Source organism: Lipophrys pholis (genome assembly GCF_963383615.2).
Source record: "Lipophrys pholis genome assembly, chromosome: 23".
In the NCBI taxonomy this organism is placed as follows: Eukaryota; Metazoa; Chordata; class Actinopteri; order Blenniiformes; family Blenniidae; genus Lipophrys; species Lipophrys pholis.
The window spans coordinates 4867765-4929477 of record NC_137645.1 but is presented as its reverse complement, the minus strand read 5'-3'; the positions used below and the strand labels follow the sequence as shown (position 1 = coordinate 4929477).

General features: G+C 44.2%; 4 protein-coding genes across 9 annotated transcripts; all 4 read left to right on the top strand.

The window, feature by feature from the left end:
* The first annotated feature begins 1245 nt into the window (after positions 1–1245).
* adamts1 (ADAM metallopeptidase with thrombospondin type 1 motif, 1) lies at positions 1246–7082 on the top strand. The gene is made up of 8 exons (XM_080492874.1): positions 1246–2244; positions 3199–3539; positions 3638–3770; positions 3873–4330; positions 4423–4609; positions 4728–4906; positions 5071–5246; positions 5337–7082. The coding sequence occupies exons 1-8, from the start codon at positions 1632–1634 to the stop codon at positions 6076–6078; spliced, it is 2829 nt and encodes a 942-aa protein (XP_080349000.1). The 5' UTR covers positions 1246–1631; the 3' UTR covers positions 6079–7082.
* Positions 7083–10475: 3393 nt separating this feature from the next.
* On the top strand, positions 10476–17991 carry cyyr1 (cysteine/tyrosine-rich 1). The gene is made up of 4 exons (XM_080493283.1): positions 10476–10791; positions 14240–14339; positions 15117–15277; positions 17368–17991. Exons 1-4 carry the CDS (start codon positions 10725–10727, stop codon positions 17493–17495), a joined length of 456 nt encoding a protein of 151 aa, XP_080349409.1. The 5' UTR covers positions 10476–10724; the 3' UTR covers positions 17496–17991.
* A 603-nt stretch (positions 17992–18594) lies between these two features.
* Positions 18595–42884, top strand: appa (amyloid beta (A4) precursor protein a). Of its 6 annotated transcripts, none has more exons than XM_080492770.1 (18): positions 18670–18882; positions 31606–31773; positions 33192–33321; positions 33410–33522; positions 33976–34166; positions 34360–34444; positions 34487–34673; positions 35131–35298; positions 37225–37358; positions 38071–38145; positions 38415–38573; positions 39579–39707; positions 39952–40051; positions 40495–40707; positions 40857–40910; positions 41315–41406; positions 41992–42138; positions 42436–42884. In XM_080492770.1, exons 1-18 carry the CDS (start codon positions 18823–18825, stop codon positions 42535–42537), a joined length of 2307 nt encoding a protein of 768 aa, XP_080348896.1. In that variant the 5' UTR covers positions 18670–18822; the 3' UTR covers positions 42538–42884. The 6 variants fall into 6 exon arrangements, with proteins under 6 accessions (XP_080348898.1, XP_080348897.1, XP_080348894.1 ...); XM_080492769.1 differs by having other exon boundaries at positions 34484–34673; XM_080492772.1 differs by lacking the exon at positions 35131–35298 and having other exon boundaries at positions 18595–18882; positions 34484–34673.
* Positions 42885–45471: 2587 nt separating this feature from the next.
* On the top strand, positions 45472–47490 carry atp5pf (ATP synthase peripheral stalk subunit F6). Its single transcript, XM_080493333.1, has 4 exons — positions 45472–45511; positions 46930–47099; positions 47185–47309; positions 47388–47490. The coding sequence occupies exons 2-4, from the start codon at positions 46930–46932 to the stop codon at positions 47414–47416; spliced, it is 324 nt and encodes a 107-aa protein (XP_080349459.1). The 5' UTR covers positions 45472–45511; the 3' UTR covers positions 47417–47490.
* The last annotated feature ends 14223 nt before the right edge of the window (positions 47491–61713 follow it).

Below are 61713 nucleotides of genomic sequence, written 5' to 3'. Positions count from 1 at the left end.
TTAGCAGGAGGTGTGATATGCACGTGCTGCCTCGGTGTGGTCACGCGCTGCCTTGCTGCAATTTGACCACGGATCCAAACTTGGTGTGCGTGCGCCCCCTGGCGGCCGGAGACGCACATTGCCTCCACCAATCATGGAAAATCACCGCTGCGGGATGGACACGGTCCAAAACCAGCGCCTGCCATCTGCTGGGAAATGATGATCTTACAATTATGGGGTTTTTTTCTGAGCTTTTGTGTTTAAGGTGGACATCCGAGTGACGTGAGAGGCAACTTGTGTGCGTCAAAGCGAGAAATCATGGTAATAAACACCGACACTTCTCATAATGAATCATCAAATTGAGATTACCACAATCAAATCTTAATCCCTGTTGTGTAGTTTGATTCTATCTAATAAAAAATGATTTAATTTAATATCATAGCCTGAGATCCATGGGTTTGAAATGGATTGTTTGGAGCTTGTGTATATTAAATGTGTTTATTTGTAGCTGTGAGTGGAGTTTCCTCCATGTGTGATAACAGGGTCTTTTCTTTCACAGTTATTTCTAACGGGTAAACTCTCACAGCTTGCTCCGTGGGTGTGGGAGGGGGGAGCAGCCGGAGGACAGGGGCTCTGCCTGCCCGGGCTGCGGGGCGCAGCAGCCCTGCAAGCCGACGGATCCACCTTAAGACCCCGGCGGCCCCTCTCTGCTCCCTCTCCCCGGAGCGCGGAGCCTGGCGGAACCCGGCCACGGCGCACCACAGCCCGGTTTGGCACACACAGGGTGAGTACGGGGCTGCCGGAGCCCCGGCCAACACGATATGGTTACCATTCCCCGAGCCTCTGTTCTCAAGTTGCATTGACACTACAGCACCTCTCTATATCAGCCCCGGGCTCTTTGTATGCGGGAACAGGCTCCATATGTCGCAAAGTGGAGCACAGGATCAGTAACACATGCAGAGGTTTGGACACTTAATGTCATACATGTGCGCTGTGTGTGAAATCATCAGATAATAGGTACAGTGATGACACTGTGAGTGTGCAACTGTTGTGACAGACAGGCTCTGACTAAAAGGAGAAAGGGAAAAAAAAGTTCCTCCATCCTCCACAGTGATTGATCATTATGGCAACGCTCCAGGTCGTTTGTGCGTTTTCTTTGCGCACGGGATTTGGCCCCTCTCCCTCTCAGATGAAAGGGCCCTCAAAAAAGGGGGTGGTCCCGAGGCAGAGGGATATATAGGAGGGGACCGGCTCAGTTCTGACTGCAAGGCAAGAGCAGAGAGCAGACTAACAGAGCGCGAAAAGCTCCCTCCGAACTCGAAGACAGCGAGCTGAGACATCAGAGTGTTAAAGAGAGAGCGACCTGTTGGAATTTACTGCTGAGCTCCAGCATTAATTTTCATTTAATCCAAGGACTTCTTTGCAATAAGTCAGACCTGCACAGAACTTTAAATGAGTTTTACACTGGATTTGATCCTTTTTTAAACTCATTACGCGCGTGCGTAATTTTGAGGACAGTTTTGTGGAAGTCTTTGTAGCTCATAGTGGAAACTTTTTTCTTCTTTTTTTTTTTTTGTTAAAGAAGGATTTACGTGCTTTATAATAAAGACTTTATTCTCAGTGCAAACATCCCCTGGTCGGATATCAGTTGTATGATGTGGGTTTTACGCGTTTCCGTTGGCTTGATTTGCGCTCTGTGCGTGAGCGCGTGGGAGGAGAGCACCGTGGTGCCGGTCAGATTGGACCCGTCGGCCCGCTCGGACAGCGAGGCCGAACCTTGGAGGACTCCGTCCGCAGAGGAGAAGGAAAAGGAGGGGGAGCTGAAGGTGTACCGGTTGGACGTATTTGGCCAGCAGCTGGTTCTGCAGCTTGAGCCCGATCAGACCTTCCTGGCGCCCGGTTTTGTCTTCCATATTGTGGGGAGTCCCGAGTCCGAACCGACGCAGGAACCAAAGAGCGGTGCCGAGCCGGGTTGCTTCTTCTCGGGCACGGTGAATGGAGAGGAGCACTCCGCGGCTGCGCTCAACCTGTGCCATGGACTTCGGGGGGGATTCTACTTTCAGGGCGAAGAGTACTTCATCCAGCCCCTCAATGTCAGCGACTTCCTGGGCTCGGAGGAGGACGTTCACTCGGTCCGCCGGAGAGGACGCAACGCTCCGTCTGAGGAGGAAGCCAGCAAGTGCGGGGTCAACGAGGACGAAGAGAGGGTGCCAAAGAATATGGAGAAAGACGCCAGTCACGGAGCCCCTAACGCAGACCAGACAGGTAACGCTGAGCACATTTTACACTCTATTACTCATTTTTTATTACGCACTGAGCTCCAATTTCCAGTCTGGCAACCAAGAAAATCTGCATAATTAGTTATTTAGGATGAAATTGCAATAGTTTTTTAAACATTCATCATCGCTAGAGCTTGAAACGAAACAAGCTGAGACGAAACAAGTAAGCAAAAACTTTGAAAATTGCGTGTGATTATTGTAACTGTGAAGCTGCTGTCAGCTGAAGTTGTCCGTGCGCCAAAGTTGCGCAGCGTGCGCAATGACAGCGCTGTCAGCGCTCACTACTAAGGAGGAAGGAGGGAGGGGAGGAAAGGAGGAGGAGGAGTGGGGGCTTTTTATTTTTTTACTCTGAGAGGAAAGGGGGAGGAGGAGTAGTGACGATGAAGGGGAGGGGAGTCGAGGGGAGCCAAGAGGTTGGGGCCAGCCAGAGCCCGGCAGGGCTGAGACGCGTAAACTCGCCTCCTGGTACACCTCGCACCGGCATTCATTTCTTCCCCCGACACACACACACACACACACACACACACACACACACACACACACACACACACACACACACACACACACACACACACACACACACACACACACACACACACACACACACACACACACAAACACAAACACACAGGATTTTCTCACTGGCATAATTTTCCAGCAGAGAAGGTCGTTTTAGGAATGTGGACCCATGAGGAGGAGGAGCCGCTGGTGGTGTGATGCTGAGTCAGGGCAGCCTGGCTCCTCCAGGCACATCCGCAGCTCTCTGAGCCTCCATCCACATAAGAAAAAACCAGATTGTGTAAATGTTGTTGAGAGCAGGCCCTTAAAGTTTGGCGATTCCAAATGAGGTTAATCAATAATCAGAACCAACCTGAGAAGGTTCAAATAAGCTCACCTGACCTGCTTTGATCTGACCTCTCTCTCCCTGCTCTCCCCTCAGCCCACAGCAGGACCAGGCGATTCGTCTCCACCCCTCGGTACCTCGAGATCATGCTGGTGGCCGACCAGTCCATGGCTGAGTTTCACGGCGCCGGGCTCAAGCCTTACCTTCTGACCATCATGGCGGTGGCGTCACGCCTCTACCGCCACCCCAGCATACACAACTCCATCAGCCTGGCCGTGGTGAAGCTTTTGGTGGTGTACGAGGAGGAGCGAGGCCCTCAGGTGTCGTCGAACGCCGCCATGACCCTGCGCAACTTCTGCCAGTGGCAGCGGCAGCACAACCCTGCGAGTGACCGTCACCCCGAGCACTACGACACGGCTGTGCTCTTCACCAGGACGGTAGGTTGGAGTAGAAGCGGTGCAACATGACTAAAACGAATCACAGAAAGAAACATTGGAGTATTCATGTTTGTTCTTCTCCTGGTTCACCTGATTAGGACCTCTGTGGTGCCCACTCTTGTGACACTTTGGGTATGGCAGATGTCGGCACTGTGTGCGATCCTGACAGAAGCTGCTCGATCATTGAAGATGACGGACTTCAGGCAGCATTTACTGTGGCTCATGAACTTGGTAAGTAGAAAAATTCTACTATTAGTTGTCGAATTTTGCAAATAACATGCTTATCCAACTTTTGAGATGCTAAAAACATGCTATGATCCTGCTGTTCTCCAGGCCACGTTTTCAACATGCCTCACGATGATGCCCAGCTGTGTTCCGGAGTCAACGGTGCCCACTGGGGCTCCCACATGATGGCCTCCACCCTCTCCAACCTGGACCAGCAGCAGCCGTGGTCTCCTTGCTCTGCTCTCATGGTCACCACCTTCCTGGACAACGGCCATGGCCACTGCCTCCTGGACAAGCCGGTCAAGCCTCAGCCGCTCCCCCAGCCGCTCCCAGGGACGGTCTACGACGCCGACCACCAGTGCCGTCTCACATTTGGCGAGGACTCCCAGCACTGTCCAGACCTGAGCACGACCTGCGCAGCATTGTGGTGCACGGTGACCACGTCCAATGGCTTGCTGGTCTGCCAGACTAAGAACTTCCCCTGGGCTGACGGGACATCTTGCGGACACGACAGCTTCTGCCTGGCCGGGCAGTGCCTCACTAAGAGTCAGGCAGCCAAACACCAGGTGAGAATCCTCATGGTCAGACCCAGCAAGCACCATATTATCCAGAAACAGCTCACTTTGAATGGTCATACTTACACTGCTGTTCCTTCCAGACTCCTGTCAATGGTGGTTGGGGTTTGTGGGGTCCCTGGGGGGACTGCTCTCGAACATGTGGCGGAGGGGTTCAGTACTCATTCCGCGCCTGTGACAACCCAATGCCCAAGAACGGAGGAAAATACTGCGAGGGCAAGAGGATCCAGTATCGCTCCTGCAACACTGAAGCCTGCCCAGATACCAATGGTAAACATTTGAAAAGTGTCCTCGAAGCCCTTTTTACCTCGTACTCTGGTGTGAAGGCTCTCACGCCTGCCAGGCTGTGCAGGCAGTAAATCTCACCCCTCTCCGGGTTACTTTTCAGGCCTCTCATTTCGTGAGGAGCAGTGTCTGGCCCACAACGACATGTCGGCTCAAGTGTCACTGGGTTCAGGCGAGGGCGTCGAGTGGGTGCCCAAATATGCCGGAGTCTCACCCAAAGACCGCTGTAAGCTGGTGTGCCGAGCCAAGGGGACTGGATACTTCTTTGTCCTCAAATCCAAGGTGAGAGCGATTATTTATTATTATTATTCTCTGCCTCTGCAGATCTCAAAGTTGGAGTTTATTGTAGTTTTTGTAGCCTTAAGGCTGGAAAAGACTTTTGACTCTTACATAATTGTCTTAGACAGAATTCTGACTAATCTTGTGTGTTTCTCTGCTGACCCCAGGTGGCTGACGGCACTCCCTGCAGCCCGGACTCAACCTCCGTTTGTGTCCAAGGCCAGTGTGTGAAGGCGGGATGCGACCGCATCATCGGCTCCAACCGACGCTTTGACAAGTGCGGTGTTTGCGGCGGGGATGGCTCCACCTGCAAGAAAGTGTCCGGCTCTCTGGAGCGAGCCAGGTAAGCAGCGTTCAACTTAAAGTTGTCTCTTTGCACGTATCAGAAACGTTCATCACAGAAAAATCTGACCTCCGTCTGCTTCTGTTCCAGGCCTGGTTATCAGGACGTCGTCACCATCCCAGCTGGTGCCACACACCTGGATGTCAAGCAACGTGCTCCAGGCAGCAGTCGCCACGACAACAGTTACTTGGCGGTGCGTCGCCAGGACGGAACGTACATCTTGAATGGCGAATACAAGCTGATGACCATGGAGACAGACATTGCGCTGCAAGGGGCGCTGTTGCGATACAGCGGCTCCTCTGCCACCTTGGAGCGCCTCCGCAGCTTCGCCCCGCTCCCCGAGCCCCTCACCATCCAGGTGCTGTCGGTCGGCGAAGCCCCCAGGCCAAGAGTCAAGTACAGCTACTTTGCACCTCGACCCAACAACGCCGCCTCGACTCCGAACAGCAACGCAGGCCGCCGCCAGTCCATCAACGCCATCAGAGAGGTGGGCGGAGCTGAGTGGACCCTGAGGGAGTGGGGTCCATGTTCCCAGACGTGTGGGGGAGGCACACAGCAGAGAGAGGTGGTGTGCCTGGACCCTCAGGGGCGTCCCTCTAAGGACTGCCCCGAGGAGCTGAGACCCCTGGCTTCGCGGTCTTGTGCCTCGCAGCCCTGCCCCTCCTGGCTGCTCGGAGAGTGGTCGCTCTGCTCCAAGACCTGCGGGCGGGGCTTCCGCAAGCGCCAGCTGCGCTGCATCGGCCACGACGGCCGCACGCTGACCCATGACAGCTGCGACCCCAAAGACAGACCACGACCCCTGCTGGAGCTCTGCAATCAGAGCAGCTGCTAAGGACTCCAATGGACTCTCATCTTCACTGCCTCCAGGAGGAAGGTGAATGTTTACATCCAGAACAAGAGTGCAACCGGCAGCGACTGTTAACTGTAACTACCAACGCGTGTCCATTCCCTCCATCCATTTCGGGGCCAGACATCACAGTTGCACCATCATGGACTGATCAAGCATGCTGCTCACCAAGACGGCGTCATGCTTGTGTGTATGTGTGTGTGTGTGTGTCTGTATGAGAGAGACAAGGTGTGTGTACGTGTGCGTGTCTAAGTTTTATTGCATGTATATAGTGTTTGTCCAAGCTGGGCTGGACAGACCGATAATGGTTGGGCTGGTGGGGTTGGGGGGGGGGGGGGGGGGGGGGGTTCAGAGTATATAAGTGAAAGAGAATAGCTCGTAGTCTACTTGTCCACCCCATCAGGTATGGAAAATAGGAATAGCTCGTAGTTTTTATGTTCAAACTTCAGTCCACATTTATTTATCGCAGACCTGAAGCACTTCATCTTTGCCAGCGGCACATTGTAACACTCCGTTTCTCTAAACGCCTCAGTACACCGTACTTTGACCTTTTTAGCCATATCTTGCCCTCATCTACTCTGCCTTCAGTGAGGGACCTCTTCCGAGACCAAAGAGGACAGTGTGTGTGTGTGTGTGTGTGTGTGTGTGTGTGTGTGTGTGTGTGTGTGTGTGTGTGTGTGTGTGTGTGTGTGTGTGTGTGTGGAGACCTAAAGAGGGACTTGTCTCCTGCTACTACTTCATAAGTAAGTCTCTCCTGCCTTCTGCGAAGGCACTTCCAAGATTTTTTTTTCTTCTTCTTTTGTACAGAATATCCGATCTTTATTTATTTTTGTACAGCCTGTTAAATATAATCATGTGGCTTTTTTTTAATATTATTTTTTATTTGTTATTGAGATCACAGAAGGAAGTAGAATATAAAGAGTATTTATACATTGTTAAATATATATATGGTCCTAGGTTCATGAATAAAGTATCACATTGACTTGTGCAACAAATGCCTCCAGAGTTTTTTTGTCAATGATCACCAATCAATTTCTTTTCAAGGGGCAGAAAACAAACAAAAAAAACATCTCAAAAACATTAATGTGTTGTGCTGCCATCTGCTAGCTTTTTCTTCAGTACCACAATGTGCCACAAGATGGCGCTGCACATGAAGCAGCTGGTAATAACTCAATATCATTTCAAAACAGATGTTACCACCATTAATCACTGCCACCTAGTGGATGGACATGCAGAATTCCCACATACTGTACCTTTAATAGTCACCAAATGAAATAATTTATTAATTGGATATGAAAGGATTTTTATGTAATTTGGAATTGTTTCACTTGATGGGAGTAAACAGCAGTCTGGTGCATTTATATAGAGAAAAAAAATTCTATTTTCTTAAATAAATGCGATCCATTCTCACAAGTATGAAATGCGCCCACTGGATTGTGGAATGTGTATTCAATTACATCAATCATCCTTCATATACCTGGTTGCAGTTTGTTACTTTGTCCACTAGATGGGGGTGTGTTTCCTTATTTTAATCCAATTTAAAAGCACAGTCACTGCAAGGTCTTTCACAGACGACACATGACACCCAGGTGTCACATTATATAGTTCATAGCACCACAAATCTGAGCTGCACGACTCAATTCCAATGATGTTGGGTCATTGTGTGAATAAACACAGATTGCAGTGGTTTTCAGCCCCGACCGAACCGAAAACAACAACAGAAAAGACAATGAATGAATAAACTAGGCTCACAAAGTGCTTCCACGTCGTTAACTGCTTCATTAGAAACAGCTGAGTCATTGTTGGATGGAGGCATGGCAACAGCAGGATGAGGTGCACAACTTTTCCGACATTTCACAATCAGTGGTTTTAATATTCTGTTTGTAAGAACGGCTCATTTTCCAGTTACAAGATCCTTGATTTGACGTTACATCTTGCATCCATATGTCAAAGTGTTGTTGGGCAAGACAGACACCCAACCACAAGTCGTCCCCAGAGAAGGTGAGGAATCATGCATGATTTCCATTGTTTGCCTCAAAACCTTTAGAGAAGCTACAGAAATCATCACATGTTTGTGGAAAGATCAGGACAAATATCGAATTCCACGTTTGACCTTGAGAGGAAGTGTGGAGCAGCTGTGAAGAGTCGTGTGTGTTTGTCATGTCATTTTACATCCACATTTGTAGGTTTTCTTTACCCTGCCTTCAGCCGTGGTCATCTGTGATCTCGGTCCTTTGACACAAACGTCTTGAAAAGGTCAAGAAGATCTGAGAGTTGGTTCCGTGTTGCAAGTTGTCTTGTGTAAATAGAGAATAAAATGGAAGATAATTTCCTCCTGTAGAAACCAACTGATCCACTGAACCAATGCTTTGTCGATTTTTAATAAGTTCACTGGATCAGAAGAGAGATGAAACATCCATGTTGCTGGTAAATGTCCAGAAGTGTCACAAAGGCGTCTTCAACTCCTGAAGTCTGTCCAGCCTGTTTGTAGCCGATCAGATCAGTCGCTCGCTCACCACCCATTCAGTTGCCTTCGAATAAATCAGTGACGTAGTTTGCTTCAGTTTTGTTCAAATCCGGTTTTACTGTGATACTTTTCGAGGTTTTGTTTGATATTCTCCTCGGTCGTGACTCTCTCAGCCTAACTGGACCCATGCGACACGTCCGGCTGATGATTTCCTCCCTAAGCAGCACAAAGGAAATCATTATCCACTAATTATAGCTGGTTAGGAGCAAGATTGACCATCTCTGTAATCTCTGTAATGGTATAATGTGTCAGTGAGCCTGAACAACTGGTCCAGACCAAGAAACTCTACCTTTTTATTTCAGAGAATTTAGGGGTGAACAAGGTCTAAAAACCCCATCTCCCACCATTTCTTTTTTTTTGTTTGTTTTGCTACCTGCTTGTTTTTACATGTCCCACCGTCACACGAGCTCTAAAGAAACATCTGGAAGACATTATGAATCATCGCTGCTCCTCCATGTGGGTGGCATTTCCCAGAACTAAATTATCTTCATCCCGTTGCCACCCTCGCTCTTCACCCATAAAAGTTTGTTTAAATTGTGCCAAATGTGACCCAGAAACTTCAGGAAGAAGTCATTAAAAAAAAAAAGAAGAATAAAAAAGGATAATTTTCATCTACTGATGATTGCTTCCTGGATGTTGAACGTTGTAAGTTACTTGTTTAAACCATTTAACTTTGTTCAGCATGATTAGCTTCCGAGCTGGTTCTGCTGTTTAAGCCATTTTAGCCATTTCACTTGTATTTTCCATTTTTAGCTTTTGTAGTCGTTTTAACTATTTTACTTGTTTCATCCATTAAAGTTTTGTATTTGCCATTTTAGCCAGGACCTCAGTCCAGTTCAACGACTTTCGCACAGTTTGCTTTGCTATTTTATTGCTTTAGAGCCATTTTTCTTTCAGTCATTTCATCTCTACAGTATTAAAAATACACTCTCAGACAACCGATAGAGGTCATGAGGTCGCTCTAGATTCTGTGCAGTATCAATCGCTCAATCTATTAAGTTGTAACATGTATAGAGAAAAAAGTAAGGGCCCAAGGACAGAACCCTGAGGAACGCCACAGAAGATTTGTTGTTTAATTGAGCTGTTCTTTGTGAGGTTGATAAAATAAGTTCTAGTCTCTCGAATTGATTTTAAAACACACTGTCCCAGACAAGCCAGTCTCCTTCACGTGTTCCAAGATGTTGGATTAGTTAAAAGAGGTTAGATTTTAACTTATTATTATTATTATTAAATGATCATGAGTTTGATAGTTGCCAAGTCTTCACATGGAACCAAAAGTCTGATTGAAATGTTAAGTGGGACTAATATGGGATTATATGATGTAATACAAAAACACTGTTATGATGTATAATCATACAAGACCCAACTGCTCTGAATACTACAGTATTCAATACAATATGAAGGTACAATACAAGGTATGAAATACTGTAAGAGTCAATTGATGACATGACAGAATATCCTATGGTATGATTTGACATATGATATGACATGATATGATAACGTATCGCACGATATATGCATGATATATGTGGTATGACATGATATATCACGTGATTTGATATATCAAATCACGTGGCATGACATAATATCACATAGTATGATATGACATGACTTAAGATATCAAATGACAAGATATATTACTGTGGGAAATGATAATTTTCCCACACAAAGGAAGACCGGGGATCTGGATGATATGAAGCTTCTAAAGAAATCGTAAAAAATAAATAAATAAATACTTTGCAAAGCTTTGACCAGGAGGCATTTGTCATAATGAGGATGACTTCATCTCTCTCTCTCTCTCTCTCTCTCTCTCTCGGGAAACCTAAGCAGGGTAATTTGAGCGGCGCACGGGGGAGGGGAGCGCAGTAAAGCCCCCCCGCAGCAGCAGCAGTCAGTCGGAGGTGCGGGAGCAGGACGCGCACACGTGTTGGAACAAACGGAGCTCCACTCCTCTGAATCTGGGCGAAAAACAAGAAAACCCCTCAATGTTCCCAGAGGAGAGGTGAAGGTGAGGACAGAAGTGCTGGGGTGGGAGGATCTCCTGATCTGGAGGACTAAATCCAGGAGCGTTGGAGAGCTTTTACGCACGGAGAGAGGGGAGGTCATGGAAAGTCCCTGGAGGAGGTGGACGCAGGCGGTGAGGTGGACATGGCTGCTGGGCTGCTTCCTGGGTGAGTTTGAGGAGATTTGATACAATCAGGTGGAATTTAGTCATGTAAACTTTGTAATCTGAGTGAAATCTGCAGGACGGTGCTGCTGTGGTTTGGGGGGTGGTGGAGTGGTGGGGGTGGGGGTGTTTAAGGACATAGTGCTATTGTGTTTAAAGTGTGTGTGTGGAGAGACAGGAGCCAGGACCTCAGAGGACCACCCAGACAGAGCACAGCAGCAGCCTGCTGCATGTGGGACCAAATGCTGGGGAGGGGACACCCATCAAAAGACTGGCTGATTCCACACAACACTGCTTTTCTTCAATTTGGCTTCATAGTTTGTAGAAGAAAAGCCCTTATTAGTGGTGAGCTGGCAGCACTTGTTTGAACCCAAGCAGGCAAACCTGCAGAGGTGCCTTCAGGCGCACACACACGCACACGCACACGCACACGCACACACTCGGGAGTGAGTGTTTGCACTTTAATCCGCCACAAAAGAAAAAGAAATGTGCATCATGAAATCTATAAAAGCGTCAAACAAACCAAAACCACACAAATTCAATCCTTTTATACCCTCATAGTGTTGAAAAATGTCATTATACTGTTGCATATTGTTTATTTATTTAGCTTTTTTTGGAAGGATACATGAGGCTTTTTACTGGGGGGGTTAAGGAAGGGGTCAAGCAGGAAGAAAATCAATCAATGGGGGGTGCCTGACTTTATTTTTCTTTCATTTTTGAATGAAAGTTGTGATAAAAATAAGGCAATGGAGGGCAAAAATTAATTATGTCATCAAAACAGACCATTTGTGATGCAAATCATGTTTTATATTAACTTTCATTAAAGGAGACTCTGTATAAAGACGTGTTTGTTTAAATTCGTTGTCTTTGCACACCATTCAACCAATAATTACACACTGCATGCAGATGCAATGAATGTGTGGCTTTTGACCTACTTATTTATAGTTGTTAAAGGGTTAAACGTCCTTTATTTGAAGTGTTTGCCCTGCAAAGGTGCAAACTTGTGGGTGAGGAGAGAGGACAAAAAAAAACTGGGATGAAAAGGGCTCGTGTCGTGGCAGCAGGTTGAGACGAGCACACACACACACACACACACACACACACACACACACACACACACACACACACACACACACACACACACACACACACACACACACACACACACACACACACACACACACACACACACACACGCAGCTGTGTGTGCAATGCTTTTGAATAAAAGGGTTTTCACCCGAGTGCAAAGGCAAAGCGGGGTAATAAACTGCATTACTGACACACGAGACGTGCCGGTGTGGCGAGGCTGTTGAATCATCTCAACTCAAACACCTCGCCAGTCATGGACCTGATGAAACCCCCTTTTCCGATTAAATGAGCTCCTGAATGGACAACGCTCCTACGACCTGGAGCTCTGCAGCTCCTGAAGGCCTCTCCACGGGCCTCACGGCAGCCCAGAGTCGCAAGTTTCCAAACCTTCCACTTTGAATCCCGAGCGTTCATCCTCTCTTTTCTAATTCTGCATAAATGTCAACATTTTTCATATTTCAAGCAGCTTTTTGTTTTTGTTTTTGCCAAATGCATCCTGCATGCACGCCAAAGAAAGATGAGTCATTGAGAGATTTTGAATAAACTGACCCTTGTCAATGTGAAAGTGGTGGAAATGGGCTCGAACAGAGGAGACTTATTCATTAAACCCTGAAAGGAGCTTTTTTTAGGATTCAAAACCCTATTTAATGTCTGCCAGTTGTGATTATTCTCCTCTTGGATCAATACAACTTCCTGAAGAACACAGATTTTTGGAAATGGCCATTCAGAAAAATAGCAGAGGGGGGGAAAAAAAAGAAAATTAGATAATCCAAAAATTTAATTAGTGTGATACAAATCTAGTGAATACATGACTCCAATCATATGAGTGATTTTATCTGAAAGATTTGAGCTTTTCTCCAAAACGTTGAAAGTGACACAGCTACAAGCCGAGCCTCCCTTCGGGCTTTAACCTTCTTAAAATTAGAGGCATGCAAGGAATAGAGCTGAATTGTTCCCTCATGGTTGATACAATCGTATTATATGTCTTCAATTTCCAATAGTTAATGTGTTTATCTTAACTCGAAGCATATGGTGCGCTCCTCCTGCCTCGCTGTAGGGGGCAGTGCTGAGCACACAGAGTCATCCCCGTTTACACATGAGAGTGAGACAAACAAAGATTGAAATGTTCTCATGAAATTAGAGAGAAAATAAGTTCTGGTCTGTAAAAATTGGATGAATTCATCACATCTTTGTAAATGTGTTGCGTTTGAATCCGATCCAGCCTCCAGTGGAAAACAAGTCAAGCGTATCCGCGCAGCCAGACGTCTGCTCGCGGCCTCGTCGTCTTCATATCAAACCGTGATCAGGAAGCCCTCTTTGACTCCGTTTTGTAATTACAAACTTGAGTTAGAGACCCGCAGATGAAAGCAGGTGCAGGATCTGAACTTTAATTGAGGGAAAACGACGGGTTCCTCTGTGAATTCACCCCGCGGGAATTTATTTTTAATCATGTCACCACTGGATTCTCGGCAGGTATTGATCGCCTCGTATTTTAAAAAAGGTTTCCTCAGCTCACAGGGCTCATTATAAATCACATGCTGTGATTTTTCAAATGAGTCTTTTCGGCTCTAGATGGTGAGATTGTGGGCTTTTAGGTCAAATCATGAAAGGTTTCATCACAGCGAAGAAAGTTACAAGACAAGAACTTTTTAGTAAATTACAGGTGGACACACAACTAAGAACTAGTTTTGGATTGAAGAAAAGCAAAACCAGGCTAAGATGGAACCTAAAAGTAAAAAGGTCTAAACCTGGAATTGAACCTGCGACCTCTTGGGCCATCTAAAAAAATGCAGAAAAGTGAATAAATCTGAGAGTGTTAGATTTTCTTGATAAGGTTTCATACGGAAAAGTTTTTCTTTGTCTGTATTTCTATCCGTCTCCTCGGGGGTTTCTGTATATGGATCCACGAAGCAGTACCACCAGTAGCCATAGGGGGCGGTGTAGATTAACCATGAATAACAAATGGCCAAAATATTTGGAAAGCAGCTGTTTGACACCTTCCAATTTGATAACAATCGTACACACGTCTAACCCTGAATTAAACACTAACAGTAACAGGCCACTGGGTGGTGCTGTGTTTTGGAGTCCAGATTGTCGATATTTTCAGGGTGACGAAGTGACGAACGCTCACCGTTCCCTTGTGATAAAGTCATGTAAACGGGGTCCCAGGCTCAGGGAGGAAATGTAAACTCTAAACAAAAGGATCAGGAACCAAACGGAGATCTTCTCGCTGTGGGGCGGTCGTGAAAAGTGCTGAATCGGATCGCCGACAAACGACCATGTCGGATGTTTCAGCCTCAATTATCCTGCTCACACCAGCAGTCTGTGGTGTCCCGGCAAAACTGTGTGTGTGTGTGTTGCAGGTGGTTGCGAGGCCCAGTGTGAAAGCTGCGTGGAGTTCTGCTGCGACGGATCGCCGTCTTTCTGCTGCTCCTACTACGCCTACGTGGGGGACGTCCTCTCGTGAGTCGAACTCGCAGCAAAAACAAACGGACTCAAACGGAACCTCGGACGTATAAAGGGTTAATATTTCCACGACCCAGGCGGCAGGATCTGAACCGATGCACATACCAGCTGCTCCTTAGCCTCACAGGCTTTGACCCTTGACCTCTGGCTACCACGACTCGGCACATTTGCTTCAACACGTTTCGCCGCGTCATCGCTGTTGTGTTTCCGTTAAAGTCTGAGCGTGCTCTGCTCTTATCTCGGGATGTGCATGCATGTTGTGCTTGCCTAAATATTGTTTTCCAAATAACTATTGAAAATCTGACACGTGAAACGGCGATCTTTGCCAACGGAACTTTAGAATAAACCCGTTAATGAGCTACAATCTGCTGTTTGAATCTCACAAATCTGCACGTTTTGGGGTAAATCTAAAAAGTAGTAGATTATCATACACGTTGCTAATGCTAAATCGTGGATATGAGAAAGGAGCTGCTAAAGCTAGTTAGCATCCAGCTAAACGGCTATGGTTATTTTAGGGACGTAATCTGTGAAAGAGTTTGATGATACGTCAATCTGACAACCAGGGGCCTGTTATCTGCAGCACAAAGTTACATTAGGGTGTGTGTGTGTGTGTGTGTGTGTGTGTGTGTGTGTGTGTGTGTGTGTGTGTGTGTGTGTGTGTGTGTGTGTGTGTGTGTGTGTGTGTGTGTGTGTGTGTGTGTGTGTGTGTGTGTGTGTGTGTGTGTGTGTGTGTGTGTGTGTGTGTGTGTGTGTGTGTGTGTGTGTTTTTTCCAGGGGCACTGCCATCTCCGGCATCGTGTTCGGCGTGGTGTTTCTGATGGGCGCCGTGGTGGCCTTGTTCCTCTGCATGAACATGTGCATCAAGAACGGGCACGGGGCGCGGGTCGGCGTCTTCACCACCTCCTACATCAACACTGTGACCCAGGGATACCCAGGTGGGTCAAACTACACAATCTCTTTAATGCAAGGAATCTAAAATAACACCACGATGTTTCATTAAAATGCATAATACTTGTAGAAGTACTGAAAGATTTCTCAGTCCGGAGGCGATGGAACCCAAACATGGAGCAGAAACTTGACTTTACTCTTGTGATGATGGTTAATGTGGTGTTTGTTGTTGTTCTACAATACATTAAAGCTCACAAATAGACAGTAGACCTTTGTTTTTTTATCAGAAGTATGCGCCATAACAATCCCTGGAAACTGTATTTTCTTTAGTTTGCTCATCATCCACACCTCATGTCTTAAATTTCATTGTTAAATATTTAACTACGATTTATAGCTTTAGCAATTTAAGTGTCAAAAATGTGAGATTGAGTATTATTCTCTGATCAGGGTGTTTTTTTCCCCCTCTAGAAAATAGTTTCTTTATCACTGTCCAAGTCGTGCTGAACAATTTCCTGACTGTTGTTTGTAGGTCAGGTTTGTTTTCCCAGTGAAACTTCATCTCCCGTCCTCCGGCTCCCAGATATGAATAGAAAACTGTAGTTGCAGCAATATAATGGAGCGTAATTTGTTCCAGGAGCCACCCTGGCCCGGAGCACCGGCCCTGAACAAAAAGAAAAAGGGTTGTTTTCATTGTTAAGCGGCGCAAACTTCACCGCGGGTGATCTTTTCCAAGAGTTTCTCAGCCTCAGGAATGTCTTCAGGAATGTTTTTTTTTTTTGCGGAGCTCATTATTTATTCATGGTGTTTTATTCTCCTTGCTGTATCGCCTTCATGCTACATTGGACGAGCTGTTCCTCCAGATCGGATTTCATGACTTCAATGATCTGCACAATGCTCGTGTGAGCTGCTGAATGGGACAAATTCTAGATTAATACATTAAATCCTGCAGGTTTTCAGATAAAACTCATTCCAAAATACAGTCACAACATATTAAAGACGATGGTTGAAAGTTTTATGAATGAACTTCCTGGTGATTTTTTATTTTTTATTTTTTTTTATGCCTTCAATGATTTTTGTTTTAGAAAGTGCTATTTCACCATTCGTCCACAAGAGGACGCAATTGTCATGCCAGACTGTTAATGTCTGTCAAGTTATCAGATTAAACGTGGAAAAAATATTAAAGTTACATTTTTATCTCAAATAAGCAGTTTTAATGTATCTAATATGACTATAGCAGGACATCAGAGCCTACATAATGCACATTATTTGCACTTTTAAGCTTTTATTTGAATGTTCTTGGCTAAAAAATATAAGAAATTGTACCTTCGAAGGTGATATGAAAATAATATAGTGGAGGCCACAGTCTTTTTAAAACAAATCAGAAACAGTGCAAGTAATAACCTGGTATATATTCTAATGGCTCATCTCAAAATAATAATGATGAATTGTTCAATATTTGGCGTTTTTTATGATTATAGGGAGTATTTAATAGTTAATGTGCCTGGTTTGTCTATCATGAGCAAAAGGTGTGCAAAATGCAAAAATACATCATTTATTGGTCAAATATTGTCAAATAATTATTATTATATGTAGGAGAGGATTGGATGGAGTTTCTCCATCAGGAGGACCAAAAAACAAAGCGAAAAGTGAATAAACGATGCATCACATTCACAGCTTCTTAATTATTAATTCAACAATATTGCACATGCTTTCCAACAAAACCAAAATATTGAATAAAGTTAAGTAAGTTTAGGAGTCAACCCGAACTGTGAACAGTTAAAGTGAAATATTCCTCCATCAGGAGCTGGTGGGACATAATATGGAGCAGAAAAAAAGAGTGATTACCACTTGCATGCATGTGCATTTATAGTTAGGTTTCTAATTTTTACAACCAGTTTGCAGAATTTATTACTTTTATATTGGTGTTTAAGCAACCATAACAAGACAGATTGTAATACCTTGTAATGTTTTAATAAATCTGAATGCAAAATTTACAAACGCCTCCATTCAGATGCATTTAATTAGAAAATAAGCAACTATAATTCCTATTTTTATGAGTAAATTTTTATGAGCTGGTCGAAAGGAAAAAAATCACAGATTCATTAATATGACATTTGTTGTTTGTTTTTGACCTCAGGTCCTCCGCCTCCGTATCCCTACGACTGTGAGATGTACCCTCCAGCCCTTCACCCGCCCCCCTACACGCCGACGCTGCCGGCCACCAACTCCCCCCCTCCTCCGTACCCCGGCTGCACCAGCAAGTGAAGCCCCGAGACTCTTTAGGGACTGGGAACGTACAGGGTAGCCGGTCTCGTGGCCGCCGTTCTGCTGTGGAAACGATCAGAGGATGAAGGTCACGTCGGAGATTTCTTTACCCACTAACATCCAATATCCTTATCTGTCCCCACCGGGGGACATCAAAGGCTCACGTCGTGTCTTTTCCAGGACACAATCTGCATTATTTTCTTTTTATTTGAATATCTACAACTGAGCTGATGATAAAAGATGTTTTAAAAACAAGTCAGGTCTGGACCTACCGTGCATTGTTAAAAAGCTGCCTTACTTGAACTCTCCTTTGAATCCAAATTGTGAATTTCCAGCCGTGGGTGAACTGAGGATTTGAATTAAAAGTGAACTTGCTGTGCTGGTTTTACTGACGGGTGACTGTGAATGAATGACAGAAGGGAGTCAGACTGTAAATAAGTGTTTTATTGCTTCTTTCAGTGGCTGTGCTGTTGATTAAAGATGTTTGTATGAATGAATACCGACTGTCCTGTCTTACTTATTCAGATCTATGGTGGTGTGTGCTTGTTTTGCTGAGTTCCAACAATAGAAGGTATGCTCTGCTGACGGTGCATTCTTGCAGCTACAGGACCTTGTAATGAAGAAATCCCATGATGGAAGATCAGAAAAAACAAACGCTTATGAAAACAAATCAGCAGATAAATGAAATTTTGCTTTAATAGAAACTTAAACTCTTGGAATTGAGTGAATACAGCCAATCACGTCATTGTAGTCCAAGACATACAATTGGAAAATGTTAATTAGCACAAATACAGTTGTGTTTAGTCAAGCTTTTAAGAAACTTCTATCAAAGTGGGAATTTTCCAGTCGGATTACGCTCAGTTTAATTTTTCCTACTGAGGAAAATGGGACTTTTTCCACTTGAGTGCTTCAAATTTAACCCCAAATTGCAATTTCTTACGCCAAATACCTGGTAAGTGTACCAGCAATTATTGTTTTCTTCCTGCATTTAATTCAGGTGAAGCCAAAAGTTCGCCCCTTTATGAAACGTTGAACGTAAAATAAATGCGCAACGATGTGCCAAAATGCGCAAAAGTGAAAACGTGCGCGCGGGGGAATCGCGCATGTGTGCGTGCGCGCGTGTGTGTACGTGTGGGTGTGTGTGTGTGTGTGTTAATCCCACTCGGCTGTGGTCAGGTGATCAGGCGCGGAGCAGCTGTGCAGCCTCGGTATCGCTCACCATCAGACAACGGGAGTCACCGGCGGCGGACGCACATACGCTCCGTTTTTCCCTTCACAACAGCGACATATCCAAGCGGCTCGAGGAGCGTCGTGACAGCGAGGCGACATGGGGGACCAAGTGGTTTTATTGCTGCTGGCCGTGGCGGCCACGGCTCTGTCTGTCGAGGTAAGGGGAAAGAATAAAAAAAAAAAAAAAAAAACGAGAATTAGTTGTGTTTTCCACCATATTGCCACGATATGTCAAAGTGGCGGCGAACACCGCCGGAAGTTGAGCTGCTCTTCCTTCAAAGTTGGGGCTCGGGCTGTTATTTCGCTTCCCTTTTTGGCACTCAAATTGATCCTAAATCAACCAAATTCGTCAGGTTTTTCATAAATACTCACTTTTAGTCATAACATTTCCAAAACGTGACACAAAAGCCAGTCACAGCTGCTTTAATTGATGTCACTTGATTTAATTTGATAGGTCTTTGATGGGATGTTAATGTAATAACGCGTCTTTAACACTTAAAGGTTTCGAAACATGTATATGTGTTCTTTCTTTCACTGTTTTGTGTTTATTTGGTGTTGTTGGTAAACAATGTGCAGCATCATTGATTCCGGTCGTGTTGTTTTAGTCTAAAAGGCATTAACCGGATGTGCGGTGTAACAACAAAGCAATCGTGACATTGCTGTGAATCGTATTTGTAAACGACACACTGATTTTGGGCATTTTTACTCAAAATTGATGAATATACAAGCAGATTTAATAGTACTTTACTCATATCTCACATATCGAAGGTGGAGATTTGCGTTTTGAGGCGTTAAATCCGCATTTCCATCTCTTTTGAGATGCGTTTTTCTCAAGCGAAGGCCCTTTTTGTTTTCAGGAGGGTGTGTATTCTCCCCATCTAGAGATAATTTAGTGCTCAAACTAACCGTGAATTAAAGAAAAAAGAAAGAAAGAAAGGCGTCTTGTCATTTTCCATATCCCCAGGACTCGTTTTTTTTAAAGGGAGTGGGCGTGTTGTAGGAATGGAAATAACTCGTCTCGGCGTTAATAAAACCCCGACGCTCCATTTTAAGCGTAAATGACCTTTTTGGAGTGAAACGATCCAAATGAAGCAGATCACCGTGCGGGTTTGTGTTTAAACCCGGGTTCTGACTGAATCCCGGTCGGCAGAGGGGAGAGGAGTAAGATGGCGGCGGTGCACTGCAGCATTTATCCAGGCTCGGGGAAAAACTGGGAAACCAACAGGATCTTTTCTCTCGCATTGTTGCTCTCCTCTCACCTCGTCTGGTTCACGACTCATAATGTCACGAAACGAGACGTTGAGGACGTTACAACACCACGAAATCACTGCTTACCGCTTCTGTCTAGCCATCAATTTCTCTTTGTCAAAACAGGCTTTAAAAATGTCTATTTTTAACACATCGTGTGCCTTTTTTTTTTTTCTTTTTTTTTTTTTAATGTAACCTGACGCCCACAAAGTCAAGAGTTTGAAGTATACGTTTTGTGCTATTTCCACAGTGATGTTTAAGTTCCCACTTTTTCAAGCAAAGATGTGATTTCTTTGTGGAAAATTCCCCCAAACAGGTCACTGGTGTCTGTTTTTAAAGACTGGCTTCAGCATTGAATGCTGCTTTAAGTTGGGAAATTATTGGCAGCGTGGCCTTCCTGTTGGCGAAATTACTCATTCCTAAAGCCTCACCGCTATTGCCTAAGTCCAGCTGTGGGTTGGAAAGCTGCAAATCTCCCGATCGTCCTCGCTGTCAATCTCACCTGCGATCTAGCAAACTATTTAAATATCTTCCTGGCTTTTTAATCTATTTAAATAAACATGTCTTTATAGTCGTGGGAAGCTACTGAGCTCATCGCAGGATTTCATGAGGTAATCCTACAGTTGGGAACTTCCTGTTTCCCATCTGGGAAAATCTACAGATAAATGGCGTATAATGTTTCCAACAGATACGTGACACAACACAAAGATGTTAAAAGTCAGTGGATGTTGAGGTACGTTTGGAGACACTGTTGTTTTCTGTTTCGGGGGAAGCTAACAAGCGTAACAACATCTCGCTATTAGCAAAGAGTCACGTTATGTTGATGTAAAATCATCATTCTGCAGCTCACCCAAGTGGGAAACTTCCAGTTTGACATGGATCTTTCCCATTCAAGAGTCAGTATTTCACCGACTTCTTTACAAGCGCACTCTAATCCCTTTATTCTATTACTATTATTATCTAGTATAGTAGTCTTAGCTACAGTAGCTCCAATCAGAGCCTGACGTAGTTCCCTTATGTTTTATAACGTGTGCATCATATAGAGATAATCACCTGTGGTGCATCTGGACACAAGCTTTGTATACATGATGCGTCCATCAGTAGCTCCAGTTATTGGCCGCTGTACTCGCTGTACTCAGGCCCTTTGTTGTAGCTGATGTAGCCCCTCACTGTCAGCTTTTTGTGGGATGACAGAGGGAACGCGTGGCAGCTGATCTCCATTGTTTCCTGCACGTCACCTGTAATCAGCCGGGTTGGAACAAAGAGTTCGGGCTGCTCATCAAGCAAAGCATCGCCTTTGTTGGCAGTCCTTTGGCGAGGGTCGCTTCAGACCGCCTTTGCCCTTTGTGATTCGTCTATTTACATTCTTCCGAACGCCAAAGGGCAAAGGCGATGATGAGCAATGGAAAGGGTGTACTGGTTGGACTGAAGCCCCGCAGTTATTGTCGGTGCGATTAAATGAGGCCCTGAAGTGACACACAGCGAGGCCTTGATCTCGCCGGCCCTTGTTGGTCCGACGGCGCTCTGTGAAACGCACTCGGCTCGAGGAAGCGGCTCTTCCTGTCGGGCCCGCCCTGTACACGCAGGCCGCCGTGTGGAGCGTGGGAGTTGGATGCCAGCCTTTGTGTGTTTGTAAATCTTTGGGAAATGGCTCTTGGACGGGTGCAGGCAGTCTGTTTGTGTGCATACTGCAGTCTTTCAGCCTGGGGGGGCCTGGCCCTCTTCCCTTATTAGCGAGCCTTAATGCCATTATGCCTGTTGGCACTGCCAGTGTTTCTGTCTGTGGCACCTTCCCTGCTGCTCACACTGCAGTTTCTCTTCTTTTGAAGGAGAAATCCACTTGACACCCATGTACCTCCCTCTTGCCTCCCGTCTTCATCTCTTTTTCTTTATGCATTATTGTGCACACTCACCTGCACTGCCTGTACTTCTCTCTGTCATTAGCATTCTGCAGAGGGAAGCTTTAGACAGCCCTCAGAGGATGAGGATGAACTTTGTGCTTAACCCAGGTTGGTGAAGGGAAAACCAACAGTGTCTTGAGGTTTTACACATCAGGAAACACGTATGATTGTTGACAATTGAAGTGACGTTTGATAGAAAAGCTGCTGCTCTGATTTGAGGGATGGGAGAGTCCAGCAATCGGATCTTTGTCAATTGAAAGTCATGTTAATTCCCAATCTTTCCCGTTGCTCTCCTGTCTGAACATTCCAGTGAAGCCAAACACTGGCGGACACACCCATCCTCACCCAGATACACAGCAAGAGCCTTAAAAACCAAAAGCAACAAATGCTCTTAAATCCTATTCTGGTTTCCTTCACCAAGCGAAATATAGTTCAACAGCAGCTTGAATAGATTTTAACCAAAAATCTATTTGTGAACTGTAATTGACTGAGTTGTTGTCGTCTGTTGTGTCTTTTAAGTTTGTGTGTTTTGTGTACATCATCATTCCAAATCTAAGTTCCACCTCAAACGTGAACATTTAGATCATTTAAAACCTCTCTGATGAGCTCAAGCAAGACTGAGCGGAGTTTATGGTCAATCCAGCGCTCTGGATCAGAACACAGTTCAAAGCAAAATGATCCATTTCTTTGGTCGTGGCAAAAATGTTTTTTCACGTACAAAAACAAAATGTGGTGCCAGATATGTGCTGCACACTCCATTTTTGGTTTGCGGTCTGGTTTTTCTTCCAGTCCCACCACTCACTGCTGTAATATGAGGCTGTCAGACGCAGCCTGTCGCTCCTCCTGTCAGAAATATTGGATATTGACAGAAGTCGGGACCGCCTGTCCTCTTCAAAAAAAAAAAAAAGTGTGGCGAGAAAGGAATTTGTGTCAAGCATCTCTTGGTTTTTCTTCCCCCGCCCCCTCTTTCTTCTCTCAAGCCTTTTTATAATCTAAGCAAGACTGCCAAGAGCCGGCGATGAAAATTCCTTGTGGGAGACCCACATTGTCTGTCTGGGTTGTGTCAACAACAACAGTGACACTGCAGTGCTCCCAATTAATGTTCACCCCCCCATACCTCTCTCTGTCTGTCGAAGAGAAAAGAATTCCTGACCTTTTTCATGCCGTCGTTCCTGTCGTCATGGCGATCAGGCATGACACATCTACCTGTCAATGAGGTCTGGAAAACCAGCTGTTTTTCAGCGTCCAACTCCCCGTCATACGTCTTTTTTTCTTGTTGCTCTCCAGTTGCCCCCCGTGTGTTTTTCCCTCCCTGACGGGCGGCATCCCCTCCTTTTCACGGCACGGCAGGAATCTAGCGGCGCTGGTTGGAGGCCAGCGGCGAGCTGAAAGGGCGGCTTTGTGCTGCACGGGCCGGCCTCTGAATGAGATGAACGCAGGCATATCGAGTGTCTGATGTTGTGGACGGCAGCGTCAGGAACCAGACTTGTTCTGGTCTCGTTGATCGAACGTCGTGTGATTAGCAGGTCCGATATTAATGAAGACTCGGAAGAAGGGTTTAGCCTCTTATGAGGTTTCTGTTCCTATACGTACAGTTTTACCCTTAGTAACAATATCAGATCAGAATTGGACATTTTAGTTTTCTGCAAAAACTACTAAGAATCAACAATTGATCCTGTAAACTGGTCTGACAAGCTTCTTGTTGTATTTCTCACCTATTCCTCTTCATGACTGCCTTAAAATTAGCTCTAATAGGTCAAACACATACTTTACTGCCTGCCTGTCCTCAGGGAGCCCCCCCACCCCCCCACCGTTCATACAAGAATGAAGCTCCCACCATTCATCACCACTCCACTGTTCTTTCCGTGTGTAAATATCAGCAGTGCACCACGAAGACACTGTCTTCATTTGGACGCTGCTGAGTAAGCAGCTGTTGGTTACAGAATCTGAATAATAAGCTGTGAAACGCGCCGGACGGACCAATTACTCAGCAGCAGCTTTACACACACACACGCACACATGCGCTGGTGTCGTGGCTCGCCAAGGCGTCGACGCTGCGGTGCCATTGTGGCCGCCGGTCTGCCATAAGAGCCACGAGTCACATTGAGGGCTGCGGTGTGGCCAGTGCGACTCTGACCTTCCGCTCGGATACGACCTAGACTGCGATAATGTGAGTGGCGGCCAATTCGGGCGAGTTTTAACGGTTTTGGTAACGGGAGCCCAGCAGCGTCCACGAGTGACGGACGAGTTGGTGTGAATGTGCAGCTTCATGCCGCAGCGTTTGGATCTCGAGCTTCCGTTTCCCCCGTTTCTCCATAAAAGCGAAACACTTTACCAATACTTGGAAACCTGACACTCACACAACGTTGTATATTGCTGCAGTGTTGATCTTAAAAGAGGAGGGGGGGAGAAAGCACTGATGTTACTGACTCATTAACCCAGCACGGGCAGAGCGGTTGTGATCCTGTAAATGCTGAGTCAGCAGAGAGATGCACAGTAACTGAATTGTTTAGTTGAGTCTGCAGAATTGGAATTAAACACATCCTCAGTCTTGGATGTGTGCTGAAACAACCAAGAAACTAATGAGGACAATTCCACGTGTTCCCAAGTATGAGGTGAGATATTTATCATAGTAGCAGTTTTGTTTTTACAAAGTTTGGAAAATGAAAGAAAAAAAAAAAGTTCCTATATGTGTGTTTCTCTGCTAAGAATGCAGTAAGAAAGGGTTGTTTCCCGGGTCTGGAGCTCATCCCACATGGCTGTCGCATCTCCACGGAATTCTTAGTCACCAATTCATCTCAAATGCTTTTGGATGCACAGGTAGAACAAGCCCAGACTCAAACTGGGGATAATAGTGTTCATCAATATGGCCACAATCGTAATATGTTGTGGGACGTCAGCTGCAGAATCCATCATAGTCCCTCCATAGAGGTCAACTTGACAGGAGACCGGAGTATTGTCCCGTCTGGCTTACAAGATTAAATTTATAATGGAATACTGGAGCTTTTCAGGCCAAGTCACCAAAGTTATACAGAGCAGCTCAGAAAACCGGAGAAAATGATGAACATTTGCGGTTTAGAACCACAGGAATATTTCCTGGCTCTGCACACGTCTTTCCATTATTCTCGTAGCTACAAAAAAAACCCCAGCAGATTTTGCTGATTCGTCGTTCAGACATTTTGATTCTTTGCACTATCGGCACATGAAAAAGCCACGACTCCTCGTTTCTGGGGTTTATCTCTCAGAAGTGATCTCATGCGCTCGTCGTCTTGGGCGTGCAGGGTTTCCATAGCAGCGCAGCCTCTTCCCTAGGTACCAGACATTCGGACTATAATTAGGCCGCTCCGTGTTATTCCCCCCTACCCCCCCATCCCTCGCCTTCCATCTATTCTAACCTTTCTTTTATTTATTTATTTTTTCATTTTGAAATCAGTGTCATCCTCCATACAGTATGTCACTGATGAGCTGCACACCGTCGGCTTGAGACTCGAAGATCAGAGGGCTTCTGAAACTAGCGCCTCTTCAAGGCGGCAACACACCATCAATTGTAGATGACAAGTGCTCTCGCAGTCCAACTGTGAAATTGGAACACTTGTTTGAAATGCCAAGCTGTGTGTGTGTGTGTGTGTGTGTGTGTGTGTGTGTGTGTGTGTGTGTGTGTGTGTGTGTGTGTGTGTGTGTGTGTGTGTGTGTGTGTGTGTGTGTGTGTGTGTGTGTGTGTGTGTGTGTGTGTGTGTGTGTGTGTGTGTGTGTGTGTGTGTGTGTGTGTGTGTGTGTGTGTGTGTGTGTGTGTGTGTGTGTGTGTGTGTGTGACTGAGGGGAACAGATTTGCGTCTGGAGGTGGACGAGTTTTCTGGACCGTGGCGTCTATTTCTGGATCTGTTTCCTGTTTGTGCTTCCTGTGTTTGTACAGTTGTGTGTTTGTGCGTGTGCCTCTTGTCATTGTCTGTGTTTCTGTATGTGTGCTCTCTATCATTGTGTGTGACTGTATTTGTTATTGTGTGTATGTGTGCATTCACGCACGTGTGTGTGTGTGTGTGTGTGTGTGTGTGTGTGTGTGTGTGTGTGTGTGTGTGTGTGTGTGTGTGTGTGTGTGTGTGTGTGTGTGTGTGTGTGTGTGTGTGTGTGTGTGTGTGTGTGTGTGTGTGTGTGTGTGTGTGTGTGTGTGTGTGTGTGTGTGTGTGTGTGTGTGTGTGTGTGTGTGTGTGTGGCTGCAGAGTTAATGGACATCAGCAAGGTCAGGGCCAGTTTACTCTGAATGAGCAGGTCGTTACGGTGGTTTAACTGTCACTTTTACACACACACACACACACACACACACACACACACACACACACACACACACACACACACACACACACACACACACACACCCTTTCTTCCCTGGCAAACACCCCCCGATGATGAAATTCCTGCTCCCAGGTGACTCTGGTAATGGTGTTGCCTCAGGTTGCTGCAGCCATGACGGAGGGAGGTTATCGCAGGCTGTTCCCCGGGGCCGCCTGCAGCCTCCGTTTCCATGGTGATTATAACTCAGGAAACCGAGAGTCCCTCCATCACGTCTCGACAAATTAAGTGGGCAGGAGAAGTCAGAACTGTTGGCTATTTTTGTCTCTCTTTCTCCCCTTACACGCTCCTAATCAGATTTAAAGGAGATTTGTCTGAGATGTTAATTCCTGAGGAAACCCTGGAGTCGCAGCTTAATCGTGCAGAATATGAATGAAGATAATCATTTAAACAACTTCCACTGAGAGGAACTTTTTAAAGGAGACGAGGAAACGTTCCATTGCGTCAGCTTGACCTTTCCCGCCGAGCGGATCGATGTTCATTCAAGTCGGAATCAGATGTATTGATTAAAGAAATGACTGAATGAACACTCGGGTTTCATTATGACCTCATTCCCACACTGGAGAACAAAAACCACCCAGATTCTTCTGTTTCTCTTTCAGCTTCGGTTTCTTCAGGAGAAGTTTAAGGCGTCTCATCTGCACTTTTTCCAACTTAGATTATTCAAACGCCTCTTTCAGAAGTAAAAATTCATTAAAAAAATAAAAGCTTATATTAAATTAATGTTTCTATATTGTTCTCTGCGTGCAGGTGTGTGTGGTTTCATTATAAAAACAGCCAGCAGCGCCAACTAGTGGCCTGGCATGCCAACTAGAATAGAATAGATCATCATCAAATCAATAAACATGCAAATAAAAACTGTTATGATATTAAAGTAGAGGGATAAAAAACAACCAATACTCATCACACACACATTCCATTGCCCTGGTCCTTTATACAGTATATTGCACAGTAGCTTTGTTGTGATAAGTAAAGTGACTGCAGTGGGGTAAAAACAGTTTTCTAGTCTGACAGGGAGTGTCCAGGGTGCGAGCCGTCTATGATGATAGTTCTTCTAGTGTTTCAAGAGGGCAGCCTGCATCCTTTTCAGTATTTCTGCCGTTTCCGTTTAAAAAGCATATAATTGCCTTGGAAACGCAAAACTTCTCTGACACAAAAACGCGTCGTCAAACTAAAGAGTTACAGCTCCTGGTTTTATCTATTTATACGATCTTAAACATTACAAAAGTGGTGAAATGTGCTGGAGCAGCGCTCAGTATTTTAATGAGTGCCCAGTGAAGGGCTGTGGAACCTCCTTCTAATTGAGCTGGCAGTGTGCGGGGGTCTGCTCGCTGGCAGCAGGCTTTAAGGGAAACCATAGTCGGTTTGTTGTATCTCACTCTTCACTCGTGCGGGAGCCATCTTTGTTACCGACCGCCAGCCGACATTATCTGGGGCCGGTCCCGGCGACGACGCCCCCTCGTCTCGTTAGCTGTGGACGAGGTCGAAGACGCCTGGAAGAGGTGTGAGGGAGCGGAGGGGCGGGGGTGTGAAAATAGTGTGTGTCGAGCTCTTGCAACATATCTCACTCCCTGGGGAGCTCCCCCCTCCACTGCCACCCCTCCTCCTCCCCCCTCGGGGACGAGGGCTGATCTAAGGCACCCTCCCTCTCTCACCCCGCCCCCGCCACTACCTTCACCCAACTCCCCCATGGCAGGCCTGGGCCACACAGATAAGACTGTACAATTAATGGCACTGCAGGACCAGCGCCCACGGGGACACTTCAAAGATTGTGTGTGTGTGTGTGTGTGTGTGTGTGTGTGTGTGTGTGTGTGTGTGTGTGTGTGTGTGTGTGTGTGTGTGTGTGTGTGTGTGTGTGTGTGTGTGTGTGTGTGTGTGTGTGTGTGTGTGTGTGTGTGTGTGTGTGTGTGTGTGTGTGTGTGTGTGTGTGTGTGTGTGTGTGTGTGTGTGTGTGTGTGTGTGTGTGTGTGTGTGTGTGTGTGTGTGTGAGATGTAATATTTCTCTTCCCATTTACATGCAATGGCTGATGAGGCCATTAGCGTCCCTGCAACATGCATTCAGATTCTATTCTATTAATGTCGGTCTGGTGAGGTTTTTTTAACCGAGATAAGTTGCGTTATTATGTCCGATTATTATACCGACGGCTCTGTAGCGCCGACTAGTGGCGGACGTGTGCACGCCATCTCTTAATGCTGTCGATAGATCTGAAAATAGATGTGATCAAAATCACTCTTGTGTCATGCAAAAGTGCCGCATCACAAACCTCCTCAGGCTGGTGAACCACTCCGTCCAATTGCAAGGCCAAATAATCTCTCGTTAATCTCTTTACGACAATAAACTTTGTGTGTTATTGCATTACGTTATTAGATTTTTTGGGGGGGGTTTGTCTGTGTTGTTTATGTTTTTTTTCCTCCTCTTCCCTCTCTTTTGTGCACCTCCCTCCGGGGGGGGGGGGGATGAATTTGATTTCATCCTGAAATTATTGCACTGATGTTGAGTGCTTTTTACTGCTTGTAGAGGAACATTGCTCGCTAAGCCCCGACAACATGGACATGGGCTTCATGCATCTTTATTTTGTGGGCCCAGATGGGTCCGCAGGCCCGAAAGATTAGGTCTGCGTTTGCTTCCCTCAACCGCCGTGATCCCTGAACGCCGTGCTGCCGTTTGCCTGCAGACACGCAAACATCTGCGATGCGAGAGAAACATTCTTCTCCGCGGAAGACGAGCGGTCACATTTGTGGCACAAAGCATGAGTCATCATCTTTATCATGTACCATTCAGTTCCTCATGAAGGGCTGCGGCTTTTTATTGCAAGATTATCCCGAATTATTTCTTCTCTGGCATTTTAAAAGTAAGAAAATGGTCTTTTCTTATCAAGCAACAGAGATCTTTCATCAGCTAATTTGATTAATGGCGGTAAGCGTGGCGCCGCGCGGCACTTTTTGATGAATTGCTGAGTTTGTTGCATCTCATTTCTGCTCGGGCAAAAAGCAGCACACCAACCAGCACACCAACCAGCTGCTTTTTTGCTCCGACTTCAATTAAGTCGTCTTTGAGCGGTCCGGATCGGCCTCGTATTCCCGGGCGTCAAAGACGATGGCTATCATACCAGATTGAGACCAAAAGGGGATATTTCTCCCGACCAGGCTGCCGTGATAATCCTCAGTGCCCAGATTATCTCTCCCCCCCACCACCACCACCACCACCACCACGGGATCACCGTCTGGCAGGACGGCGGACCAGAGCTGAGACGTGAAGGAGGGCAAAGAAGCCTGGCGTCCACACAGAGACGTTTATTATAATGCTGTAGTGTTCACACCAGGCCTGTAGGGGCGCCGCACGAAGACATGAGCACACAATGCCAAGTCTGGACGCACCGAAGTGTAGGGAAGGATTCCTTGTGGGAGTCGACATCGTGCTCCACAAAAACAACATCAGAACGAAGACGATGAACACGACTTTGTGTCGAAGTACAAAGAGACCCCTGCGAGAGCAAGACGTCAGATATGTGGAGGATTTGTGGAGTTTATTTGTAGGTGTTGAAGGAGGAGAAGGGAATTGTTGAGGAAACCTGTATTAAGCGGCCATTTCTCTTTCCAGCCTCTCAGATATCCGCCGGCTTCCTCCTCCGTCACGTTGGCCTTACAAAGAGCTTGACCTTCTGTTCGAGCCCGAAGCCTCATTGTCCAATTCATCTGTTCTCCAATCTCTCCCTGTCCGCCGCCATTGTGGTTATTGTTCTCTCCTTTCACTTTTCTGCCTTCGCCATCGTCCCCACCACTCTGATTTATAATCTTTCCAGTCGAGGTTCACTCCCCCCCCTCTCGTCCTCCCAACAACACCAAGCAGCAGGAACCATAGCGAGGCTGAGATTTGAGAGCCGAAAGAGGAGAACAGAGAATTTGAATGTCGGCAACCAGTCGGCGCTGATTTCCCTACCTGTGTCACAAAGCTGCGGGTTTATCTCCATCAAAGAAGTGAGCTTTTTTTTTTTTACTTTTTTTTTTAGGACTATTTGATAACTTTTATCTTTTCTTTGGTTTAATGAGCAGGATGGGCTGTGATCCCCACCTGTCCCCCCCCCCCCCCCGAATAACCCCACGTTGGTGCAGATGGCTTGGCGTCATGACTGATTGCCGCCAGGGTTAAGTTGTCATGTGTGGGAGTCGAAGCGAATGAGGGCCACGGCCAAGAGGGGATTTTCCACCCTGCTCCATGTGTGTGTCTGTGTGTGTGTGTGGGGGGGGGGGGGTGTTAATGATTTCAGCCCGACTACCGCTGGCAGCTTGTGATGTTGCCCTGTGGGGGATGTGAACTTTTCAAGGTGCAAATATGACCCTCGGAAGTGAAAGCTGATCGCCTGTATATGTGTGAATGTCTCTCTTCACTCATGTCACACTGATGAGATACTTGCCTCTGGGTGTCGTCTTCTGTGTTTCACTAACGGGTTTTTCAAATTCAAACCAACTTCAGTGCAAGTAGCCAAGCCTATGCTTGCTAAACATCATCACTTATCAAAACGACTGGAATTAAAGGTGAATCGACGCTCTGAAGGCGTCGTGAAGTTAATATTTACCGTATTTCCTAGACTAGAGGAGGAACAAATTCACAGATGGTTCTGGAACAGGAAAGTTACATCTGGAAAATAAATGTCTCTTGCATGTTTCGCCCGTCTTCATGCGGTAGCTGCCTGTACATTAAATCCAAAACAATTGTTGAAGCTCGTCATTAAAGGCTTCAGATTAATTAATTAAGTTGTCTCTCAATCAGAAGGTTGCAGGTTCGATTCCCCATCTCCCCCTGTCCACAAGCCAGTGTCCTTGAGCAAGACATTGAACCCCAAATGGCTCCCAATGGATGGATTGAGCACCTTGTGCAGCAGCTGTGTGAATGTGGTGGTTAAAGGTGTAAAGAGCTCAGGCTGCAGAATAGCAGGGTGTCAGTGAAATCTATTTCCTTCACATCAAATACCAGATCCGGGTCAACTAAAGATTGTGTAACTAACAAGGAAACGAGTCACACAGACGTCTGCTTACTTGCTGAAGAAGGTGGTCTGTGCAACGATGCAAGAGAATCGATAAACCACCCCCACCCCCCACCCCCCACCCCCCCACCTCCGCTCATATCAGAGGAGGGAGGGAAAAAAGAAAAATCTGCTATCCATCTCACAAAACAACATTTGTTTGCCTGCCAGGGCCTTTAGAACCATTAACGAGATTAGGGAGCAGACAATTACTTTTCATCTCGCACACTAATCTCTCCCCGCCCCTCCACCCCAGTAATAAAATTTAATTGCATCCGCCCTGCATTTTTCAGCGCAAGAGCTCAAGGAGTTTTAACCGGAGCGGTACGTCTCATTAAATCTCCCTCATGTCTCCTGTAGGTGCCTACAGATGTTTCCATGGGTCTGCTGGCAGAGCCCCAGGTGGCCATGTTCTGCAGTAAACTCAACATGCACATCAACGTGCAGAGCGGCAAGTGGGAGCCAGACCCGTCGGGCACCAAGAGCTGCATCGGCACCAAGGAGGGCATCCTGCAGTACTGCCAGGAGGTACAGTACAAGCTGCTCACCTTCTCATTCACCACAGCAAGAAGAAGAAAAGCTGGAAAATGTCCCAGTCGGTGATAAATTATGAGCTCATTTAAATCAAGGCATATATAAAAACCTGTATGATGTTAATATTCACCAGCAATAGGTTTATTATATAAAAATATAAGACATTTTACAATGTTAAGTGTGAATTCTAATCTATGGTTGGGGCAAGAAGCAATATTGTCCACTTGTACAAGAACTCGTCTGATCACTGCCCCCCTGTGGACAAAACCGACATCACATGAATCGTCCACACTGCACCTTTAAAGCTGAAATGGCTGGATATGTTTTGTGTTTAAAAAAAAAACTTCAAGGTTTTAGAGGAGACATTTATCTATTTTAGGCAGCAAAGACTAAAGATGCTGCTTTCAGATTGATTCGCCTGTCTCGGTTATCGCTCCCATTTCGCCGCCTCATAACGATCCCCAAACGTTTCGCGGAGGTTTGAGCCGTCGCATTTTATCGCAGCGACATTTGAATTTGAATTGTAAGTCGACACCAAGAGCAAATTACAGTGATTGAGCAGGTAGCGGCGCAGCGTCTTTATTGGGAGTAATCACTCAAGGACTTTCATTGTCGTCGAGGCGCCGTCTGTGGCAGCTTAAGCTGTAATAAGAGTTCATTAAAAATGTAAATGATGGTTGAAGCTTTGAGTTTTAAGTGTGTGCAGTGTCGTTTTCGATGCCGATCATAGAGAATTCACCCGCTTGAGTGTTGCTGACCCCGATCTGAACCCTGGGAAAAGGCGTCCCCCTGACCCCCCCCCCCCCCCTCTACAGAAGGCCTGGCCCACTTTTTAACAACAGCTGCCGTAGATCAACTTGCTCATGTGCAAGAATCCAGAGTGCAGCGCTGCAGCAGGATCGGGATCCGGTAATTAGCTGTATTACTTGTTGAGCCAGTGCAATTGGATTCTATGTGGGAGGGCACGCAGCGGGGGATTAGGGGCATCTAGAGTAGGCGTGAGGAGTGGAGTGTTTCGATACCAGGTCACGGGGTGTGGAGTCGTCTGAAACGGCTGTTTCTCCAGCAGCTTGACAGAACTCAGCGCCGCTCCGATGGAAATTTACAGAGGACTTTAGTTTACAGGTGAGTCTAGTTTGAAACATTTTGTTTTATGTGTCAGAGACAAATAAGTCTGCTATGAGTGAGCAGATTTGTTGTAAGTCACCAAAATCCCCAATTTGGCAACTGGACACGATGCCGAAACTCTGCTCAGTAAACAAGCCGCTTAAGTCCATGTGACTTCACCCGACCGGCCGCGGCCAGCTTGTAATTAGGCGGCATGAAGCTAAATGCGTCTCTACCTCGTGTCGAAAACTGCTCCCCGTGCCAAGTTGCGTCTGGAAAAGAAAGACCTGGACCTGTCTGTGCAGGTGTACCCGGAGCTGCAGATCACCAACGTGGTGGAGGCCAACCAGCCGGTCAGCATCCAGAACTGGTGCAAGAAGGGCCGCAAGCAGTGTCGCAGCCACATGCACATCGTGGTGCCGTACCGCTGCCTGGGTGAGTCCGCCGATGTTCCCCGTGTGTGTGTGTGTGTGTGTGAGAGGTCCAGCAGCGATAACGAGCACTGATGTTCTCTGTGTCGCAGTAGGGGAGTTTGTGAGCGACGCTCTGCTCGTACCCGACAAGTGCAAGTTCCTTCACCAGGAGCGCATGGACCAGTGCGAGAGCCACCTGCACTGGCACACCGTGGCCAAGGAGGTGAGGATCCACTGCTGATGTCACACTGATGAATCTGATCACTGCGTTCAGTGTCCATGTAAACGGGCCAATCAGATTTCCCCACGGGGAAGAATTCCGTCACACTGATAAAACAAGTGACCATGTAAACGCAGCTGTAAAGGTGAATTTTTGTTCTATTTGTACAAACATGCATTTGTGGGATGAGCAGCAGAACTAAGTATGTGGGTTTCATGTGAAAAACACAATTAAGAGCGGCTTATGTTTTGACTACTACTTAGATCTCAGCTCTTTTATCCCAATAGAAACACTTTTAGCCTTTTAGCGCTTTCTCCAGCTTTGACTCTTTACTCTGGACGACTCACCTCAAAGAGTGAAATAAGAAACAAAAGTAAAATAAAAACATAAAGAAGCTACAGGCCCCTCCTCCAGCGGCAGACCCCTCGTATCGACCCACCGTCCTTGTCTCCGTAGTCCTGCGGCGACCGCACCATGAATCTCCATGACTACGGGATGCTGCTGCCGTGCGGCATCGACCGTTTCCGCGGCGTGGAGTTCGTGTGCTGTCCTGCCGAGGCGGAGCGCGACGCCGACAGCGCAGAGCAGGACGCCGACGACTCTGACGTGTGGTGGGGCGGAGCGGAGACCGACTACTCCGACAACAGGTACAGCAACACGTCAAGGTTTCAGTGGAGCAATCCCACGAGGCCAGAATCTCTGAAGTGTCTGTCCTTCCTCTTTTCATTTCCGTCCTCTTCCTCACTGCCATGTTTTCTCCCCCCCCCCCCCCCCCCCCCATTGCCCCGCCTGTCTCCATATGTCTCTTCACCCCCCCTCCTTTACCTCCTCACGTCACAGCATGGTGCGGGAGCCGGAGCCAGCAGAGCAGCAAGAGGAAACCAAACCATCTGTGATCCAGGAGGCGGAGGAGGAAGAGGAGGAGGTGGCGGAAGATGATGACGAGGAGGAGGAAGAGGAGGAGGAGGACGACGTGCTGGACACCGATCAGGATGGAGACGGCGAGGAGGACGAGGAGGTCGCCGGGGAGGAGGAGGACGAGGATGACGACATCATCGACGCGCTCGACGACGGAGACGACGAGCCCACCACCAGCGTTGCCATGACGACCACCACCACTACTACCACGGAGTCGGTGGAGGAAGTCGTCCGGGGTAATTAGCATTGATTAACGTCCAGAACACAAACAAAGGGCCCGGGGGCCAGAACACCTTGAATTAGTTGTTACATTTTTTTAAAATTTTGCATCTTAAAGACATTTTGATATTCAGGTATTTTTTGGGGAAAAACAGATATTTGTTTTAATACTGTACGCCTCCTTTTTTCCCTCTAAAACCCCCAACCTGGGAAAGTTTTTCAATATTTCTTAATTAGTTCTTTTTCCCTCCAGCCTTTCGACTTTTACATGAATTTGACGGCGTCGATCATCATACGACATGCGGAATGTTTCGCCCCCAAACACGGCTCCACTGCTTCTCATGTTCATTTCCCTGCTGTCATTTTCTCCAGTTGGACACATTTATCATTTCCCAGCATTCATTGGACACATTAGCGTTCGTGAATGATGACATGTGTTTGTGTGTTTGTGTGTGTGTGTGTGCGTTCTCCAAGATGTGTGCTGGGCCAGTGCAGAGACCGGTCCGTGCCGGGCCATGCTGCCCCGCTGGTACTTTGACCGCGAGGAGGGCCGCTGTGCCCAGTTTATCTACGGCGGCTGCGGCGGCAACAGGAATAACTTTGAGTCAGAGGAGTACTGCATGTCGGTCTGCAGCAGCGTCAGTAAGTCCCGCCCACTGACCCCCGGCTCTGCGGCTGCTGCCGTCGTCTCACCGCCGCTTATTAACCACCTCCCGCTTGGTGTGCTTCACTTCTTCTCACACTTGCTGCACGTTAGATTTTTAAATAATCCTCTAAAGTCACTCGTCTGTACTCTTTTGCTTCTTCTTCCGAACAAACTTCATGTGTGAAAGTCCAAGCTTTGAACCCCGGGAGAAAATGTCCAGTATCTTTAGGATCTCACCAACTGCACACGTTAAGTACATCGAATCGGTTTTAATTCGGCTTTATGTTGCGTTCACTTGGAAAATATGCAGGTTTATATGAAATCAGGAGGTTTTTTTCTCTTTTTACTGCTTTTTCTGATGAAAAATTTGAATAATTATGCTAAACTAAGCTTGTGTATGAAGGTAAGAGTGCTTAGAATCGTGTACATTTTAGTAGATTTGGTAATATATATAAAGATATCCTCCTGAAATGTACGATTTCTTTTGCGACACACTCAGTACACCGCCCAGTGGTGAAAACTGGAATTGTAAGACAAAACAAGCTTTATAAATCGTGTGTTTTCTACATTCTGTTGTCCTTTCAGATCATTTTTCAAATATTTTCAATGCGTCCAGCTCTTGTGAACATAAATACCGCAAGTTTTATGATTTTCTTTTTCACTAATCCGCATTCTGCTGCAGATTCGGCGTTCGGTCCTCATCACCGAGGAAATGACTTTGTTCATTCAGTCAGACGGGGAACCGCCGTGCTGCAGTTTTAAAAATGTGAAATATTCCGAAGGTGACAGTCAGAAAAATCTCATCAATGCAACATTTCACGCTCTGAGAGCGAACCCACCTTCCACATCGCATCGTGGTGATTGATTATTGGTGCTTTCGTTAAAACTGGAAATGATCGCAGCCATTATTTTTACCGTTTTGATAAGTTGAGCCATCGGAGATATTTTCTGATGGAGGAACATTTTCTTCAGTGCATCTTGAAACTGTTTGTGACTGGAAGGAGCAGGAGGTTTCAGCTCCTGATGCTGATTTCTGAGTGTCAAGTTAGATGACCTTGCTTGGTGTGTGTGTGTGTGTGTGTGTGTGTGCGTGTGTGCGTGTGAGTTTCCCTGCAGCAAAATGCACTCGTCCTCTCCCTGCCCGCCTGTATTTTGATCTAATTTTATCGACAGCGCGCGTGTTTGTGTTTAAGTGCCACATTGTAGCTGCATGAGTAGTTTGGGAGCTGAGAAAATACTGCAGTGACTTCTGACGTAAACACACACGTTCAGTTGTTCAATCAGTCTTTTAACAGATAAAACATACGTCTTTAGCACCAATTACACCAGTAAATTAATGTTCACATGAACAGTTTGTGTTCATGTAAACAATGAAATGCGTTGACATTTTCCACAGTGAAGAACCTTCCTCTCTTGTTTCTGTGTCTTGTGCACTCGTGCGATCTCCGCCGACGTGAATCGATTTCACGTGGCGTGCGACCTTCACGGCTTCGCGAATCCACCGGCGGCCACTTCTGAACCGCACGTTTGGGGAAAGATAATCGACTCGCCACTTGTTAAATCCCAGTTTCACGCAATATCCCATCCAATTTCTCCCGGGCTGCTGCTCCCACGGGATAAACTGGTGTCGGCTTTGGCAGGGGAGCTGGATCACGCTCTAAATGAAGTTATATAAACAGGAGTGGGAGCGGGCGGGGGTTGTCTGCTTTACAAAGGATTGCAGGTCATCTGAGGCTTTCACTTGTTTGCTTCTCGGTGGGTGCTGGCTTCCAGCTGCCTTTGTCTTTTCTTTCTGTCCTGAGCTCCCACTAACTCTGTTAACCCACTTCGGACTGTTTTTTTGTCCGAGATCCGGCACATGACGGTCCCGGGAAGTCTCTTCACCTCCTCTGCTTTGTCTTTTGTTCTCCGTCGTTGCGCAGTACCCACGGCCACGCCCAGCTCCCCCGACGCGGTGGACCACTACCTGGAGACGCCGGCCGACGAGAACGAGCACGCCTACTTCCAGAAGGCCAAGGAGAGTCTGGAGGCCAAGCACCGCGAGAGAATGTCCCAGGTATCGCTACATCAGACGGCCGGCCACGTCAATCAGTCTGTCCAGGACTGTACGGCATTGTACCGAAGCCAGCAGACACAGTAGCTGTGCATAATAAACGTAGGTGTGTTTTTAAAGGGATTTCGTCCCTCCCGGGCGAGGCTGCCGAGCCGTTGCCCACTTTGATTGTGTTCTCTAATCAAGCGGCTCGCGCTCCGGCGGAGAGCCAGATAGTCCGCGGCAAAGTCACAGTGTTCAAAGCTCCAGACCAGAAACAAGCACTTAATATCAAGTTTTTGTGGGGGTGGAGCGAGTAGCTGCAGGCGCTACATGAACCGATTTCACACGCCCGGGTTCCTCCTCAGAGGTCCGGTAGGTCCGGAATCCTTAGACAGACTTCTCAGTCTTCAGACATGTCAAGTTATTGATGGAAGGAATGAACAGCGATGGTTTTCCTGCAGAATTACTTCTTAAATATTAAGTTTTATTAAATCAAACCCGGTTTTGCCTAAAATAGGAACCAAGAGATTTGATGGGTGTCGAAATGACACTTAAATAAGAAGTTATCTAGAGTTTGATGAGGCGACAAAATTGTAAATGTGTAACAAGGCTGAAGAAATAGTTTGCAGCCAAGTTTCCCCTCGCAGGATGGCAGAGCTCTGATAACACAGTGGTGAAGACGACGGGTGGAATCAAAGAGGAACGGTTGTAATGAAGGATTTTCCTCCGCCAGGTGATGAGGGAGTGGGAGGAAGCTGAGAGGGAAGCGAAGACTCTTCCACGTGCCGACAAGAAGGCCGTCATCCAGGTGAGAAGCAACACACACATGAACACTCGTAGTGTCTCCCTGTGACAGTCGTGGGGCGCACACGCAACACTTGGAAATCAGTAATTCCTCCGGAGGCGTTTATAATGAACTGGAGCTCCGACATAAATAAAATCACACACAGTTTTCTGCAGATTTGAATCGTCGGTGTCGGATATTGAAGGACAGATGGAGACGTCTTCTAATCCTTCAGGGTCTGACTGAAATCAGCAGGTTGCATGTTTGATACTAAAGCCTGAATGCTGGTGCAGCGTTTCCAGGAGAAGGTGGAGGCTCTGGAGCAGGAGGCGGCCAGTGAGCGGCAGCAGCTGGTGGAGACGCACATGGCCCGGGTGGAGGCGCTGCTCAACGACCGGCGCCGCCTGGCTCTGGAGAGCTACCTGACGGCTCTGCAGCAGGACCCGCCCAGGGTAATCCTGCGAAAACAAACTACTTTCTACTTTTGAGAGATACTTATACTAGTTACACAGCATAACACACAGAATTTACGAAAACATTGTAAATATTGCAGTGATTTTATATTAACTGTCGATTAATTCATACTAGCAGGAGTTTGTCGTATGTTTCATGGAAAATAAGGTTTAAAACATACAAATTATGATTTCTTCAGGATGAATACAGCCGTGTTTCTCATATTAAAGCAGAGAAGCTAAAAGTGTAAAAAGGGCGTCTGATGAGAGAAAGCAGCAGACGGGCTTGTTTTAATCAAACGGAGAGTTGCTGCAGTCTCGGCTTAATATCACCGACTAAAAACAGCATCCAACGTCTCCGAAGCTTCACATCTGATGAGATGTTGGTACTGGAGCAGCGGTGTCGAACATCTGGAGCGTTTCCTCCCAAATGAATAGAAACACTCTGAACTGATGTGATACAGGAGAATATATACACATATATACAGATACTTATATTAACCCTTGGTGGATAATCTATATAAGGAATTACTTTGGTATCTTATGAAAGGATATTTTTTACAAATTAACTCATCTTAATCTTGTTTTATGTACACGACATGAGTCATATTTCTTGTTCAACATGCCTGAAAATGGGTTGGAAAAACTTATTAAACTGATCTTAGAACACATAAATGTAACGTTAAACATGAACAGTTTTGAACTTTGAACATGAAAAAATGAAAACCAATAATATTGAACTATAAACTTAGAAATTTAACTTTGAACATACAAGAAATAATGTTAAAACCAATCAAATTTAACTTTACACATATTGTCATTGTATTTTTTTAAATAAAATGTCAAATCTGTCTCAGAACTGTAATAAAGTCTCAGAAATCTGAGTTTAACATTTTGGGAAATGACTTTATGGAAGGAAGATGCGTATTTCGGCTGCAGAAATGTAGAATTCCAGGAAAAGGCTTGGCTCTCCTGAATGCATGGATCTGTGAATTTGTGTTGCAGCCGCGTCACGTCTTCAGCCTCCTGAAGAAGTACGTCCGGGCCGAGCAGAAGGACCGGCAGCACACCCTCAAACACTTTGAGCACGTCCGCATGGTGGACCCCAAGAAGGCGGCTCAGATCAGACCTCAGGTACTCCCAGGGAAGAACCACAACAAGGGAACGGTGCAAGTAAAGTGAAATGGAGGACAAAAATATAAGGCAATACAAAATGAATATATGAATGAAGTAAAATGTGTGGGGGTGGGGGTGGGGGTGGGGGTGGCTGTGTGTGTGTGGCTGTGTGGCTGTACAGTCAGAACGTGACCCAAACCAAAAAGTTGGTCTGCTCGTCTGTGGTTTCCTTCCAGGACCTCTAACCCAGTTTGTTGTGCAGGTTCTGACTCACCTGCGTGTCATCGAGGAGCGTATGAACCAGTCTCTGGGTCTCCTCTACAAAGTGCCCGGCGTGGCCGACGACATCCAGGACCAAGTCGGTGAGTCGCAGCCCGATCCTCCACCGCTCCACCTGTGGTTTAGTTGGAGATTGTCGGACACGGAGGAACGGTGGAGCGCTCCAAATTCCAGCCCTCCTTTTTTTTTTCTATCTCTTCTTTGATAAGAACGTTTGGCCTAATTCTTCGGTTCACAGTCAAATTAAACTGTTTGCAGGGGAGATAAATCCCCCCCCCCCCCCCCCCCCCCCCCCTCGCTCTAAACCTGCCGTCGCTGTTTGCTGGAGTTCATGCGTCACGCAGCCATCTGTGATTCTGTCTGTACCAAACACACACACACACACACACACACATAGCACTAAGCTTTTACATTCACGTATGGGTCTTCTCATATAGAAGCGTTTATGTTTTGGATTTGATATTTGAAAGGTGCATTTATGAGTGAATATGGTGAAGTAAGAGGTTCATACCTCCTCCTCCTGCAGAGCTCCTGCAGAGGGAGCAGGCCGAGATGGCCCAGCAGCTGGCCAACCTTCAGACAGACGTGCGGGTGAGCTACGGAAACGACGCCCTCATGCCCGACCAGGAGCTGGGAGACGGCCAGAGCGACCTGCTGCCCCAGGAGGACAGCCTGAGCCAGGGGGGCATCGGCTTCATCCACCCCGAGAGCTTCAACCAGCCCAACACCGAGAACCAGGGTAACACCCCTCCTCCCGAATCACCACCCAAACCTGCAGCCAGGCAATATGCTGACGACAGAGGAGCTCTTCAGCATTAACATTCTGCTCAGGTTTCTGTTTTGCTGAGGCTTTGAAAGTGAAATGTCTCTTTGTTTGTTGTGCTCCAGTTGAGCTGGTGGACTCCCGCCCCAGCCTTGACAGAGGAATTCCCACACGGCCAGGTTGGTTCTGCGATTTTTAAAAAATGTTGTTTTAATTTCTGTTTTCAGAGCTGCTAATGACACTCTGTAGAATTTGCTCTTTATCATTTGACCTTTTGCTCTGGAAATGTGTCCATATGATAAAATCTGAGGTTTCAAAATTGTGGATTTTATGGGCCAGCGTTGAGAAAGAGAAACAAAGGTGGTCCAAGGATCAATCCCTGAGGAACGCCGCATGTTGATGAGTGTTTGTCAAAGCATGTGACAGCAGCTTGTTAGTGAGCAATATCGTCACACCACTGGAGGTCGTGTCAGGACGGCATTTTTTAGATTAGCATATAGCGATCCGTGCGCGGCCGCTGCATGCTGCCGCAGGGCGAGTGTCGGCATCTATAATAGATTGTGCTTTTCCTCGACCTCGCCAGTGACCGGAATGAAGATGGAAGCCGTTCCCGAGCTGCGGATGGAGACGGAGGAGCGACAGAGCGCCGAGTACGAAGTCCACCACCAGAAACTGGTAAAGGCTCCATCTGAGGCGTTCCGCTGACCGGACACGTTATCATGTTCCCACGGCGTTAATCTCATCCCACTCGTTGTAATACCGGCACAAAACCCTCAATCCGAACCCGCGCACCTGACTCCCCTCACCTTTAATCCACTAATCCCCACATTTCACGGCGGATCACATTTCCCACTCGTTCACGTAACGCTCACCCCTCAGTCAGCTTTACGCTGGATTATTCCACATGCAGTGTTTCATGTATGTCCAGATGTCTCAAACAATCAGATTGAAATATTCAACAAGAATTTGATGAGTCATCATCTGGTTCATTGGCGATGTTGTGGAGATTGCTTGTTGTGTCTGAAAGGCTGAAGCTGTCACTCCTCTAAGTCGCGCTGAGTCATTCTGCATCAGCGCCTCTTTGTGTAAATCACCCGACGGCCACCAGGAGGAATTATGTCCACCGTTGTTGAGCGGTTAGATTTGACTGTAACGACCAGAGAGACGACAAAGCGAGACGGCGGGGAATGTAATGGCACTCAGGAAGGAGCTTAATTATCATGAAAGACGTCCTCCTCACCTGCCCGCCGCCTCCCGCAGGTCTTCTTCGCCGAGGACGTGGGCTCCAACAAGGGCGCCATCATCGGGCTGATGGTGGGAGGCGTCGTCATAGCAACCGTGATCGTTATCACCCTGGTGATGCTGAGGAAGAAGCAGTACACCTCCATCCACCACGGAGTGATCGAGGTGTGTGTGTGTGTGTGTGTGTGTGTGTGTGTGTGTGTGTGTGTGTGTGTGTGTGTGTGTGTGTGTGTGTGTGTGTGTGTGTGTGTGTGTGTGTGTGTGTGTGTGTGTGTGTGTGTGTGTGTGTGTGTGTGTGTGTGTGTGTGTGTGTGTGTGTGTGTGTGTGTGTGTGTGTGTGTGGACAATAATGAAGCCACGTAATCATTTTCAACAAAAAATACTGTTTAAAATTTAAAAAATGTTTCCAGAATATCTCTAAATATAAATCATATCTACCCCCACCACTAACCCCACCCCCAGGTGGACGCCGCCGTCACCCCCGAGGAGCGCCACCTCTCAAAGATGCAGCAGAACGGCTACGAGAACCCGACCTACAAGTTCTTTGAACAGATGCAGAACTGAGGAGATACACACACACACACACACACACGCAATTAAACATCTCACCCCTCCTCCCTCCCTCATCCTTCCTTTATCTCGTCACAAACGTACAGAACAACTGTAGCTGGGGGTTTCTTTCTTTCTTTCTTTCTTTCTTTCTTTCCTCTTTCTTTTTTCCTTGCCTGGGCCGTGGCGTTTTGCACCACGTTTGTTCACTTTATTGGAGCACGACGTCTTATTAATGACTTAATTAATTTTATTTTGAAGTCGTGGCTCCGTCTGGGCCTGCTGATGTATGACAGAAATTGAGAAAAGGAAAAAAAAAAAAGGCCCGCCCAGCGCATCAATTAGTTCTTTCATTTTGTTTTGTTTGTTTCTGGGGAAAGAAGCAGGTTCTCTCCACACTGAGTCAGGGCCAGTGTTTAGGTGGATTTCTTTTCATTAGTCTTTATTACTTTCAGGTGTGTGTAGGCTGATTGGACCACTGACGGGCGCATGCTGGCCCGGGCCTCATTTACAACAACTGGTTGCATGCAGAATCCATCGCATCCTCATCCGTTTGTCTTCTAGATTGAAATATAGGCAACGTGATTTATTCTAAATGAGGCCTGGCGTTTCCCCGCCTCCTGCACCACTTCTGCACAGTCCACACTGGAGTCTCTCCCTCCTCCTCCTCCTCCTCCTCCTCCTCCTTCATCCTCATCCTCCTTTTGTATTTTATTTACATTCTTACAACAGCTGGGCTGTGTTAAGTCACACGAAGCTCTTAAAGGCTGAATATGTAGTAATTATGTATTCCGAATGAGCTGTTTTTGATTTTTCTCTTTATGGTTTTGTTTTTCAAAAAAAAAAAAAAAAAAAAGGACGAAAACGGAGAAGGAAAAAAATACCAAAAAAAAAAAAAAAAAAGTCAACTGATGTAAAGTCCCTTTTTTTAAAATTACGTGTAATGTTACTGAAGTAATGCTGAAGTCTTAGCTGTTCCTGTGTAGTGCATGACGGGATTTGGAAAAATAAAAACACACCTGCGGAGAAAAAAAACCCCGAAAGGAGACGTTGACGCTGCTCTCTCTCTCTCTCTCTCTCTCTCTCTCTGAGATCCTTTCTCACATTATAGATTGTCATTCTAGCAAGATTGTACATTTAGTATCTTTCTCGTGATCACGTGACTTCAAAACGATGAAAAATATATATGAATCTAGATGAACGGGCTCTGCTTTGATATCATGTACAAATACACATTTAAAATCTGTGATTTTCTTTTTGGAATTTTAAGTGTGTTTCTCTTTTATTTTTATTAATTTTTTTTTTCTTTTTTTAAGAAAAAATAAACCTGCTACTTTCCTTGAAGCTTCATCTCAGTTTGTAAATGATCCTCATGCACTTAAAAAAAGAAAACAAATCTATATTATGTTGATAAATCCTCCAAAATCACTTCCTGCTGTGTTACCTTCTCGTTTGATTCTTGTCGCTGTGTTGTTTGGGTAAAACGGGGGGAGGGCGGCAGTTTTCGAAGTGTGGGGGGATAAAAATCCAGCAGTTTGGGGGGGTGGGGGGGGTGGGGGGGCAGCATGTTTAAAAATCATCGTATGGCGTTTTCTTTCTTTTTCTAGTGAAAAAAATGTTTGAATCAAAAACTGAAAAATAATCGATCTGGAACTGATTGGAAATTACGCTTGTCATGTTTGTTCATCTTCTGCAGGTTGGATTATCAGGATTTGTTGCTCCCACACTTGGAAACTGTCAGATTATCTGTCATTTTCAGTCTGGTGTTTTATCATTCAGCTCAGAGGAGGAAGAGGAGGAGGAGGAGGAGGAGAGGAAATGACTTGCAGTTATGGATGAATAGAGCCAGGCAGCCAGTCTGTATATATAATGGATTTCCACTCCTCCTCTTCCTCCTCCTCGTCCTCTTCCTCCTCCGGTGGCGTGCAGAGAGCGGTAGAGTAGAAGAAGAGGAAGCAGGATTTTCTTTCAATCTTTTCTTTTTCTTTCTCTCTGTGTGATCCTTCTGTTTTCCACTGTGTAATATTGTGCAGGTCATTTGCATTGACTGGGAAAACGCTTTCTACACTGTATTCCATAATAAAGTTTTGAATGTACATACAAATCCAGGAGGAGCTCTGTCTGGTTTTTGCAAAAAGATTCTACATCACGGTTCAGTTATTTGCTTTTTTCCCTTTGGATTACATATGTATGGGACTTTTTTTAATAGTAAAAAAACAAATCTGGAATAGCTTGTTGATTTTCTTTGGTACTTCATTTTGATTTTGTCTACAATGATGATATCTAGAACATACATCAATATCAAAATAAAATGTTTATTGTCAAACATTAAAACAGGCAAAAAATACAAAGAGAAAATATTAAAAAGTCTTTCTGTTTGGAAATAAAATGTCATGCAGCACATTGGAAACATTTGGCAAACTGCAGTGGAAGGTCCAAAACTGACTCAAAGACCTTATGTCTGATATATTTGTGTTTGAGCCACTACATCACTGTGCAGCCTCTAAAAACAGCAAAACAATAACCTCGTGTCGGTTGAATAGAACGGAATAGCTTTGTAGTCGTTATGTGTCAGACATAATGAAATCACAGGTGCTGCTCCCTTTGTGCATCAATGCAAAGTATAAAGAAATGATAAGTTGAGACAAATTGTGAGGCAAGGGGAAACAAGAGTGCATGTGATGGAGATTAAAACACTAATATTAGCTGTTATTTACTGATCTGTTGATCCACGTATGAGTTTCAAATCACAATGAAGGAAGATTGCAGTGAGGAAGGGTGCACAGCTTATCGAATTACTTTGAATAACTTTACAATATGACTCTATAATAGCTCTTACAAAACTCAAACATTAAAATTAAACTTAAATAATTATTTGTTTATCTGACGTCGCGCTGCGTGGTGACGTCAGCCCGTTCTCAAAAAAACACGGGCCCACCACTTCCGGTTCCCCACTTCCGGCTCTTTATAGCTCGAGTGTCAATCCAAGGTGAGTGCAGCTTTTTTACACAAATTCACCCAAAAAGCACCATTTAAGCCTGTTTTACAGCTTTTTAAGCGCAGACACACACTAGAACACGTCTTCGGATGCCGGTGTGGGATTGACACGGCGCATTATAATAACTTAGGAGGATATACTGATAGACGTAGCTTAACGTCTTCGCATGTTAGCATTAGCAGCGGTGGCCATAACGTTAGTTGTTTTATTATAATCAATATAAAATGAGTAAATCATGTCTTCATTCTGCTTTCGGCCAAGTGGGAGAACTCTAGGTATGATAACTCTTAAGGATTTACGATTCGTGAGTAATTTAAGATGAGTCGGTAGCATTAGCTGCTACCAGCAGTACCGTGCAGCGGCCGCATCAGCCTGTCCTTGTTCAATTAAACTCTTATTAAACTTTATCATGAACTAATGTGAAGAACGCGTTTAAAACAGATGCTTAAACTTTGATTGGAAACAGTTGTGCTTGGTTTGGGGGAAAATGCAAACGTTTTACAGTGGGATCAATGTCCAAGGTGAAACTAACATGATTTGGACTTTTTACTGTTTATTCTTCAAGAAACTTTTAAAATCTGAACAATTTGACACGTTGCAGCTTTTAATTACGCCTCTCGTGTGCAATATACATTAATTTACTTTGTGCAATAATAGTATAATCTGATATATTTCCAACATCATGTGACGTTGTAAATAATGTCACGATTTCTATGATATTATTATTGTTATTGGTTTTTATACTTATAATTTTGCCAACAAAGCAAATTATTCGTTTGTATCAGGCCATAAAAACATGATTTGCTCAGGCTTTGTATTAAACAATACATTGCACTTATTGTATTAACTTTATCATAATACAGTTTAGACTGTGTACCTTTCAGAATTGCTTCGTCTTAATGTATTTCTTAATCTAAATATATTTTTCCCTGTGAATTGTCTTGTGCCTGAATGTTATAAACACCTATAAGTTTAGAGGAGAAGATTTGGGGATATTTCACTGTATTAAGCACAGAAAGGTTTACTTAAAATTGACTTTATGTTGAGATTGCAGTAATGTTTGGTTTTGTAAAAAATATATTTGAAGATAAAATTGTGCTGTGTGTGGCCCCTGATCTAGAATGTGTTTCACCCCCCCTGTCACAATAAGAGACTGCAAAGATTTCAGTTTGCACACAAATTAGTGTCATCGGGCATTAAAATAATGTAAAACCTCCAGTTAAAGTCTGTAATTGAGGAGATACTATGTTAAGTCTGGAGATTTAGAGTCAGTTTGTATGCAGAATTACAGTGAAGTACACAAATGTATTTATATGTACAACACAGGTTGTGTTTCTTAGTGCGTCATCCAGTTGGATCTGCCCCGGGTGAGACTTGCACCATGACTCCCTGGTCCTCCTGTGTTTCAGATGGCTGTCCACCGCTTGTTCCAGCTGTCGTCGCTGCTGCGCTCTGCTGTGGGCGTGACCCTCCGCAGGAACATCGGCCTCTCCGCCGTCCTCTTCAACAAGGCCAAGGTGTTGGACCCGGTCCAGAAGCTGTTCCTGGACAAGATCCGCGACTACAACACCAAGAGCAAGCAAGTCGTCTTCCACACCGCCGGCCACGTAACGACTCGGTAGAACAGCAGACCTGCTCACGTCCGTCTCCCTGACTCCTCGCAGGTCGTCTGGCGGCGTCGTGGAAGCCGGCCCCGCCTACCAGAAGAACCTGAACGAAGAGGTGACCAAGCTGCAGAGACTATTCGGAGGAGGAGAAATGACCAAGTTCCCCGAGTTGAAATTCACAGGTGAGTTGAAAGACGTCGCAGTGAATTTGTGAAGTATGACTTTATCATTCATGTCCCGTTTCTCTGTTTTCTTTCCAGAGCCCAACTTTGACGAAGGAGCGAAGTGAACAGCATTGTGATTCCTCTACATGTTCCAGATCTGTTGTATTTAAGAATAAAGAAAATCCTGTGACAAACTGAAGCTGCTTCTTATTGCTGCCAGACTTCATGTACTGCGTGGACTCAGTGTTCCTTCTGTGTGATACTTTTCTTGGTTCATTTTTATGTCCTTCAATTCTGGGTTTTAAAGACAAGTCGTTATATTTGAGCCACTCAAACGATCCTGATGGAGGCCGCTGTGGAGACACGAAAGGTGGAAGAAGAAATAATTGAAGAAAACTGGTAATAAATGGTTTAAATTAAAACGTTAAACTGCGGTTCACTCTCCTGAACAGCAGGTGGCGGTATTGCACCCACTAACGTGTAATGACAGGAAATGGAAGAGAAAACGTTCACGTGTCCCTCAGCCAGCAGGTTTGTGATTGTCTTTAAAGTACTAATTACCTGGATGACAAAGGTGACCAGTTTGTGGAGTCCACCTGGGATCGATTGAGCTGATTGGATTTGTTTTTAACACAAATATAATTCATGGAGACGGTCCAACAGCAAAAACCCAAGAAAGAGTATAAATCCTTGATGTGACCATCCTGATGTAGTCAGAAACATCTGGGTGTGGATAATCTATAAACTATATTGATTACACAGACAGATAAAGAATGAAAGGTTAAATTCAGTGTTGGTATTTATTTATTCAGTCATCTGAGCCAGACCAGCGAGTTCAGAGGATCTGTGGAGAAACAGCAGGATCACAACTGGTGAGAAACTCTCTCTTATTTTGACATCTCTTTACCTTTCCGTGCTCATTTTAGTGTTTCTACATGTTGTGCTTCATGACAATGTGTGTTGTCACTGAGGCAGACTTTGAGTAAAGGAATAAAAAGTCTGATCACACCTCCTGAATGCAGATTAGTCTGTCTTACAGTTCATAGATGATGATGATGATGATGATGATACAGAGGAAGGTCATGTGGGACATTTTATTCCAGCAGTTTGTATTTTCTGTGTCTTCATGGTGAAATGCTGGTAGTTTTCTGCATGTTGTAGTTGTTTGCCTTTGTGTTTGTTTGTCATGTTTTTATTCTCGGCGTGTGTCTGTATGACTGGTTGTTCAGTGACTCATCAGGATGTTGTTGTTGTTGTTTATGTGATCAATCGTGCCTGGAGCTGCTTTTCTGCCACGTAGTTGCTGTTCTACATCTATTTATTGTGGTTGTGTGGTTATTAGGGGCAGTCTTAGATAGTGTTAGTGTTCAGTGTGAGGTGAAGCGCTTCCTCTCCTTAAAGTTGTTGTTTGTTGTTAAAGTGTTTATTTTAGGTTTGTGTCGATGTCCCACATCGCAAGTGGAGAAAAGTTCTTGTCTTTTGCTCTTTTTGCTCGTGAAATCACAAATGTGTTGGATTCAGTGAAGAATCAGCCTGGCTGTAGGTGGAGTTCGAGGACTAATAATAGTTTCCAAGCCAGTGACGGAGATATTCCAGGGTGAAGAGATTAAACTGTTTCCAGACCTTTGGAGATTAATGTCTGTGCAAGGGCCACCAGGGGGCGCCAAAGCATGAGACTGAAAGATGGAGAGCATAAATAATAATTAATTTGTAGAACAGATATATTTATGAATAAATGACAGAATGATTACTGGGCTTTGTTAAGACATAATGATGAGATTGAGCTCAAAACAAGCAGGCCACAGGGGAGGGGCTCTCCAGGACCTGAACCAAACTGTGTCAGGTTTTTACAAGCCCCGCCCACTACCTGTCCATCAGCAGACACACCTGCAGCCAGTGACCTCATTGAGTGAGTGAAGCCTCATGCTTCCTGTTCAGCATCATGTCTTCCTGTTTTACTGTTTGTTGTGAGAGTAAGAAGACAAGTGTCCCCCTGCAGACGTCAGTGACTGAGGACTTCCAGCTCATAGTACCGACGGTACGGAAATCCTGTCTGACTTGTGTGAAACATTTAGTTAGGAGACGACGGGGGGGGGGGGGGGGGGGGGGGGGGCAGGTCTGGGTTTCTATTGACCTTCTCGTCATTGCAGGTCAGCGTCGCTGCCGTTCAGCCCGCCTGATCAATCACTGAGCTTCCATTTGAAGTGTCGGATCCGGTTGTGGTGGAGGACGGGTTGACATATTTGTACGAAGTGCTCATTGTGGTTGAAGTTGTCGGCTCTGCTAATGTGTCTCTCGTCTTCCCTGAGAGACGGGATTCAGACCGCGGTTCCTCAGTGCGGTGGAGTGTGGCTCTTTGAACACCTCCCATACAGACGGAGGCGAGTTTGACAGCATCTGTTGTGTTACGGACATCAACACGATATTGACGGTTGAAAGGAAACCCTGATTAAAAGTCGTCTTCATAAGAAGACTGAAGAGTCTTTTTGAACAGTTCACCTACTGATCATCAGGCTAAAAGTCAACGGACACAAATACATGAATGTTGTGGACAAGCGCGTTATTGTTTAGGGAGAACTCACGAGACCAAGTCTTGAATGTCAACCTAACTTTTGGTCAAATCTTAAACACACGCAGTAGAAAATGGCTCAGGATGACATAGAAATGTAATTCTCATAGAAACTTGACTTTTGTCGCTGCTGAAGTCCACAATGTGAATGTTGAAGCAGATTTTACAGGAGCTGGGGTCTTTAGGGAGGCAGGTACTAATGACATGCTTTTCAGGGTTTCTGCCATTTCTGTGTAAATGTACATCATTTTTGTGAAACCAAAGTTTGAACTTGAGGTGTTTTCAGCTGAAAGGTTGACCAAACCCTACGTTTCAGATGAATGGCGGCCCTCCTGACAACCGCCCAAACAGATTTCATGTCAGTTTGCTGCCAAGTGAGTGATTTAACAGTACGGTGCTCCAACCTATTCCCCGCTCGTGAAAGCCTTTATGTTTACTGTTTTAAACGCTGGGTGCCGGCTGCTGCAGGTCGTTCCCTGGAAAGATGCTCCGCTGCCCGGGAACTGAGGTGTTTTACAACTCCAGCAGTTTTATTAGAAATAAACACCAGAATACAGAACTGGCAGTGGACATGTTTTTTTATTGAGAGCAGATCTGAGAGGGGCGAGAGCCTGAGAGCCAGCAATGCCTCCTAAAAAAAACTATTAAATAGTCTCACATCTTTAAAAAACTGCAGTGAAAATGGCTTTTCTTGTTTTGATCTACAGGCACTTTTAAAGTTCCAAATCCAAGAGAGCTCATTTCAACAGCCTGCTCTGCGTTTGTCTTCACAGATCTGGAGGCGGAGTGAAGCAGGTGATTTCAGTCTGAGGTGATTTCCTCACAGTCTTTGGCGGAGTGCTGGGGATGGTCTCGTATCGTATCCCCGGCTGGCTCAGGTCTGGCAACAGACTGGCACTGTCAAGGTCGTGGGTTCATGTCCCACCACTGCTGAAGAAAGTGGAGGAATGAAAGTGAGGGATGGCGTGCGCTGCCCCCCCCCCAACAACTCTGTGACCCGTGTTACAAAAAAGAAAATATTTCGGGGGATTCTAAAACGCCGCCTCGTGTGGATGATCAGCCGAAACGGTGCGTTTATGTGGACCGGCGATGTCGTCGTGGTCAAAGCTTTTCTTTGCTGAGCTGTAGCTCAGTGGGTGAGCCCTCGTACCTGAGTGCAACCCGTCGAGGGTTCAAGTCCCGGTCAGTGACCTCTCTTCTTCTACATCTTCCGTATTGTGTGTTTGTGTTACATAGATGTGTGGAGCTGCTCCTCCATCAGTAAGACACTTGGCTCAGTGGGAAGCTCTGCTGTCTCTGGTCCAACATGTCAAGGAGGGACTGAACTTTGGGCCTTGAGACTTTATGATTTTCATAGTGCAAAAAATATAAAAGACAAAAGCGCCAGGAGAAGTGAGAGAAGCAGAAGACGCGGTGGTGAAGTGGTTTAAGACTGTCATGTACGTACGTAAGTTGGATGGAGACAGAAAATATGAAAAAATGGGATGATGATGGAAATGGCTCAGAAATGATGGTAGGGCTATAGCCTTACCAAAAATGGTCAAAATAAGAAAAGTTGGGATGATGATAGAATTGGGTCAGAAATTATGGTAGGGCTATATTAGGGCTATAGCCTTACCAAAAATGGTCAAAATAAGAAAAGTTGGGATGATGATAGAATTGGGTCAGAAATTATGGTAGGGCTATAGTAGGGCTATAGCCTTACCAAAAATGGTCAAAATAAGAAAAGTTGGGATGATGATGGAATTGGGTCAGAAATAAAAGTAGGGCTATAGCCTTACCAAAAATGGTCAAAATACGAAAAGTTGAGATGATGATAGAATTGGCTCAGAAATGATGGTAGGGCTATAGTAGGGCTATAGCCTTACCAAAAATGGTCAAAATGTGAAAAGTTGAGATGATGATACAATTGGCTCAGAAATGATGGTAGGGCTATAGTAGGGCTATAGCCTTACCAAAAATGGTCAAAATAAGAAAAGTTGGGATGATGATAGAATTGGGTCAGAAAAATTTTGGTAGGGCTATAGTAGGGCTATAGCCTTACCAAAAATGGTCAAAATATGAAAAGTTGGAATGATGATAGAATTGGCTAAGAAATAATGGTAGGGCTATAGTAGGGCTATAGCCTTACCAAAAATGGTCAAAATACGAAAAGTTGGGATGATGATGGAATTGGGTCAGAAATAATAGTAGGGCTATGGCCTTACCAAAAATGGTCAAAATACGAAAAGTTGAGATGATGATAGAATTGGCTCAGAAATGATGGTAGGGCTATAGTAGGGCTATAGCCTTACCAAAAATGGTCAAAATAAGAAAAGTTGGGATGATGATGGAATTGGGTCAGAAATAATGGTAGGGCTATAGTAGGGCTATAGCCTTACCAAAAATGGTCAAAATATGAAAAGTTGAGATGATGATAGAATTGGCTCAGAAATGATGGTAGGGCTATAGTAGGGCTATAGCCTTACCAAAAATGGTCAAAATAAGAAAAGTTGGGATGATGATGGAATTGGGTCAGATATAATAGTAGGGCTATGGCCTTACCAAAAATGGTCAAAATACGAAAAGTTGAGATGATGATAGAATTGGCTCAGAAATGATGGTAGGGCTATAGTAGGGCTATAGCCTTACCAAAAATGGTCAAAATAAGAAAAGTTGGGATGATGATAGATTGGGTCAGAAATTATGGTAGGGCTATAGTAGGGCTATAGCCTTACCAAAAATGGTCAAAATAAGAAAAGTTGGGATGATGATAGAATTGGCTCAGAAATGATTGTAGGGCTATAGTAGGGCTATAGCCTTACCAAAAATGGTCAAAATAAGAAAAGTTGAGATGATGATAGAATTGGCTCAGAAATGATTGTAGGGCTATAGTAGGGCTATAGCCTTACCAAAAATGGTCAAAATATGAAAAGTTGGAATGATGATAGAATTGGGTCAGAAATAATGGTAGGGCTATAGCCTTACCAAAAATGGTCAAAATAAGAAAAGTTGGGATGATGATAGAATTGGGTCAGAAATTATGGTAGGGCTATATTAGGGCTATAGCCTTACCAAAAATGGTCAAAATAAGAAAAGTTGGGATGATGATAGAATTGGCTCAGAAATGATGGTAGGGCTATAGTAGGGCTATAGCCTTACCAAAAATGGTCAAAATACGAAAAGTTGAGATGATGATAGAATTGGCTCAGAAATGATGGTAGGGCTATAGTAGGGCTATAGCCTTACCAAAAATGGTCAAAATAAGAAAAGTTGGGATGATGATGGAATTGGGTCAGAAATAATGGTAGGGCTATAGTAGGGCTATAGCCTTACCAAAAATGGTCAAAATATGAAAAGTTGAGATGATGATAGAATTGGCTCAGAAATGATGGTAGGGCTATAGTAGGGCTATAGCCTTACCAAAAATGGTCAAAATAAGAAAAGTTGGGATGATGATGGAATTGGGTCAGATATAATAGTAGGGCTATGGCCTTACCAAAAATGGTCAAAATACGAAAAGTTGAGATGATGATAGAATTGGCTCAGAAATGATGGTAGGGCTATAGTAGGGCTATAGCCTTACCAAAAATGGTCAAAATAAGAAAAGTTGGGATGATGATAGATTGGGTCAGAAAAATTTTGGTAGGGCTATAGTAGGGCTATAGCCTTACCAAAAATGGTCAAAATAAGAAAAGTTGGGATGATGATAGAATTGGGTCAGAAATAATGGTAGGGCTATAGTAGGGCTATAGCCTTACCAAAAATGGTCAAAATATGAAAAGTTGGAATGATGATAGAATTGGGTCAGAAATAATGGTAGGGCTATAGCCTTACCAAAAATGGTCAAAATAAGAAAAGTTAGGATGATGATAGAATTGGGTCAGAAATTATGGTAGGGCTATAGTAGGGCTTTAGCCTTACCAAAAATGGTCAAAATAAGAAAAGTTGAGATGATGATAGAATTGGCTCAGAAATGATTGTAGGGCTATAGTAGGGCTATAGCCTTACCAAAAATGGTCAAAATAAGAAAAGTTGAGATGATGATAGAATTGGCTCAGAAATGATTGTAGGGCTATAGTAGGGCTATAGCCTTACCAAAAATGGTCAAAATAAGAAAAGTTGTGATGATGATGGAATTGGCTCAGAAACGATGGTAGGGCTATAGTAGGGCTATAGCCTTACCAAAAATGGTCAAAATAAGGAAAGTTGGGATGATGATGGAATTGGGTCAGAAATAATGGTAGGGCTATAGCCTTACCAAAAATTGGTCAAAATAAGAAAAGTTGGGATGATGATGGAATTGGGTCAGAAATAATGGTAAGGCTATAGCCTTACCAAAAATGGTCAAAATATGAAAAGTTGAGATGATGATAGAATTGGCTCAGGAATGATTGTAGGGCTATAGTAGGGCTATAGCCTTACCAAAAATGGTCAAAATATGAAAAGTTGGAATGATGATAGAATTGGGTCAGAAATAATGGTAGGGCTATAGCCTTACCAAAAATGGTCAAAATAAGAAAAGTTGGTATGATGATAGAATTGGGTCAGAAATTATGGTAGGGCTATAGTAGGGCTATAGCCTTACCAAAAATGGTCAAAATAAGAAAAGTTGGGATGATGATGGAATTGGGTCAGAAATAATGGTAGGGCTATAGCCTTACCAAAAATGGTCAAAATAAGAAAAGTTGGTATGATGATAGAATTGGGTCAGAAATTATGGTAGGGCTATAGTAGGGCTATAGCCTTACCAAAAATGGTCAAAATAAGAAAAGTTGGGATGATGATAGAATTGGCTCAGAAATGATGGTAGGGCTATAGTAGAGCTATAGCCTTACCAAAAATGGTCAAAATATGAAAAGTTGAGATGATGATAGAATTAGCTCAGAAATGATTGTAGGGCTATAGTAGGGCTATAGCCTTACCAAAAAATGGTCAAAATAAGAAAAGTTGGAATGATGATAGAATTGGCTCAGAAATGATGGTAGGGCTATAGCCTTACCAAAAATGGTCAAAATAAGAAAAGTTGGAATGATGATAGAATTGGCTCAGAAATGATGGTAGGGCTATAGCCTTACCAAAAATGGTCAAAATAAGAAAAGTTGGGATGATGATGGAATTGGGTCAGAAAAAATGTTAGGGCTATAGTAGGGCTATAGCCTTACCAAAAATGGTCAAAATAAGAAAAGTTGGGATGATGATTGGAATTGGGTCAAAAATAATGGTAGGGCTATAGCCTTACCAAAAATGGTCAAAATATGAAAAGTTGAGATGATGATAGAATTAGCTCAGAAATAATGGTAGGGCTATAGTAGGGCTATAGCCTTACCAAAAATGGTCAAAATAAGAAAAGTTGGGATGATGATAGAATTGGCTCAGAAATGATGGTAGGGCTATAGCCTTACCAAAAATGGTCAAAATATGAAAAGTTGGAATGATGATAGAATTGGGTCAGAAATTATGGTAGGGCTATAGTAGGGCTATAGCCTTACCAAAAATGGTCAAAATAAGAAAAGTTGGGATGATGATAGAATTGGCTCAGAAATGATGGTAGGGCTATAGTAGAGCTATAGCCTTACCAAAAATGGTCAAAATATGAAAAGTTGAGATGATGATAGAATTAGCTCAGAAATGATTGTAGGGCTATAGTAGGGCTATAGCCTTACCAAAAAATGGTCAAAATAAGAAAAGTTGGAATGATGATAGAATTGGCTCAGAAATGATGGTAGGGCTATAGCCTTACCAAAAATGGTCAAAATAAGAAAAGTTGGAATGATGATAGAATTGGCTCAGAAATGATGGTAGGGCTATAGCCTTACCAAAAATGGTCAAAATAAGAAAAGTTGGGATGATGATGGAATTGGGTCAGAAAAAATGTTAGGGCTATAGTAGGGCTATAGCCTTACCAAAAATGGTCAAAATAAGAAAAGTTGGGATGATGATTGGAATTGGGTCAAAAATAATGGTAGGGCTATAGCCTTACCAAAAATGGTCAAAATATGAAAAGTTGAGATGATGATAGAATTAGCTCAGAAATAATGGTAGGGCTATAGTAGGGCTATAGCCTTACCAAAAATGGTCAAAATAAGAAAAGTTGGGATGATGATAGAATTGGCTCAGAAATGATGGTAGGGCTATAGTAGAGCTATAGCCTTACCAAAAATGGTCAAAATAAGAAAAGTTGAGATGATGATAGAATTGGCTCAGAAATGATTGTAGGGCTATAGTAGGGCTATAGCCTTACCAAAAATGGTCAAAATATGAAAAGTTGGAATGATGATAGAATTGGGTCAGAAATAATGGTAGGGCTATAGCCTTACCAAAAATGGTCAAAATAAGAAAAGTTGGGATGATGATAGAATTGGGTCAGAAATTATGGTAGGGCTATATTAGGGCTATAGCCTTACCAAAAATGGTCAAAATAAGAAAAGTTGGGATGATGATAGAATTGGCTCAGAAATGATGGTAGGGCTATAGTAGGGCTATAGCCTTACCAAAAATGGTCAAAATAAGAAAAGTTGTGATGATGATGGAATTGGCTCAGAAACGATGGTAGGGCTATAGTAGGGCTATAGCCTTACCAAAAATGGTCAAAATAAGGAAAGTTGGGATGATGATGGAATTGGGTCAGAAATAATGGTAGGGCTATAGCCTTACCAAAAATTGGTCAAAATAAGAAAAGTTGGGATGATGATGGAATTGGGTCAGAAATAATGGTAAGGCTATAGCCTTACCAAAAATGGTCAAAATATGAAAAGTTGAGATGATGATAGAATTGGCTCAGGAATGATTGTAGGGCTATAGTAGGGCTATAGCCTTACCAAAAATGGTCAAAATATGAAAAGTTGGAATGATGATAGAATTGGGTCAGAAATAATGGTAGGGCTATAGCCTTACCAAAAATGGTCAAAATAAGAAAAGTTGGTATGATGATAGAATTGGGTCAGAAATTATGGTAGGGCTATAGTAGGGCTATAGCCTTACCAAAAATGGTCAAAATAAGAAAAGTTGGGATGATGATAGAATTGGGTCAGAAATAATGGTAGGGCTATAGTAGGGCTATAGCCTTACCAAAAATGGTCAAAATATGAAAAGTTGGAATGATGATAGAATTGGCTCAGAAATGATGGTAGGGCTATAGCCTTACCAAAAACGGTCAAAATAAGAAAAGTTGGGATGATGATGGAATTGGGTCAGAAATAATGGTAGGGCTATAGCCTTACCAAAAATGGTCAAAATAAGAAAAGTTGGGTTGATGATGGAATTGGGTCAGAAAAAATGTTAGGGCTATAGTAGGGCTATAGCCTTACCAAAAATGGTCAAAATAAGAAAAGTTGGGATGATGATTGGAATTGGGTCAAAAATAATGGTAGGGCTATAGCCTTACCAAAAATGGTCAAAATATGAAAAGTTGAGATGATGATAGAATTAGCTCAGAAATAATGGTAGGGCTATAGTAGGGCTATAGCCTTACCAAAAATGGTCAAAATAAGAAAAGTTGGGATGATGATGGAATTGGGTCAAAAATAATGGTAGGGCTATAGCCTTACCAAAAATGGTCAAAATGTGAAAAGTTGAGATGATGATACAATTGGCTCAGAAATTATGGTAGAGCTATAGCCTTACCAAAAACGGTCAAAATAAGAAAAGTTGGGATGATGATAGAATTGGCTCAGAAATGATGGTAGGGCTATAGTAGAGCTATAGCCTTACCAAAAATGGTCAAAATAAGAACAGTTGGGATGATGATAGAATTGGGTCAGAAATAATGGTAGGGCTATAGTAGGGCTATAGCCTTACCAAAAAATGGTCAAAATAAGAAAAGTTGGAATGATGATAGAATTGGCTCAGAAATGATGGTAGGGCTATAGCCTTACCAAAAATGGTCAAAATAAGAAAAGTTGGAATGATGATAGAATTGGCTCAGAAATGATGGTAGGGCTATAGCCTTACCAAAAATGGTCAAAATAAGAAAAGTTGGGATGATGATGGAATTGGGTCAGAAAAAATGTTAGGGCTATAGTAGGGCTATAGCCTTACCAAAAATGGTCAAAATAAGAAAAGTTGGGATGATGATTGGAATTGGGTCAAAAATAATGGTAGGGCTATAGCCTTACCAAAAATGGTCAAAATATGAAAAGTTGAGATGATGATAGAATTAGCTCAGAAATAATGGTAGGGCTATAGTAGGGCTATAGCCTTACCAAAAATGGTCAAAATAAGAAAAGTTGGGATGATGATGGAATTGGGTCAAAAATAATGGTAGGGCTATAGCCTTACCAAAAATGGTCAAAATGTGAAAAGTTGAGATGATGATACAATTGGCTCAGAAATTATGGTAGAGCTATAGCCTTACCAAAAATGGTCAAAATAAGAAAAGTTGGGATGATGATAGAATTGGCTCAGAAATGATGGTAGGGCTATAGTAGAGCTATAGCCTTACCAAAAATGGTCAAAATATGAAAAGTTGAGATGATGATAGAATTAGCTCAGAAATGATTGTAGGGCTATAGTAGGGCTATAGCCTTACCAAAAATGGTCAAAATAAGAAAAGTTGGAATGATGATAGAATTGGCTCAGAAATGATGGTAGGGCTATAGCCTTACCAAAAATGGTCAAAATAAGAAAAGTTGGAATGATGATAGAATTGGCTCAGAAATGATGGTAGGGCTATAGCCTTACCAAAAATGGTCAAAATAAGAAAAGTTGGGATGATGATAGAATTGGGTCAGAAATAATGGTAGGGCTATAGCCTTACCAAAAATGGTCAAAATAAGAAAAGTTGGGATGATGATAGAATTGTCTCAGAAATGATGGTAGGGCTATAGTAGAGCTATAGCCTTACCAAAAATTGTCAAAATAAGGAAAGTTGGGATGATGATGGAATTGGCTCAGGAATGATTGTAGGGCTATAGTAGGGCTATAGCCTTACCAAAAATGGTCAAAATAAGAAAAGTTGGGATGATGATAGAATTGTCTCAGAAATGATGGTAGGGCTATAGTAGAGCTATAGCCTTACCAAAAATGGTCAAAATATAAAAAGTTGAGATGATGATAGAATTGGGTCAGAAATAATGGTAGGGCTATAGTAGGGCTATAGCCTTACCAAAAATGGTCAAAATAAGAAAAGTTGGGATGATGATTTGAATTGGGTCAAAAATAATGGTAGGGCTATAGCCTTACCAAAAATGGTCAAAATATGAAAAGTTGGAATGATGATAGAATTGGGTCAGAAATAATGGTAGGGCTATAGCCTTACCAAAAATGGTCAAAATAAGAAAAGTTGGTATGATGATAGAATTGGGTCAGAAATTATGGTAGGGCTATAGTAGGGCTATAGCCTTACCAAAAATGGTCAAAATAAGAAAAGTTGGGATGATGATAGAATTGGGTCAGAAATAATGGTAGGGCTATAGTAGGGCTATAGCCTTACCAAAAATGGTCAAAATATGAAAAGTTGGAATGATGATAGAATTGGCTCAGAAATGATGGTAGGGCTATAGTAGGGCTATAGCCTTACCAAAAATGGTCAAAATAAGAAAAGTTGGGATGATGATTGGAATTGGGTCAAAAATAATGGTAGGGCTATAGCCTTACCAAAAATGGTCAAAATATGAAAAGTTGAGATGATGATAGAATTAGCTCAGAAATAATGGTAGGGCTATAGTAGGGCTATAGCCTTACCAAAAATGGTCAAAATAAGAAAAGTTGGGATGATGATGGAATTGGGTCAAAAATAATGGTAGGGCTATAGCCTTACCAAAAATGGTCAAAATGTGAAAAGTTGAGATGATGATACAATTGGCTCAGAAATTATGGTAGAGCTATAGCCTTACCAAAAATGGTCAAAATAAGAAAAGTTGGGATGATGATAGAATTGGCTCAGAAATGATGGTAGGGCTATAGTAGAGCTATAGCCTTACCAAAAATGGTCAAAATATGAAAAGTTGAGATGATGATAGAATTAGCTCAGAAATGATTGTAGGGCTATAGTAGGGCTATAGCCTTACCAAAAATGGTCAAAATAAGAAAAGTTGGAATGATGATAGAATTGGCTCAGAAATGATGGTAGGGCTATAGCCTTACCAAAAATGGTCAAAATAAGAAAAGTTGGAATGATGATAGAATTGGCTCAGAAATGATGGTAGGGCTATAGCCTTACCAAAAATGGTCAAAATAAGAAAAGTTGGGATGATGATGGAATTGGGTCAGAAAAAATGTTAGGGCTATAGTAGGGCTATAGCCTTACCAAAAATGGTCAAAATAAGAAAAGTTGGGATGATGATTGGAATTGGGTCAAAAATAATGGTAGGGCTATAGCCTTACCAAAAATGGTCAAAATATGAAAAGTTGAGATGATGATAGAATTAGCTCAGAAATAATGGTAGGGCTATAGTAGGGCTATAGCCTTACCAAAAATGGTCAAAATAAGAAAAGTTGGGATGATGATGGAATTGGGTCAAAAATAATGGTAGGGCTATAGCCTTACCAAAAATGGTCAAAATGTGAAAAGTTGAGATGATGATACAATTGGCTCAGAAATTATGGTAGAGCTATAGCCTTACCAAAAATGGTCAAAATAAGAAAAGTTGGGATGATGATAGAATTGGCTCAGAAATGATGGTAGGGCTATAGTAGAGCTATAGCCTTACCAAAAATGGTCAAAATATGAAAAGTTGAGATGATGATAGAATTAGCTCAGAATTGATTGTAGGGCTGTAGTAGGGCTATAGCCTTACCAAAAATGGTCAAAATAAGAAAAGTTGGAATGATGATAGAATTGGCTCAGAAATGATGGTAGGGCTATAGCCTTACCAAAAATGGTCAAAATAAGAAAAGTTGGGATGATGATAGAATTGGGTCAGAAATAATGGTAGGGCTATAGCCTTACCAAAAATGGTCAAAATAAGAAAAGTTGGGATGATGATAGAATTGTCTCAGAAATGATGGTAGGGCTATAGTAGAGCTATAGCCTTACCAAAAATGGTCAAAATAAGGAAAGTTGGGATGATGATGGAATTGGGTCAGAAATAATGGTAGGGCTATAGCCTTACCAAAAATGGTCAAAATAAGAAAAGTTGGGATGATGATAGAATTGGCTCAGAAATGATGGTAGGGCTATAGTAGAGCTATAGCCTTACCAAAAATGGTCAAAATAAGAAAAGTTGGGATGATGATGGAATTGGGTCAGAAATAATGGTAGGGCTATAGCCTTACCAAAAATGGTCAAAATAAGAAAAGTTGGGATGATGATGGAATTGGGTCAGAAATAATGGTAGGGCTATAGTAGGGCTATAGCCTTACCAAAAATGGTCAAAATAAGAAAAGTTGGGATGATGATAGAATTGGGTCAGAAATTATGGTAGGGCTATAGTAGGGCTATAGCCTTACCAAAAATGGTCAAAATAAGAAAAGTTGGGATGATGATAGAATTGGGTCAGAAATAATGGTAGGGCTATAGTAGGGCTATAGCCTTACCAAAAATGGTCAAAATATGAAAAGTTGGAATGATGATAGAATTGGCTCAGAAATGATGGTAGGGCTATAGTAGGGCTATAGCCTTACCAAAAATGGTCAAAATAAGAAAAGTTGGGATGATGATTGGAATTGGGTCAAAAATAATGGTAGGGCTATAGCCTTACCAAAAATGGTCAAAATATGAAAAGTTGAGATGATGATAGAATTAGCTCAGAAATAATGGTAGGGCTATAGTAGGGCTATAGCCTTACCAAAAATGGTCAAAATAAGAAAAGTTGGGATGATGATGGAATTGGGTCAAAAATAATGGTAGGGCTATAGCCTTACCAAAAATGGTCAAAATGTGAAAAGTTGAGATGATGATACAATTGGCTCAGAAATTATGGTAGGGCTATA

Coding starts and splice junctions, on each gene's coding strand:
- adamts1 (XM_080492874.1), top strand. CDS start 1,632: ATGATGTGGGTTTTACGCGTTTCCGTTGGCTTGATTTGCGCTCTGTGC. Junction 2,245..3,198: donor CCCTAACGCAGACCAGACAG/GTAACGCTGAGC, acceptor CTCTCCCCTCAG/CCCACAGCAGGACCAGGCGA. Junction 5,247..5,336: donor GGCTCTCTGGAGCGAGCCAG/GTAAGCAGCGTT, acceptor CTTCTGTTCCAG/GCCTGGTTATCAGGACGTCG.
- cyyr1 (XM_080493283.1), top strand. CDS start 10,725: ATGGAAAGTCCCTGGAGGAGGTGGACGCAGGCGGTGAGGTGGACATGG. Junction 14,340..15,116: donor TACGTGGGGGACGTCCTCTC/GTGAGTCGAACT, acceptor TGTTTTTTCCAG/GGGCACTGCCATCTCCGGCA. Junction 15,278..17,367: donor TGTGACCCAGGGATACCCAG/GTGGGTCAAACT, acceptor TTTTGACCTCAG/GTCCTCCGCCTCCGTATCCC.
- appa (XM_080492768.1), top strand. CDS start 18,823: ATGGGGGACCAAGTGGTTTTATTGCTGCTGGCCGTGGCGGCCACGGCT. Junction 33,523..33,975: donor GGCACACCGTGGCCAAGGAG/GTGAGGATCCAC, acceptor TTGTCTCCGTAG/TCCTGCGGCGACCGCACCAT. Junction 38,574..39,578: donor TGCAGCAGGACCCGCCCAGG/GTAATCCTGCGA, acceptor TTTGTGTTGCAG/CCGCGTCACGTCTTCAGCCT.
- atp5pf (XM_080493333.1), top strand. CDS start 46,930: ATGGCTGTCCACCGCTTGTTCCAGCTGTCGTCGCTGCTGCGCTCTGCT. Junction 47,100..47,184: donor GACTACAACACCAAGAGCAA/GCAAGTCGTCTT, acceptor GACTCCTCGCAG/GTCGTCTGGCGGCGTCGTGG. Junction 47,310..47,387: donor CCCCGAGTTGAAATTCACAG/GTGAGTTGAAAG, acceptor TTTTCTTTCCAG/AGCCCAACTTTGACGAAGGA.